This window comes from Schistocerca serialis, chromosome 1 (genome assembly GCF_023864345.2).
Source record: "Schistocerca serialis cubense isolate TAMUIC-IGC-003099 chromosome 1, iqSchSeri2.2, whole genome shotgun sequence".
Taxonomy (NCBI): Eukaryota; Metazoa; Arthropoda; class Insecta; order Orthoptera; family Acrididae; genus Schistocerca; species Schistocerca serialis.
In genome coordinates, this window is record NC_064638.1 from 334,302,716 (window position 1) to 334,374,804 (window position 72,089).

At 42.8% G+C, this 72,089-nt stretch overlaps 1 protein-coding gene across 1 annotated transcript; it reads right to left on the reverse strand.

The window, feature by feature from the left end:
• Nucleotides 1-11,784: 11,784 nt before the first annotated feature.
• On the reverse strand, nucleotides 11,785-44,765 carry LOC126471156 (transcriptional repressor scratch 2-like). Its single transcript, XM_050099289.1, has 6 exons — nucleotides 44,444-44,765; nucleotides 31,770-31,928; nucleotides 22,391-22,653; nucleotides 16,066-16,215; nucleotides 12,640-12,741; nucleotides 11,785-12,387 (listed from the first exon to the last, which is right to left on the reverse strand). Exons 1-6 carry the CDS (start codon nucleotides 44,763-44,765, stop codon nucleotides 11,785-11,787), a joined length of 1,599 nt encoding a protein of 532 aa, XP_049955246.1.
• Nucleotides 44,766-72,089: the final 27,324 nt, after the last annotated feature.

Below are 72,089 nucleotides of genomic sequence, written 5' to 3' on the forward strand. Positions count from 1 at the left end.
GGTGACACGCGTGTGCATCAGAACAGCTAGCCATTTGTGTTGCTGGTGGGACAGAGCGCTCAGCCGCGAATCAGTGGCAGGCAGTGTCATGGCATGCCGGAGCAGGCTGATGTATCACCACGCGCCTTGCCCAATCCATTATCATCCGCACAGCAGGACAACAAGCTGACACGCGTAGCGCAGTGTAACAACAGCAGCTCCGGCCACCACTACCTCTGGAAACAACGAACGCGGCTGCGCCCACGTCATTCGGGTAGGTTACAACAGGCGTTCGTGTTTGGAGTACGAACACTAGCGCCATTTGATGTTTATCGGCACTACGTGGAGCTGATAAATAATTTCTACGAACGGTGCTGCCACCTCGGTAGTTACAAGCTTAACTGCATTATAGGTCACTCTCATTCGATAAAGAAAGCGGAAGCAACAGCATTTTGTACTAGCTCATGTACATGGGTATTGAGTAATTTTGTTCGAGTTGGGGAAAATTTAACTCAAGAAAAGGGCAGTCGTTAAGCACAAAACGACCACTGCGATTATTTACGTTGTCGTGTTGGTATCTCAGGCACAGCAAACGGCAATGTGCATCACACAACTGTCATTCTTATTTGCGTTGAGTGAGCATTTAATGTGGTAAGAGACATTCTCCTAAAGGAATAACACTATGTAGGACATTACAGATTTCTCTTCATCAATGATTTTTTACACCTGCGTTGTGAATTTCAATCAAAGTACTTCAACGTGGCTATAAGACACTCACAGAGTATGAAGATAAGAAATAAATATCGTCGGATGAATATTTTATCGGATGTAGTTAAATTGATGTACAACATACACTTGCGGAACATTATTTTTCAGTGTGAAGTACTTTCATTTCTTCAGCATGCATTGCACTTTAACTTCTCTATTTACACGTACTGCTAGTCACCAAGCGAATAAGAAGTGATAGGTCTTCTCTCAGAAGGGAATACCAAAAGGAGAAGAGATAGACTAAACACTGTTAGGTGCATAAAATACAATAGCCAGTTCTCGTAAGGACTTAATGTACAAGATACTTATGCCCAATACGACTTATCAAAAGTTGGAACCACCAACACACGGTCCAATAGATATTTGTGGAGTAATAGGTTTGGCTCTCGTTTCCTCACTGTTTCCACTATATTTTACAGACAGCAAGAGAAACCTGTTAAACTGAAGCAGTCTGCGATTACGCAGTCGTCTCAGAAGTCTGAACCAAGAGATTACATTCAGCCAAACAGTAACGCACTATACGTGAGGAGAAACGTTGCATCACGTATTCCTAAGGTACTTTATGTTTCATGTATCCCCAAGAAGATGTAAATAATGTACATAGCGCGATCAGTGCAAAGTAATAACGTACACAATTATGTTTATTGGTGCGCCAGCAGTGAGTTATTAAGTAAGGAAGAAAATGACTGGAAGAGTATCTTATTATTACTCCAACTGAAATATGCGCGTCACACATCACTCTTATCACGAATAAGTTACACAACATAGGTTGACACCGCTAACGAGCAGTTGCTGAAACCCCAACACGCGCTGCAGACAGCGAGAAAGTAAAGCCTAGAATACGAAAGTCTTGCATCATCTTTCTAAAGCAAAGATCAAAAACAAACCATAAATCCAAATAATTTTGGTGCTGTTTGTCGGTATAAAATTCTACGCGGAAGAATTGATGAATGTATTCAGGGGAGATTCAGTAAGACTCGGGACACATTAAAACTCTCTTCCGACTACTTTGGGGATAACATGCAGTAGAATAATAAAAAGGCATAAATCGAAGTCTGATTGTCCAAATTCGGTTTCAGAATTAACATAGTTTCAGGTGAACAACCAAAAGGAAATTTAAAAGAAAGCACACCTTATAGCTATTAGGTATAAAATAGAAGAAAAAGTGAACTTGGCGCCATATTTTATGCGGAATTCGATAGAAACCCACCCTAGATGAGACATAGATGTCGAAACATGTTTTAATTTGCCACGAATTTTTCATGATCTTCCTGCTGAAACTGACTTGTGTCGGTTAAACGAATAATCTACGAATGAGAGGAGAATAACGTGAATGATGAAGAGAAATCCCTCAAGCAAGTAAAAAAAAATCTTATTTTTATGTGTTTACAATAAGCGAAAAAAGAACCGAATGACGTGGAAAGCGAAATGTAACATGGTAATTATCAATACACGAGCATCAAATTTCTGAATGTGTGCCGATATGACAGTGAAGAAAAAGGGACACTACGAAGAAAAAATGGTTATGCAAAGCATTACGGGCGGAAATGTCACAGTTAATAAAATACTGAGGGCCACTATGCCGTGATCAGAGGGATTTCTCTTTAAAACCAAACGTGTCGTCCACATCTGTGGAGGAGATTTTCAGGGTCATCGTAGCTTCTCATAGTGTCCGATTCACACTCTAGCTTGCTACTGACTGCAGCAAAATTATAACGAGAATTTTGCAAGACTGATGAAGAACGGCTAGAAGAGCTCGAGAGCAACTTTAGAAGAGGAGAGGTTAACAGATCACCTTTTGCGGAATACGCATTGGAATCAGGAGACATTGACATTCGCACCTGTAGAACTCAAGTACTAGCAACTCTCAAACGATTTTAGTAGCAATGGGAGGACGTGAAATTGTATGACATCTAAATCCTGGCGCTGGAGAAAATACGTAACGGTTTTCCACCACAGGGTGACAGCAACAATGGACGACGGCGACCGACAACGGCCAACTGCGCTCGGATATTCAAAGCATGTGACGTCAGTCACTGCACGGGAGCACGCATAAACGGGTTTTTGATGCACTTACTTGCGAGCCAGGATATGAACCGCACACTCAAATAAGCTACAATCAACCATGAAAATTTCCTCCGTAGATGGGGACCGAACTTACGGTTTTTCTGTGGAGAACCACCCGGCCACGACCAAATAGAGCGGAATATTTTATTAATTATAATTATCATTACACCCTCTAGGAATCATTAGTCGTTATTCAAGAGGAAATTTTATGAAAAACTCTTTCCCAATTTAATTTCGTCTCTTGCTCCAAATATTCGCTACAGCTAAGTTATAAGATCACTTCTCTTTTATATAACGTTAGTTGCTGCGGAGAAACAACGATAATTATGCAATAAGACTTAAAATTCTGTCGCGAAAGCAGAGCAAACAATAACCGAAACCCTAAAATAGTAAATAATTCTCTCACATTACCAGTTACCGGTGAAAAAGACAGTAATCGCTTTGTTTTCAATGCATTTACACGTACTTCCATCCATAGTCCGTGTTGAAGAGACTATAATAGCTGTAATATATTATAATTTTATGGCACTCTGAAGCCAATTGCCTGCTACGGTTGTGGTTCGATGCATCGATGTTTAGGGTGATTAGGTGTACGAACTAATTGGATTAAATTTTCTTGCAGGTTAATTAAACGCATTAGCAATATTTAACGATTAACGGTCAATAGTGGAAATTTTAAATTTGGTCGCAAATAAATGTACTCTACGTGTATTCACTTCGAGTTAATGGTCGTAGTACTTTTAGATTCTGGTACGTAAACATTAAGTACTACGTGCAACTTCGGCACATATGAACAGATAAACTTCACCTACTTGATCAGCATGCGCCGGGGCAGCACAAGGCGATTTCCTCCTGTATCACGGAAGAACGTAAATTATCTATCAATGTTAGTTGATACGGCCTCAAAATTGGTTGACAATCTTACCAAATATTTTATACTTTGTAGTTTTCACGAACACCATACCACTCAGATATGACATCACACTGTTGTGTTAAAACTATAGCAAGCCACCGATTTTTATCTCAATAAAGGATACACCAAGACAGAATGTTTCATAATAATTTGTTTCAGAAAAATTATCTCAGATACCTAAGAACGTCAGTCTACGATGTAAATTGTCGAAGAGATTCATACTTCATATTTTTCAGATTCCTAATATGCTTAATGATGGATATCAGAACGTCATTTCGTGATATTGCGTCATAATTTATTGATGTCATTTTCATAAAATATATTTTTTCGATTAAAAGTTTCATTAATTTTCATAAATCGAGACATTACAGCAGTGAGTCTGTTTACTGTGGGACAAAACTCCATGTAACGAAAGAAGTACGCTCCGAAAAAGCATTGAAATAATCTCACTATTTCAGCATAAAAATAGCTTCGGGTTGTCTTATATTAATGCAATTTTTGTCTTTTTCTTCCAATAATATAATTATCTCGGAATTGCAGTATTTTTTGTATTGTACCCTGCGCAAGTTAGAAGATACAGTAATCACTTGCACGTGTTCATTGCCCAGTGAAGTTAATTGTTGTAACTATTGTAAATGAAACAGTAATACAAAAGAAATAATAATAAAATTCAATCCGAAAGAAATGAGGATAAATGCCACATGCATTTTTTCGAGAGAACATTGCAGTTTGGCTGGAAAGCCTGCGTAAAAGTTTAAACGGTAAATAACAGTCGACTTCGTCAACAAATTCTTAATCCCTACGATAAATCAAACACCGACGCACGTTTTATCTGCAACACCATAAACAGGAAATGAGTAGCCATGTTTTGATATAGCTGAAGATGTTACCAAGGAGACAGAGATCGATAAGAAGTTGTAGTGTAAAATTATCTCAAAACAAATAATTAAATTTATTACATTTCAGATGTTTGCGATTGTCTGCTGTAGCATATTATGATTACGTCAGTGTCATTATTACTTTTTCGGTCTCTCCCCTCACTGTTTTCAATTTTATCAACATATACTGAATGAAGGCGCTAAGTAGAAGGCGTTAAGTAGAAGGCAAAGTCACCATTCGTATAATGTATTATGATTGGCTGGTACGTGTATGTAAAGGCATCCTGTTGGATGACTTCGATGCAGCGGGATAAGTTTCGTACTCCAATCTTCCCTTTCCGTAACATTTGGTGGCGTAATTGCTTGAAGGTCGCTTGGCGATTCACGGAGAGGAAGCAGATGAATGGCAGCGAACTCTTTGTAATTTATAGATGGCCCTCTTGCGGCCCATTCGCTCTTACTCTCGAAGGCGCCGGCGATTCTGCCGGTCCTCCTCCTCCTTTCTGTCCTGGCCCTAGTTCCACTCTTTCCATCTTTTTGGTTTCTTTTCTTTTTACTCGCGCGCGGCGTTACTGCAGGCAACTTTATGGCAGCGCCAGCAGCGCAGTGGCACCGCGCCAGCTGGCGCCCCTGCGTGCCAGGCAACCCGCGGGGCTGGCGGCCCACCCTTCCGTTTCCTAACGGCGGATAGCTGCTCAAGACGTCTCCGTATTTCCCACTGATTTCCACCACAATATTAGGTACGGGCACTTACTTATGACGGGTTCTTCAGATGTGAGAGGTCGTAAACAATTTTATTTGACCGCGTTCACGGTTCGTACCTCATGTAACTGACTCATTGAATATATTGAATGGAGGATGTAGTGTTGACATTTCATGATATCTATCTCATGGTACTGTCTACTGCAGATAGTTGACCTTTCTACGTACAGAATTGTCTGTGTTGTTCTTGCATCTGGATAAAGATTGGAATGCAAGTAGGTCAAGTTAAATATTAAATAAGCAAAGACGATATCGATGTAAAGCATAATCAGTCTGAGCATATGCCTTATAAGCCAAAGCCAACAGTGCGTGATACTTCCGCTTCATGCTTCATGGAGAATGTAGTGTTATTGTGTTATCTGCTAAGTATAAACTAACTCAAAGATTATCATGTAGTTTGCCTAAGATCATTGATGAGATTAATAACTGAATCTATTAGAGTGTCAGTTTTGTAGACAAATTACTAATTCAATTACAGTTTAAGGTGCTTGGTCACTAGCGAACTGCGTAATTCATAGCAAAAGACTAACAACATTTGTATAGGCGATTAGAAAAAATAGTAAATCAAGTGACGTAGCAGCTAAAATGGGAGTATTTGAAGTATCTGTTATGTTGTAGCATGGTGATTCGGAAAGACAATGTTCTGTACATGAACTCCTTATCTTTATTCGGAATACCGTATGGAGTTACACTGGAGAAAATTAATAAAACATAGCGAAGTAAAGTAGACGGATGCAAATCAAATTCGGAACAATTTAACTGCAAATGATTAGACAGTTGGGATAAGCCATGAATAATGTTGCTGCTCTCAGTTGACAGGAACAATATATAGCATATGTCCTGTGTTTTTAAAGAAGAATCTCATTTCGTATCAGTCTTTAATTGAAATCAAGAAGAACCTACTTTTTCTATAAAGAAATCTTGATGTAGAAGACGCGTATTTCAGTAAAAGGGCAAAAGAAAAAAATATAATAAAATACACAGAAAAATTGAATGCAGTGAAGAGACAGGTCTGACGAAACGTAATTCGAGAGACGTTAGTAGCACGCTCTTAATAAAAAGTGCTGTGGAAGTCATGTATAACATTATAATATAACGTTGGTTGATAGGGAGTAACTGAAAAATTGATACACGGAGAGCCAAAACTGAAGAATAAATATCAGTACAACTGCATACGGAGAAAATGTGCCAGAGTTCACCCAAAACAGCTAGGCTTCGATAAATGTATCTTTATGATACGTTCTGAAATTAAAGAACTACTAGTGAGTAGGAATCATATTTTTTACATCACAATTACTCAGCTACCCAGAAACATAAAATATTAATTTTGACACTGATTACTAAACAATATTCTTGAAAGCATATTAGGACTATTAAAAATCATTTCTCTGGAAATTTTGATACCCACCAAGGAAATATTAATAATGTACCTTCACTAAAAAAAGTGAATAAACGATATGCAAACCTATTACGGCACTGCGAAGTCTCCAGGTGTTCTGATCAGGGGAGCTAGAAACAATTCTCTGACGGAAATGTCTTCCTTAGCAACGATTATATAGGTATAAGACTTATTTTCTAAATTCTCACAAAGTATTAAGTTGACTTGTATGATACAGTAACAAACAGCGGTGAATACATCTCCCCAACCACTCATTTTAACAGTTTGCGGACCATCGGCAGCGTGCAGTCTGTCTCCCTTGAGAGTTAACGATTTTACATTTATCCACATTCCGTACTTCTCGCTCAGTATCTAGGAGCTTAAAAGAAGTGACAAGCACAATAACAACATTTCCGCCATTACATAAGTACTCTTTTATTTAACTCATGTCTATTCAACGGTGGAGAACAGTAGTCTGCAGAGACGTAATTAAATATTCAGTTACTATCCATGTTCCTTCAGTATTCAGCCTTCTACCAGCACCCCACATCATGTCCAGCAAATAATGTGACCAACTACTCGTACACTGCAGTAAAGATACAATTTCTTTAAGTACACAACATAAATAACACAGAAATATTTAAAAAACCACATTCATGTTAACGATAGTAGGTGACTAGATACTACACAAAAATTACCACGACATAAATTATCACAGCACAAACAATAATAACAGTAATGTTTAGCACAATGACTAGAGGAGGATCTACGAGTATTATGGCAATAATAATATCAGATAATACCAGATCTTAGCTAACAAAGCACATCACATAAAATAATATCCTATAAGCTAAGTTCCATAATATTGGAGACGAATTACCAGCAAACATATAACATTTTCATATATGGTACACAGACATGCAGACATACTATTAAGTGATATTGATACACTCTTTTTTTCAACGTACACCAAAAATAGTTTCATTTCACCATCATATTTCCACTTTATATCCACAAATTGACTCTCCCGTTTTTGTCTATCTCTTTGTTGCTCTGTTTATCTGATTATTATTGCTAGTGTTAGGGCAGATGTGATATTTTACGGGTCTTCATTAACAATACCCGATATTTGGTATAACTAATAAAGCATCTCATTGAAATACTGCAGAATAAATGAAATAGGCCTAATGTTTCCAAACATGCTCCCTATCATCACAATAAAGAAAGAACTACCCTGAGACTTTTCAAATTTCAGATTAACTCGTTATTCAATTTCTTAAACTGGCATCAGTGAAAGCAACGTTTTACGTCATACAAAATTCTAATTTCAGCGTCATAATTCTCTTCATATGTAGATTTAAATGTTAAAAAACTATGATAATATATTTTTAAAAAAGTTATATACCTTAGTGCAATACTATGTAGGTACAGTGAATTATTTCAAAGCTTCAGTTTCACATGAAACAATCTCAAACATATGCTGCTAGTTTGCAGCAAAATTTGACCAAATAATCTGGTCACAAACTAATTAAATATGACTAAGAAATAGTTCGTTGCTCATTAATTGTTTTGGTAATGATAAATTATACATGCTAATAAGATAGCGTCCCTGTAACTACAATATACTCAATATCTTTGGGAATGGTGGCGGGGCAGTGTAGGCCGATTCTACGCTACTTCCAGTCGTGGAACAATTACCGTTTGCACGTATTCAAAGATGTCGTTGCCAGTAAATCATATTTTCAACTTATGTTGTTGTAGTAAGCCAAATAAAACTTTTCGAAATAAAGCTATAGCACATCTTAGTGACAGTCTCTTAGAAAACTGCATTTGCACTCCAACTGCGTACTCTGTGGTCTGATATTAGAGAAGTGTGCTGTAAACAACAGTTCTGCCATTTGTAATTAATCTTCAGCGACAGCTTGTATGTTGGCATACTGCTTGTGGTCATGGAGTTACAGTGTGTGGCCCGACTTAAGACGCTTATTCCTCTTGTTCCACAACTGGCCCACGCTCTCCCTTACTATCCTCCTTCTACGCCTATTCTCATCAGTTTGCCCATAGGTGCAGCCGTTGTCGTGTGTTCATGTACGAGTGCCGAGGAGTCAAACGGTATCAGAAAAATCTGTACTTCGTTTGTTGCCTCTTGCTCTTAAAAGCGGAAGTATTTTCTAAACTCCAACAATTACAATTACGCCGCCAAAGTAAATATGAAATCAGTCTTTCGTTACATATGCGAATAGTACATTGAACTTACATCTTACGTAGGCCTAAGATAACTGGTCTTCTGCTGGAATGAGCCCATTAGACAGAAAAATCGTTGTGTCACGTGTTAGCGTCGGTGGGTTGAAGGTATGGAGACACATCACAGATGCACAAGTATTTGTTAGTTTCTCTGTAAGATACGTGATTCAATCTCAGTTAAATCTCTTAAACATTAACGTGGAAGATCGATGCTTCAAATAATTTCTGTAAATAACAAATATACGTGCTGAATAACATTTCAGAATTAAAAATTACACTATTACTGGGACAGTAATAAAGTTTTAATTACCACTTCGAATAAACGAAAGTACTATATATTAAAGTACGTAATTATTTTTTTATCGTTTACAGGTATCTGCAGTCCAGTACACTGGTACAGATTGAACTCCGTGTGCCATAGTACCGCGTGTTCCGGAAGAGAAGACAAAACGAAGTGGAAAAGCCCGTTGATAAACTGTAGCATCGTGTGGTAGTTTGTTTTCGGCAGCAGTGGAAATATTGTAGCTACATGAGGCCAAACCAAATCGTTAAAGAAATCACCTAGGTTTGCGTGACGTAGATACAATATTTCCGCTCCTATCAAAACCGAATTACCGCACGATACCCCAATTCGTCGGCGGTATGAGCCATTCTGTTTCGGCTCCTCTAGTGACGTTCTAGGGTCCCGTAGCGTTGGAATTTCATTCTGTATCAGAATTGCGGACATGCACCTGCAAACGAATAAAAGGAAATAGTTACGTAACTTCATTTTTTAGGTGACAGTTACATCTTTATCACTAGCCCTCGTATGAAGGAGAAGATTGTGAAGAAATTCAACCTGAATTTGTGCCTAATTTCATCAAAGCCGCAAGTGTGTTTCCTTGTAATCATAACACACATAAGGGGTAAATACTAGAGCTTTCTTCTCATAACGAAACGTAATCTTCTCATCTGAAGGAACAGTTACGCGCATTCTCATTTGCGATACTGAAACTGTGTAACGAATCAACGTCCTGAAGTGCTGACAGTAAAGAAGACAATGAGTTCCCATTTCAGGCAACGGCTGCACCTTAAGCGCAACTTTGCATCATTAATACTGCCCTCATATGAGCTATTCTATACAAGCTGACTACCAGTCTTATACCGGTAACTTCCTATTTGCAAAAAAGGAAAATAGTGAAGAAATTATTCAGTACCCTATTTTGACAAAAATATTTCTGTGGTACAAAATTTCGCCTTCGCTGCTTACTTTATGAACTACAAATTCATTAGTTTCTACACTAGAATAATCGTTCTTGAAAACTCATATCTTTGGTTTAAAATATCGGTAGCGCTTAGTGTATCGTGCTTAGCTCAAGCAACAAAGAGAGAGATAGGCCTAGATATAGAGAAAAAGGATTTTCCAACATGTTTCCAATGCTCAGCCAAGTTTCTATCATTCTCTTGTACCACGACAGGTAACTAAATGAAAAAGTGAACAGCGAATAACGCAACTTGAGACACGTCTCGACAGTTGCGCTGTAGAAATTTCTCTTTAAAAATAATGCTGATGAGAAGATATGCTTATTGAGAACTTTTCTTTATAAATATAAGCTTCCCATGCAGCATTCTGTAAATAGTAATATACGAAACAATATTATTAAGAATAATTTCATTATATACCATTAAACAATTGTATGGTAGATTAACAGGGATACAGTAACTGACTTCATTGCCAGGCAGAATGAATATTAGGGGAACACGCTACCAACAGCCGTGCAACCGGAAACAATAATAGTGGACGCCTTGCTATTGGCAAAAACCAATTAGAGTCAACCGCGATTACCAAGCTTTCTCCGTCTCTCCGCGCGGCAAATATTTTTGTTTGACTCTCAGAAACGCAGAAGTCAAATTTCATTTCCCTGTTAATTACTTTATTGCTACATTTATACCAATATTAACATGGTAGTCACTTCCATACACAACTCAGTCCACATTAAAGACGACATAGACACGACACAGCTGCTTACCTTGAAAGATCATGTTTCGAAATTGAAAGTGCATTGTGTTGTTCTTTGTCTACTCCCTAACATCGAACCTTGGTGGATGGGTAGTTTACTCTTACGCACTATTGCACATTCTGCTGGTGCTGTGATCTCTGTCCTTAGTTCTGATTGGTCCCTGGCTCCTGCCTGTGAGAGGCCGCACAGGGACTTCGTTGTACCGTATTAGTAGCCGAGGTCATTAGCTCGTGGGGAGGGTGCGGATCAGGGGAAAGGAATGAAACGAAGACTCGCAGAGAGCACTTCGCGAACCGGCTCTGCTCTCTTATATATTGCCACTGAAGTCGTGGGATGAATGCAGTCCTTTCCTAAAACTGCACTTATTGTGTCGGTGTTCTGTAACAAGATTTTTGCGCGGCGCAGCTTTTTTTCTATCAGACAAAAAGAAAACTTCTATGGAGTGAGATTAAATTCCACAATTATCGAAGTTCACACTAATAAGAAGCCGGAAACCTTAAACCTTGAGAATGGTGATGATGGAGTATCACGAAAAAAGTCGTCTGAATGTAGCTATCAGCAATGAAACAGGGCACAGACTTGACAGTGTATCAAAGAACATTAAATTAGATAATGAAACGGCGCAGTGAGTATACGGATGTTATTGTCCAACGCTCCAAGTATGGAAAGGTAAGCTGGGGGCTAACAATGTACCAACCGTTGGGAATCAAAACGGAGGCAACTTTCACGAGGTGCTATCCGCCAGCCTTCAGGGAGTTGGGATCTGGTGGGTATCATCAGGTGCGTCCTCTACTATTAGACGAGCTCTATCTCGACCTCGACCTCGACATCGTTCCCGTCCTGCAAGTGAGTGGACGTGAGAACCGTCGTCGTGTTGGAGGAGGCAGTCGGCATCGGCGGCGGTTGGTTCTCGTCGTCCTTGAAGCAAGCCGACTCGAGGTGCTTGTTGAGGTAGGACTTGAGCGCGAACGTCTTGTGGCAGCGAGAGCAGGCGAAGTTCTTGTCCTGCGAGTGCGTCTGCATGTGGGCGCGCAGGTTGGAGCGGTCGGCGAACGCCTTGCCGCAGTGCGCGCAGCCGAAGGGCTTCTCTCCGGTGTGCGAGCGCAGGTGCCCCTGCAGCAGCCACGGCCGCGAGAAGAGCTTCCCGCAGACGCCGCACGCGTGCGACAGCTTGTGCGTGAGCAGGTGCATGGCGAGCGCCGGCATGCTCACGTACGCCTTGCCGCACGTCACGCACTTGCGCGCCGCCTGCGAGTCGAGCGAGCGGTGCGTCTGCTTGTGCCGCGACAGGTTCGACGACGTGGCGTACTGCTTGCCGCACTCGCTGCAGACGTACTTGCCGCCGCCCGCCTTGCCGCCGGCGCCAGCGGGGGCGGTGCCTGCGGCGCCGTCTTGCGGCTGCCCCTGGGTGCCCTCCGCCAGCACGACGACGGCGCCGCCGCCGATGCCCGGCGGCGCCGCCTCCTGTTCGCCGGGAGACGCGACCGCCGCAGCCTCGCACGACGCCGCCGCCGCTGCCGCCGCCGCCGCCTGTACGGCTGCCGTGCTCACGATCACCGGAGTCGCCGCCGACGTCACCGTCTGTGTCTGCGTCTGCGGCTGCGTCTGCGTCGTGGTCGTCGCGGTGTGCGCGGGCACCGTTTCCGTCACAGCCACCACCGCCGCCGTCACCACCGGTTTGTTGACCTTTCTGTTCTTCGTGCGCCCGTCGGCCGCCATCAAAGCGTCGTAGGTATATATCACAGATGTCTTCTGCGCCGGTGGAGGAATCACAGTCGCCACCTGCAAAAAAAATTGTATATGGAGTCCAGGTGCCATCTTTCCTTAAATAACAAAAAACACAGATATCTACTTTCTTATTCATGGTCACCTTGATCGTATGGGATGGATTAAATGTTTTGCAGCAGCATCATAATCAGTATCTACACTACTGGCCATTAAAATTGTTACACCAAGAAGAAATGCAGATGATAATCGGGTATTCATTGGACAAATATATTATAATGGAACTGACATGTGATTACATTTTCACGCAATTTGGGTGCTTAGATCCGTAAAAATCAGTTCCCAGAACAACCACCTCTGGCCGTAATACGCCTGGGCATTGAGTCAAACAGAGATTGGATGGCGTGTGCAGGTACAGCTGCCCATGCATCTTCAAGACGATACCACAGTTCATCAAGAGTAGTGACTGGCGTATTGTGACGAGCCAGTAGCTGGGCCACCATTGACCAGACGTTTTCAATTGGTCAGAGATCTGGAGAATGTGCTGGCCAGGGCAGCAGTCGAACATTTTCTGTATCCAGAAAGGCCCGTACAGGACCTGCAACATGCGGTCGTGCATTATCCTGCAGAAATGTAGGATTTCGCGGGGATCGAATGAAGGGTAGAGCCGCGGGTCGTAACACATCTGAAATGTAACGTCCACCGTTCAAAGTGCCGTCAATGCGAACAAGAGTCGACCGAGACGTGTAACCTATGGCACCCCATACCATCACGCCGGCTGATAAGCCAGTATGGCGATGACGAATACACATTTCCAATGTGCGTTCACCGCGATGTCGCCAAACACTGATGCGACCATCATGACAGTGTAAACAGAACCTGGAATCATCCGAAAAACTGACGTTTTACCATTCGTGCACCCAGGTTCGTCGTTGAGTACACCATCGCAGGCGTCAAGGGTAACCGCAGCCATGGTCTCCGAGCTGATAGTCCATGCTGCTGCAAACGTCGGCAAACTGTTCGTGCAGATGGTTGTTGTCTTGCAAACGTCCCCAACTGCTGACTCAGGGATCGAGACGTGGCTGCACGATCCGTTACAGCCATGCGGATAAGATGCCTGTCATCTCGACTGCTAATGATAGGAGGCCGTTGGGATCCAGCAAGGCGTTCCGTATTACCCTCCTGAACCCACCGATTCCATATTCTGCTAACAGTCGTTGGATCTCGACCAACGCGAGCAGCAATGTCGCGATACGATAAACCACAATCGCGATAGTCTACAATCCGACCCTTATCAAAGTCGGAAACGTGATGCTACGCATTTCTCCTCCTTACACAAGGCATCACAACAATGTTTCACGAGGCAACGCCGGTCAACTGCTGTTTGTTAATGAGAAATCGGTTGCAAACATTCCTCATATAAGCACGTTGCAGGTGTCGCCACCGGCGCTAACCTTGTGTGAATGCTCTGAAAAGCTAATCTTCTGCATATCACAGCTTCTTCTTCCTGTCGGTAAAATTTCGAGTCTGTAGCACGTCATCTTCGTGGTGTTGCGATTTTAATGGCCAGTAGTGCAGATATACAAAAAAGTCACACCACGAAAAATTATCCTTATCGGTAGAAGCGATATACATATACAGATTAACAAATGATTACATTTTCTGGCAAGTTGGATGATTTGTTCAAGAAAAGATATTCAAAAATTGAGCTAGTTCTATAAGGGTTCCGTTTTGGGAGTGAGATACAGAAACCTACAAGTGTGACAAAGCTACAGAATAACAGTATAATATAACGTTCATCTGAAACGTTCGGCGAATTTATCACTTACCAGACATATTAACAATTTGCTCATTCACGTACTCATGGAGCGACACAAACAATAGCTGGCATTTATTTGTAGCAGTGCTAAGCGTAGAGCTTCGGGTTAAAGTGTAGTGAAGCGAAGCTTTAACACTAATTGTAGAATGTGGACACTAAGAAGTATATTTCGTTTTTAAGAGTATAAATAACAGAATCCACTAACAGAAAATGAGTTTAAGAATGGCTAAAATTCTTTTAGGTAGGAAAGAAATCTGATGGAACTTGAGAATCAGTTGTCAACAAGCATAACCAAAAACTGGTAATGCAACAGGTGATGGCAAGTTTCTGCAAAAGGCAGACGACTAATAGCGGCACAGTTAGTAACTCTCTATTCTGCATGACATCACAGCTTGCCTTTTAGTTCGATTTAAGGCTTCGCTGATTTTATACAATATTTATTTTTTAATCTTTCACTGAAACGCTGTTAAAATTTTCCTTCTTAATTACGTTATGAGGCCGTCGAGGAAAGTTTTACTTTCATTTTAGCTTCACCGATCTTTGTTGAAACACTTGTGGAAGCTTGATTGACTTGTGGTACAAATCGTTACTACAACTGGTAGGAACAGCTGCCACGAGTTTGACTTTCACTCTAATTTGAAATAAACATGGGTACGTAGCGTAGCTGTTTGAGTCACATTTCGAAAGCCGTCCAAATTGACGTGGCGTCATACTTCGATCGAGTTTAGGAGATACTTTCAATGCCGATTTCGGGCGACTTCATAAATAGCTACTCTATCCTGAGCAAGCTTCTTCGTCTCCCAGTACTTACTGCAACCTACATCCTTCTGAATCTGCTTAGTGTGTTCATCTCTTGGTCTCCCCCTACGATTTCTACCCTCCACGCTGCCCTCCAACACTAAATTTGTGATCCCTTGATGCCTCAGAACATGTCCTACCAACCGGTCCCTTCTTCTTGTCAAGTTGTGCCACAAACATCTCTTCTCCCAAATTCTATTCAATACCTCCTCATTAGTTATGTGATCTACCCATCTAATCTTCAGCATTCTTCTGTAGCACCACATTTCGAAATCTTCTATTCTCATCTTGTCCAAACTATTTATCGTCCATGTCTCACTTCCATGCATGGCTACACTTCATACAAATACTTTCAGAAATGACTTCCTGACACTTAAATCTATACTCGATGTTAACAAATTTTTCTTCTTCAGAAACGCTTCCCATGCCATTGCCAGTCTACATTTTATATCTTCTCTACTTCGACCATCTGATAAATGTTGCTAAAACTCTATTGTGAGCAATGAAGTTTAAGTTGTGTACATGCACATTTCAACTAATTTTTTAACAACAGTTGAAGAAACGAAATGGTAGTGACGACTGTCAGCCCAGGGATAAAGATCAAGCGGGTTCAGCTAAAGCGCAGCAGAGGAGAGGGGTGTGGCGCTCACCTGCTGGTGGTGGTGCTCGTGGTGGTGCTGGTGATGGGTGGGCGGCGGCTGCTGCGGCTGCGGGGGCGGCGGCTCGGTGTGCACCACCTGGACAGGGCCGGGGGACGGCACCTGCGGGGGCGGGTTGTTCTCGGCGTCGGACGAGTACTCGGACGTGGGCGGCGTGAGCGAGGGCGGCGGCGGCGGTGGCGGCTGCGGCACCGGCTCGTAGTAGCAGTCCGGCGGAGGCGCGCCCTCCTCCACGTGCTCCACGTGCACGACCTCGTGGACCACCTCGTGCACCTGCATCTGCATCTGCATCTGCATCTGCATCTGCAGCGGCACCGGCACCGGCTGTGGCTCGTGGATCAGCAGCTCGTGCGGATGCTGCTGCTCGTCCGTCACCTGGTACAGAATCTGTCGGCAACCGCGAAAACTGCGTTATCACAATCATCGATTTAACGCAAAATGATGACAGTTTATGCTAAGAGCTCTTAATTGTTTTCTTCCCATTGTTGTGAACGTTAGCTCACCGGAACTTTCGCGGGTCAATGGTTCAAATGGCTCTGAGCACTATGGGACTTAACTTCTCAGGTCATCAGTCTCCTAGAACTTCGAACTACTTAAACCTAACTAACCGAAGGACAGCACACACATCCATGCTCTAGGCAGGATTCGAACCTGCGACCGTAGCGGTTGCGCGGTTCCAGACTGTGGTGCCTAGAACCGCTCGGCCACTCCGGTCGGCTTTCGCGGGTCAACCGAAATGTTTGATCCCGTATAAATTGTCACTAGACTTGGGTTAATTTTCTTACTTAAACTTTATATTCCGTATCTGTAAATATTTCTGAACGTAACTGACTACCAAGAAACTGTTTTTATGTTAATATGTCTTTATTATTCATATCGATCCATTTCGTAATACCGATCTTGAACATGAAAATTAGTAAGCACAGCCAACCGAAGTGACCGAGCAGTTCTAGGCGCTACAGTCTGGAACCGCGCGACCGCTACGGTCGTAGGTTCGAATCCTGCCTCGGGCATGGATGTGTGTCATGTCCTTAGGTTAGTTAGGTTTATTTAGTTCTAAGTTAAAGGCGACTGATGACCTGAGAAGTTAAGTCGCATAGTGCTCAGAGCCATTTGAACCATTTAAATCGTCAAAAAACAAATTTACAGTAAATTTAATATTCTTATGTTTCAGTTTTCATGTAGACTAAATTTCTGTCTCCACTTGTAATTCTTCTAATTCTACTATCTATATTGAAATCCATTTCATCAAATAATCGGAAGCGTTTATTTTTCATATTGTCAAAATCTGCAACCTTTGTTATTAACAATTAGGCTTGTAAATATTTATGTAATTAATTATTTCCCAAAAACACATTATAAAGTAATCTTGAAGTAGTTTCAACTAAGACAGTCAAATTGTTGCTAACTTGGACTACACCATGTTGTACAAGACACTCGAAGCTCGACTCTTAATATATAATGTATTTTGGGCGCCAAGTTGGTGATAGTTGCGTCGGACAGCGTAGGATAGCGTTAAGATGCTGTCAGAAGGTTCTTCGTAGCCATTGAGTTTGATACATGAGGTTCTCTGCTCAACTATCTTCTTTGTGTAACCCAATAAAGTTGCATAACGAGTATGTGAAAAGTTTTGCTTTAAAACGAGTCATAAGTATATAAATAAATGAACAAAATAGTTAAAACCAATTTGATGTTCCAGCGCCTTGTCATTTCAACAAGGACAAAATCTTTCAATAGGTTATATGGGAATAAAGGTGCCAGTTAAGATGCTGAGACCGAATTTTCAATAGAAGTACCATCTAGCTGCAAATACTATGATTCTGCTCTTACTAAATTATTTAAATGTTGCTTATACTTTTAAATAGCAAGTACAACGCAGTAATTTTTTCTTCGTTGTATATGGACAATAAATAAGGAAACTCTTTGTACTACACGCCCATAAATGTCATTTTCTTCATGACTGCAGAAGACTGATAAGTGGAAGGAACATACGGATGGTTTACGTAAAGTACATATATTTGAAGACAATGTTATGCATAGAAAGGCCGTAATGGATGACTATGAGATGGGAGATGTAAGACTCAATCAACAAGTCGTTGGAAGTCCCGTCCAGTAATACTAAGCCACGCTGCCTCTATATTCGTCCATAATCACGAACGTGTTGCCGGTGCAAACTTTTGGACTCGAAGAGAACTCTCGATTAGATAAATGTTCGGTGAGATTCGTGTAGGGCAATGTGGATAGAAAAATCATTCGCCCAAATTGTCCACAATGTTCTTCAAGCCAATCGCGAACAATTGTGGCCTGGTGACATGGCACATTGTCATCCATAAAAATTCCAACGTTGTTTGGTTCAAAAAAATGGCTCTGAGCACTATGGGACTCAACTGCTGAGGTCATTAGTCCCCTAGAACTTAGAACTAGTTAAACCTAACTAACCTAAGGACATCACAAACAGCCATGCCCGAGGCAGGATTCGAACCTGCGACCGAAGCGGTCTCGTAGTTCCAGACTGCAGCGCCTTTAACCGCACGGCCACTTCGGCCGGCAAACGTTGTTTGGGAACAAATGGTCTCAAAGGAGCCGAATATAACCATTACCAGTCAATGATCGGTCGAATCTGACCATAGGACCCAGTCCATTCCGAGTAAACACCGCCCACACGATTATGGAGCCACCTCCACTTTGCAAAGTGCCTTGTTGAGAGCTTGTGTCCATGGCTTCGTGTGTCTACGCCACACTGGAACCCTATCATAAGGTCTTACCTACTGTAAATGGCCGTTTAAGGTCCAACCGATGTCGTCACGAGTCCAGGAGATGTGCTGCAGGTGATGTCGTGCTGTTGCCAAAGGCACTCGCATCGGTCATCTGCTGCCATAGCTCATCAACACCAAATTTCGCCGCACTGCTCTAACGGATAAGTTCGTCTTCCGTCTGACATTGATTTCTGCGGTTACTTCACTCCGTGTTGCTTGTCTGTTAGCACCGACAATTCTACGCAAACGCCCCTGCTCTCTGTCGTTAAGTGAGGCCATATTCTACTGCACAGGCCATAATGAGTGGTAATGCCTGAAACGTGGTGTTACCGGCACACTCTTGACTAGGCTGTTCCAGCTCGCCGGCTCCGTTGTGAGCCGCAGAGCGTTCCGTGCTCCAAGGAGCCGTGTCGCTGGCTGTGGCCATTCAAGTGGGCCGGCACGTGGCACGGCTGGCTGAGGCAGGCGGCAAGGCAAGCGTTTTGATGTGCCAGCTGCGTCTTACAAGATCGACAACCCCATACTCTTAGCTGCTAAGACGTGGTGACATGCTACACCAGGAAATACGATGTTCAGGAAATAAATAAGCAACAACTCTTTTACAAGAAATTGCCTACTAAATTTATTGGGCCTCTGTAGCTTGACGTTTTCTTTTCATTACAAGATCGGAAACATCAGGCGTGAAAGTGTTCGCAGGGTTAATGCGGAGAATGGCCTTCATTGTTGCATCCTGAAGAAACGATCGTTCCTTACTTTTTACTCTTTTCATTGCTGAGAAAAGCTGATCAGAACAATACGTAGAACCAAACATGCACATGATCTGAGCGGCATTGTTGTGAAGCTTGGGAAATGTTTTTTGCTGTAATGAACGATACCGTCGTGACAAATCCAACGTGTTGTAGTACCTCTCTTTCAACAAAGTTGAATTTTGCAAATCAATAATCTCCAATTGAAGTGACGGTGACAAGTCATCGGGGGAAACTGAAAAAGGAGTGCTGAACACCTTAAATTCCTTTTCCAAACTAATGAGGTCTCGGAATCGTGTTTCAAACGACATGATGAGCTGTTTTAAGTTTGCTTGGTAATCGCCAAAAGTAGTACCTTCAGGTAGTTTTAAAGAAGCAAGGCGACTGAAGAACGTTAAACGTCCATTACCGACTCAGCCAACGAACTGTACTGTGGTAAGGTACATCCCCATACTCCGCTTCCATATATTTCAGGAATCCTTTGAATTGCCCATGATTCATACCGTGACGCCACGCAAAATTCACACACTTCACGACATTTTTCATTACGCCACCTAGCTCTACTGTTTCAGCACTCAGTGCCTCTTGGTGAATAAAACAATGGAGAGTAAAAATGTCTCTCACGAATTCATCCCTGAGTTTATATTTCAAACGAGAAGCAAAACCTTGGTGACACCCGATCATTTGTGGTGCACCGTCAGTCGCTACAGAATGGAGCTTACCCCACGGCAAATTCGTGTTTTCCACTGATTCACAAACAGCTTCAAAAATGTCACGTCCTGTTGCGGTGTAATCGCGTGGTACCACATCCAAGAGTTCTTCAGTTACTTGCAGCTCTACGTCGACACCACGCACAAAGACTGCAAGCTGAGCGCAGCCCGATATGTCGGTGGTTTCGTCAAGAGCTAGCGAAAATGCTACAAAGCTCTCCGCCTTTTTGCTAGCTGTGTCTCTAAATCCGCTGCCATGTCCAGGATTCGACGAGACATTGTTTGCTTCGACAGGCAAACACCTTCATCTGCCTGCTCCTCCCTTGGAAACAAACATTCTGCAACTGCTACCGTGCACGATTTTAGGAGTGGTCCCACCGAAAACTTCTTGCCACTCGTCGCAATGATGTGAGCGAACCTGTAGCTTGCTCGAATTGCAGATTCAGTAATGTTTTCTCCTCTCTCATTCACCTGAAAATTATAAACGCATTACAGAACACGAACTATGTTGCGTGTTTTGATACCCTCCGTATCACGAAACCGTTTTTAACCTTACGTCTCCTGGTATGTCGTTCTTAAGCCCGGCTACCAGTTCTCTGCGTGCAACGCCTTCTACCTGATCGTAGTGTGCTGCGTGAAGAGGTGTATAAAGTCGTTGTATATTGTACCTCTTCACAGAATTAAATACTTTATGACATACAAGACACTGCGGACGACCATCCCTCTCAATGAATAGAAAGGTATCCTCCAATAGAGGTACAGGGCTCCCGCGGCTAGTCATAGCTGTCACTGAACACGGGTTATTGAGTCATTTGCGGCTGTATGCGGCCAGGGGGCAGTGAGTTCGCTTTCCCCCTCCACGCGGGCTCCGACCTGCCGCAGTGAGCGTTTCGGAGCGCTCCGGCTGCCTGGAGCTCGGTTGGAACAGCCTGCTCTTGACAGTGTGCACCTCAGAATATTAAATTCCCAAACGATCTGCGAAATGAAATGTCCCATGGGTCTAGCTCCAATTACCATTCCAAGTTCAGTGACCGTTAATTCACGATGTGCGTCCATAATCACATACGAAACGATTCCACATGAATCACCTGAGCGAAAATGACATCTCCACCAATTCACCGCCCTTTTATACTTCATGCAAACATTACTGCCGCCATTTTTATACGTGCATATCGCTATCACACGATATTTGTCGCCTCAGTGTGTAGTTTTAAGAGGGGTAGGAAGTCAAACTGGCCGACTTGGAGCAGGAGAGGCATCACAGGAGATTTTAATTTCCAGTGTCTATACTTTTACAAACAAATTCATCAAACTTTGTCAGCATCATCAGGAAGGATTCAGGATTCACAGCAATTGCAGTGGAAGTTCGAAAACATAACAAAATAATATTTTTTTTTTTTACGTTCGAAATTTAATCATTTTTTTCACTTACTAATCGCTGCATTTGTTGCTATAGATACACTTTTCTTCATAAGTTAGAGAGATTCTTCGAAGAATTTTTCACAGCATGCATACCATACACACAGATCTATGAAACTCTAGAATTTATTTAATTTATGGAAAACCGAATGAACTGTTGTATTTTAAACTTCATATTTAGAAAAACCACAAATTTTATATTTAATTACCTCAATTTTTACCACAGTTTTTAGTTGATTTGGAAAATTCTAGAGTTCCATTCACCATTAAGTATGATTTGCAGGCTGTGCAAAATTCATCGAACAATCTCTCTTACTTATGAAGAAAAGTGTACCTACAGCAACAAATGCTGCCATTAGTAAGTGAAAAAAATGAATAAATTTTAAACGTAAAAAAAGTTTTTTTGTATGTTTTCGAACTTCCACTGCTAAGAGTGTGAATTCTGAATCCTTCCTGGTCATGCTAATAAAGTTTTATGAATTTATTTGTAAAAGTATAGACAGTGGAAATGAAAATGTTCAGTGGTGCCTCACCTGCTCCAAGTCGGCCCGTTTGACGTCCTACCCCCTTAATACAAGGTAAGTTATGGCTGTATTTAAATTAGAAATGCTTGGGAACAGTGTGAGGGCGAAGGGGGCAGGGGCTCCACTGCGCCTTTCCAAGGCAGTAAAGGGGCGCCGAGTTAAAAACTGTCGCGGCTTGACAGACATGCGACCAGGGCGCGCGCCGTGGTCACCTGTGTGGGCGGCGAGTCCGGGCGGTACCAGACGGTGGTGTAGGCGGCGGGCGAGGGCTCGGGCGTGGGCTGGTCGACGATGTAGCAGGTGGTGGCGCCGGGCGCTGGCAGCGGCGGCAGCGAGCGCGACAGCTCCAGCAGGTCGTGCGCCGCCGCCGTCTCCTCGGCGCTGCGCATCCTGAAGATGGGGATCCCCCCATCGTGCGTCAGCACCTCCTGGTGGCGGAGCGGCGGCCCGGACTCGCAGCCGCCCGCGTTCTCCTCGGGGCTGCCCGGCATGAACTCGTGCAGGTAGCCTGCGCAAACCGCACACGGCCATTAGTAAACGCTACTGTCCTGCAAGCGTCCGCTTACCGTACAAGAGAACCAAAATGTCGACATTAGTCATTTTAAATATTAAAATTATTAAAGTATTTCACGATATTATATTTTCAGTAATACTAACCATTTCTAAGAGATAATTTTCATTTTCCAATTACGACATCTGAAGAAATAAAATTAGCAGTGATGAAAGTGCAAGACGTCACTGGACCGCGGCTAATTATAAGCAGTGCGTCTCTGATTCAAACTTGATCAACTCTTTTGACGTGTAAGTTGCTCGCTCCCTCACCCTGACTCAGATTTGAAGGGAAACACCGTGCACCATGGAAACGACTTTGAAATAAACAGTCCTAACAAATGAGTCGAGATTGTGATCAATGCGGAAATCAGTGGTAATAAAGGAGATTATGAGATTATAGGATTAATCTGCCTACTGAATTTAAAGACAGGTTTGTTTTGACCGTAATTTATTGTTATAAAAATTCAACAACAAGAAAATGGTACAGTATCTTCCCCAATACGATAGAAATAAAAGAAAATTGGAACACAAAATCCTTTCAACAAATTCAAATAAGTACAACAGCTGAAGGGCAAAATCTGCAGGTAGGGTAGAGAAAAGGGATCTGGTAATTAATCCGCGATCCAACGACATAAATCTAATATGCGATTCTGCATTGGACATCAAAACTGCATACACCTGCCTTGGGACAAAGGAAATCACTTGCAGAAACTCAGACTGCCTGAATCAAGTGTGAGCTACCGAACACACAGAGTTCAAAAATGTGTGTGAAATATTACGGCACTTAGCTGCTAAGGTCATCAGTCCGTAAGCTTACACGCTACTTAACCTAAATTATCCTAAGGACAAACACACACACCCATGCTCGAGGGAGGACTCGAACATCCGCCGAGACCAGCCGCACAGTCCGTGGCTGCAGCGCCCGAGACCGCTCGGCTAATCCCGCGCGGCAACACACAGAGTAATTTCAAAACAACGTCCCGTAAATTTTAAAAAGAAACCCGCCTACAACCTTCACGCCACTCTCATTGCCATTCGTCTTGGCAGCGTTATCTTACCACAGTTATTTGTCACTAGAAAGTGGACAGCGTTAACCGACCGGAGAAACAAATGCCACAGACGAAATCTCTAAAGCAAAGACCGCCTTCCAGATCTCTTAACCGCGGGCACTTAAGTCGAAATCTAAATTTCTGAAGTCGAAATCAATGTCTCCCACGCCGAATCCGAAACCTATCCTTCTCCAAAACCACTCACCTCGGAGTTCCTCATAGAGAAGTCTCCAAAATCACTTGTCTCTCAATCACATGTTTGTATTTTGTACTTCCAGTGGGATACCACGTAACAGAACTTGTCCTGTCTCCTTCGAAAAGTTTATGTCACTACTAGCCAGCCGGCCGCGGTGGTCTAGCGGTTCTGGCGCTGCAGTCCGGAACCGCGGGACTGCTACGGTCGCAGGTTCGAATCCTGCCTCGGGCATGGGTGTGTGTGATGTCCGTAGGTTAGTTAGGTTTAAGTAGTTCTAAGTTCTAGGGGACTTATGACCTAAGATGTTGAGTCCCATAGTGCTCAGAGCCATTTCCACTACTAGCCAATCTCTTACTTTTTCAAGTTAATCAAAGTTCCAACAATTCGGTGGAAAATCCCTGCTGTCGAGAAAGGTACAGCCTAGTCCAGTGTGAGTAAAATATGTTTCTGCTTTTCTCGGAAAATGGCGCCCAATCTCCCACCGTGTCTACTTTCTTTAAGCGCCATCCAGTCGCCATGTGTAGCACTCTATTCTTCAGTAATTATACCAACAAACTCTAGGGCCCAACGACAGAAAGTCGCGCGCTGGATTTTTCCGAAGCGTGTCCAACGTTCCACAAGTTCTGCTCTCACACAGACCCGGCGAGAAGTTACCTACCATTGCAACCGCACTCTACTCTTCTACAACCAGCGTCCGGTTTGCGGGCAGCAAGCACCGTGGAAGGTAACTTTGGTTGGATGGGACACTGTGTGAAGAAACACAAAGGTCTCACGCACCTCCAGCTACTCTACGTTGCTATAGGCTGTTTTGTGCAGCCCGTTCGCCAGATAGTCGCCAGTTTCTCCGGGAAAGCCACCATACTGCTTAGAGACAACAGACCTAGATGATTGGGCTCTCCAGGCGGCAGGAAAACAGCCTGACAGCCAAGTATTTGGCGACCCTAAGATAAACAAGTGTGCATGTGTCGCTAAACAATCTTTCTAAGACAAAGGGCTCGTCTATATGACTAGTCACCATGATGTGGTAAAGGTGTGTGGTTCCATTTCTATTTAAGTAATGTTAAGTTTGTCTGAGAGAGGGCGCTGTGTATATATTGCATTGTCTCAACACATGTAAGCATTAAGTTAACAATGAGAGACAGATAATTCCCCGGGTTCCCGGGTTCGATTCCCGGCGGGGTCAGGGATTTTCTCTGCCTCGTGATGGCTGGGTGTTGTGTGCTGTCCTTAGGTTAGTTAGGTTTAAGTAGTTCTAAGTTCTAGGGGACTGATGACCATAGATGTTAAGTCCCATAGTGCTCAGAGCCATTTGAACCATTTGAACAGATAATTCCTTAAATCATTACCACCCAAGGGCGAGGTCAAATCTTGAGCTGCAGTGTTACAAATCTTCTGGCTCGTTTATCTTGAGAACAGTGAGTAAATGATGTGTACATATTATTGCGTTATGATGAGTGAAGAAAGATCTGCCAAAGGTGTGGTGAACCTAGTTTGTTTGTGAAAAGTGACTGATAAAATCCCTCAATGCCTGAGACATTACTTCTTCATTTAGTTACTGATTTGTGTAACCTAATCAGATTAGGGTGTTCAGATCCTCTCTCACTTGTGACTAGGAACTGTACACATCAAAAACTGTTTCAAAACTTTCTCATTTCCTGTGCCTCCGTGTGACAAAATTATGAGTATCCGCAACATTTTAGTAAGGACAGCTAAAACTGCCAACACAATTATAATAGTAATAAATAGTAACACCAACTAACATGAAGAATAGCAGTAATACTGATCACTTTTATCACTTTCAAGCCGTAATTAAATCATCGCAGACAGAGGAGATTATGTCAGAGGATAACATTCGGATATCACTGATAGTCGCTGTTAAGAAAGAGAAAGCAAACTGTCTCAGGAGAGCACTCTAGACTCTGTAACAACGGGCAGGGTGGAGAGGGTAGTGACTAGAGCGAATTGAAATAAAGAGTTCTTTTGATAGGAAATGGACCGTTAAGTATCCTTTTAAGTTGTAATGGCGTGTAATTTTTCGGAGATTCTGAGGAAGATAGTTCTACGATCACATTGTCGATACGAAAAATTATTTTGAGGAAATGATTGTGTTGTTAGCTGATAGTGAGAGCATTTCGTTATTCTGCTATGCAGTGCGTGTTGAAAATAAATGACTTCTACAAATTATCCGATTAACGGAAAGGAAATTGCCCGCTGCGCAGCCCGCATATCTTAAAGCAAATCGATGAAAAAACCTAGATATTCAACTGATTAACAACAAATGGAAAAATCCTTACCTTTTTAAGTAAAATCGGAAGCTGCTGGTTTCAAATTTTTATTAATAATGCTGTCTAGTTGGAAACCTGTTTTTGGAGACTTGGCAGTGTTACCAAGAGACCATACAAGCTGGCCCCTTAGAGAGAGAGTAAGATAATTCGTAACGACCCTCCTTCAACCTGAATCCGAAGGCAGCACAAACAGAGTGGACGGATCTGTCGTTATGGACATGCACGTGTAAACACTTCAAGCGCAACTGAAGACAAAGTGTAAGAAAGTTAGGACGGATCATCGGAAATCAAGACGAAGAGCCACTCAGCTCTTGTATTTACCAGCAACTGCGGGGGACATTCTACAAAAACTAATGCAGTAAGTCTACTACAAACTGCAAATTGAACGCTGGCAGCAATATAATGATACCCTGAGTGCGATCATGAGCATGTCAGCCATTTACAGTCATTATCTTGCGTTTACTATCGATGGAACACCCAAGTAAAAACGTAAAGGATTTACCATTTCCATTAGTTGTTCATTATTACAGTTTTCAGCCATTGAAAAAAACATCGGAAGGAAGGAGAAAATTGTTGAACAGCTCCTGCAAAACCGATTGTAAAAGATGACCTGCCTTATTACCGTGGCCTGTATTATTAATTTTTACTTGTTGATCATATCTGAATGAAACACAATTTTCGTGCCATAAATGTTTCGCCTTTATTCTTTGCAAGGCATCTTCCGTGTCCTGGAATATGTACATATTTTTAGTACTTACTTTACATTTTGGAACAATGTATATATAGGTTATAAGCAGTTCTGGTGGTTGTTGTAGTTAGGCGGTCGACAAATAAAAATTAACAATCTACCGTAATATTTCACGCAGCTGAGGAAGACAGGATCACAAAAGTTGAAGATGATCTGTCTTCCTCATCTGTCTGAACGAACTGTCTTATTTTCCAAAATTGATCACCATACCTAAGCTATAATGGGTAAATGAATGGCCAAATTCATCTCACTTTTAAATGTACCTGCTCGCGAAATCTTTCAGCTGTACGTATTAACAGCACAAGTGATTGGCAAAACTGTATCGACAGCCCTAATGTAATGAACGCGCATCTAAATCTTCCTCGCAGATCTGTATAAGGGGTTGTCAGAAATAGCCTGAGGAGCTTGTAATCATATTGACAGGCAGGTTGTGATGAGAAATAATTGTTAAGGAAAAAATTCGGTATGTTCCACCATTTACGAATAAATTAGCACTAAAGTTAGTAAATCAGCGCGTTTCAAATTCAAGCATCCCACCAGAGACAGTGTCACCAAAAGTTCTCTTCGTTTGGTTTCCTAAAACTGAACAGGAGAACGATACAAAAACTAACATGGGGCTGTAGAAACCGAGCCAAAGGCTGCGCAATTTCGTGTGATATCATCTACGCTATGAGAACAACTGATTGACACTAATTGTATCTGGCTGAACCGCTTGGATTTATACGTAAAATGTCCTCAGTTGCTAATTTCAATGACCATTTACTCGGAAACGGCGCAACGAACCGATTTTTTTCTTATCAGTTACTACTGAGCACAGCCTACATTGCAACACCTTCACAAGCTTTGCAGAATGTTTCTGACTAATACTTTTGTAAGTGTTCTGAGCCGTCAGTAGTGGTAGTGGCTTTGTGTTGTTACATAGTGGAATTAAATTTTAAAAACTTCCAGTGACGACACATTGAACATGTCCGCTTACTTCACCCATCGTGGAAGTCGTATACCTACTGGAGGTATACAAAGCTGTGGTTCATTGTGTCACTATATAATAAATATTTAACAGCAAAATGTGTTCTCCTAAGTTCCCCAGAAGAAATAAATTAGTAAATCAGAACGGAAATCAGGGCAGAAATATACTGATATTTCTCGCTGCAAGATGCTGTCAGGAATATGAACCTTTAGCTTAACATCCATTAGTTAATATAGTGGACAGTGAACCCATGATTGTGACATTCGTGAGAGATCAGTTATTGGCAGACGTCTTGTAAACAAGGTGAACGTGAACTTCTTGTGTTGTACGGTGTGGCGTATGCTTGCATTTAACGGTAACAGTAACAGGTAGGATCTATACTACGATTTAAGATGGCCATGTTCATACAATGGTGATGACACTGTCCCAAAAGTGCAATGATTTAAGTTTCTGTTCAATGTATTAAAAGGGCATAAGTTTTATTTTTTTCAAAGACTACATTTGGACTAAGTTCATAAAAAAATCTCCTTCATGGAGTAACATCAAACAGTGTCTACTTCCAATGACAGAAAATTTGTTCAAAAAGTCATACTCGATATGATTTGCGTCATGACATTCGATATTTGGAGCGCAAAATCCTGGCGTTTCATGGAAGTATAGTGTCTGGACAAGTATTCCATTACAAATAGCACTCTCCTGCCATTCGCGTTCCCGTTTGCGAACAGCGGCCGCAGAACAATGAAGTTTCCTTTTAATACCCACTCCACTGAGAGAGCCTGTCAACAAGCGAGAACTTATCGCACGGAGCGCCCTCTGCACCGGACTCGCTAGCCGCCCGGCCGCCAGCTGGCCGCTTTAGCGAGATCGACAGCTCGGAGTGCACAGTAAATCCGGGTGGAGCGAGGCAGCGCTCCGCTATTTGGTTCGACTGCCGGCCGTCCTCTGTAGCGGCTCTTAAATCACCGTTTTCACATTTATCTCCCCACCGGAGTGCTAGGCTATAAATCAGCCGGTCCAAACTTCATCTCGGATCTGATTTATAAATTAACTGTGCAGAGCGAAATACATTATCGATACACGAAACGCACCGGTGGCAGGACGTTGTATAGAGATGTACCAGCATAAAGTGAAAATATAAAGCAGATACAGTCGATCCATTGCTATCGATTAAAGTGGCAAAGCCGACTACGGACAATTTGATTCGGTACTCTGCACAACAGTATTAACGCAGTTCCTATTCAATATGGTATGCTTAAGTTGACTCAGTTATTTTATAGTAGTCTGTCCCGCTAGCTGAGTGGTCAGCGCGACGGAATTTCAAGCCAAGGAGCCCGGGTTCAATTCTAGTCTGGGTTGGAGATTTCCTCCGCTTAGGGACCGGGTGTTGTTCTAATGATCATCATCTCATCCTCATTGCCACGCAAGTCGCCGAAGTGGCGTCAACACAAAAGACTCGCATCAAGCGAACGGTCTACCTGACGGGAGGCCCTAGCCACACGACATTCCTTAGTGTCTGTCCCCTTAATGGAATCTGATGACGATATTTTCCAAACGCCTCATTAGAAAGAGTGGTCATAAAAAACCTGTGGTTATTTTACTACAATCACAGCGTGCACAATAGCTATTCCCATACTCCTATCTGGTATTAAAGCAGTTCGCCGCCGTCGAGAACCACTCCTTGCCATATTCAGACGAGCTGTTTGTGTTCTCTAGCTTTTGATGCTCGTTGACGACTTTATCTTTCGAATACTTCGCAGTATGCTGCGTCAATTGAAACAGTGAAGTACAAAAATGTCCCAAAACACCTGCGGATCACTTCATATAACACCATGTTTTTCTCCTGACATACACAGAACTGCTATGAAAATGCAGTGAGATGCAAAATACATTAAGAATTTTAGAGTATTCACTACCAAGTGGTGAGACGAATAGATATATTGGACAGGTTTTTATACCTGCACGCAGCCGAGAGGAACATCAGAGAGATCAGCTCCAGTCTGTTGGCTTTCCGTGGTCAAGTAGACCAGCATGACAGGAAACCATACGTTGGGTGTTAATGTTCAGAAAGCTGCGAGTGAAAATCTGATTTTTCAAACGATCGTATCTCTGGTTCTAATGATTACAGAGGTAACGTGTCTAGTCTTACGGATAGCTCTTATGGGATGGCCATATTGTAGCTGTCTTACAGTACAGGGTCAAAATTGAAACATTAATCACTTCCCACAACCCAGACAAATTAAGCAAATGCGCTGGTACTTTTTCATTAGGTGTGATCTAGAATGGGCTTTAGACGGCTTTTAATAGTACCACATTTCATGGGCGGTTTCTGAGAGACCCACAAGACCCATGATTTTGGGTACCAAAATTACCAGATGTGGAGATGGCAATTCCATAATTTCACTTCGTGACAAATTCTCGAAATTTTCAGGATGTTTTCTTAAGATTCTCTTCTCGAGAAAGAGACCTTTTTCAATACCATTATCCGTTACATGCCTCCAGACGTTCAAAGTTACAGTACTTATGCACAACATCGAAAAAATACACTATGTGATCAAAAGTATCCGGACACACCGAAAACACACGGTTTTCCTATTAGGTCTATTGTGCTACCACCTATTGCCAGGTACTCCATATCAGCGAGCACAATAGTCATTAAACATAGTGAGGGAGCAGAATGGGGCGCTCCACGGAACTCACGGACCACGAACGTTGTCAGGTGATTGGGTGCGTTTGTGTCTGTACGCGAGATTTCCACACTCCTAAACATCAATATGTCTACTGTTTCCGATGTGATAGTGAATTGGAAACGTGAAGGAACACGTACAGCACAAAAGCGTACAGGCCGACCTTCTGTTGGTTGACAGAGACCGCCGACAGTTGGAGAGAGTCGTAATGTGTAATAGGCAGACATCTATCCAGACCATCACACAAGAATTCCAAAGTGCATCACGATAAACTGCAAGTACTATGACAGCATTCGGACAGTCCGAGGGCAAACGGCAAAGCCAAACAGTGGGAAAGACCCGTATTTCCTCCGCCCAAGGATTCCAGATCTATTCACGCAAGTTCAGATGAGATCATGATGACTTCTCCTTCGACTGCAGGGGCCCTCTGCTTGTCGAGTTCCTCCAGCGTGAAACCTAATCACTGTGCAGTCCTATGAAGCCACTCTGTGTAAACTGCGACGGGCCATAACGTCAAAATGCCCAGGAATCCTATTGAACGGAATCATTCTGCAGCACGATGACTCACGCTTCCACACTGTCAATCAGACGAAGATTACACTTCAACTGTTTGGGTGGGAAATACTGCCAACATCCTCTGTACAGGGAGGATCTTCCACCGGGTGATTTTTCACATCTTTGGCGACCTGATGAAAGACATACTTGGACGTCGGACTAGGGAGTACGAAAGTGGATGCGGTTGTGGGTCCGTCATCTCCGACAGCTATCTACGAAGTAGGAAAAGATCGTCTCGTCTCCCAATGGGATAAATGTCTTAACGCGTATGGTGTTTACTTTTAAGTGGAACCATTCCACTGTCGCATTGTGGCGAGAGTTCGGTTTTCATTTGATTGCCCCTTGTAACATTTTAGTGATTGTTATGGTGATCACAGCGTCAAAAAACCTCGTCTGCCCATTTTGAAGTAACGCGAAAACTTCTGTTGCAGCTTCAATAATTGTAGGACGCATATTGCAATCAGTCAAGCGTCTTTCTGACGGGCATGTCGGCTTTCCGTAGTATGTAATAGGCTTTCAGGGACACAGGAGGATAGCTTGATGATTCATGAAGTATCTTTCACCAGCTTTCGTATGAGAACGATATACTTGCTCCGTTGACAAGGGAGAAGTGGACAGAGGCTGAAGGATGACGAAGCGCGGACAGAGAGCGAGACGGCGAGATATCCTCGCACGCGGAGAGACGTGACAGGGCAATCCGCGGGGGCGGCAGCGGCAGCGGCAGCGGGGGCGTGAGGCATGCCTCCCCTGCGGGCCGTAACCTCGCATTAAACTCGCGAGCGCCGCCAACTCGCCCGCATATTTCGGGCGCCCCAAGGCCGCCCTCGCCTCATTCCTCATCCGCGGCGCGTCCGTTCGGAGATGGCGCCATCTCGCATCCCTGTGGTACAAGGAACGCGTGGAGAGAGCGATTCAGCATTTGCCTATCTCGCTCGAGCAGGAGCTTTCCTGTTCCGCTGGTTTCTGGCTACACAGTGCACTTCATATGTTAAATGTCTATTAAGGCCTGGACATTAAATGAGAAATATAGGTGCATTTGAACCCTTAATACCTTCAAAGTTTCTTACTGCAACGGCACTTCATATCAACATTATCGTATTTCGTCTCCTTGTGTACTGTACTCAGCGACAAAAGCTAGTATTCGACTCATCATTTATTTCGAATTAAAAACCTACATATTGTAAGAAATGTAAGTCTTTGAGAGCTCTGTATGGTCTATTTTCAAGTAATTTTCTTAGTTACATGGCTATCAATTTTCTTAAGAATCCAAGCTTATGGTGAACGGTAAGTACCGCTTCCTTAAAATATGTAACAAACAGAAAACGCAGAAAGTAAAACGGGAAAAGATCTGTCTGCTGAGTGTTCAAAAATGCAAAGAACAAATATGAAAATAAGTAAGACAAGAGTAGCAATAGCAGAAAATCTTTCAGAAGACAATACTACTTCCATGTGAAATAAGAAATTTATGTAAGAGAAAACTTCCACGACCGTTATCACTTAGTTAAAGTCATTCAAGTCACGTGATCACATTCTCAATGCGTATAATTCTCGTAAATTTCGGACACTGATGTCGGGCATTGTGCTCACTGCGGAATGAGAAAAGCGTCACTCCTTACACAATGTGATCAAAAGTACCCGGACGACTCTAACAATATACGTTTCTCATATTACGTGCATTGTGTTTCCACCTACAGCTAGGTACTCCATATCATCGACCGCAGTAGTCATTAGACATAGTGAGAGAGCAGTATGGGGCACTCCGCAGAACTCACGGACTTCGAACGTGAAGTGGAAACGTGAAGGAATACGTACAGTACAAAAGCGTACAGGCTGACCTTCTGTGGACTGACAGAGACCACCGACAATTGAAGAGGGTCGTAACGTGTAATAGGCAGTCATCTATCCAGACCATCACACAAGAATTCCAAACTCCATCAGGATCCATTGCAAGTACTATGACAGTTAGGCGGGAGGCGAGAAAACTTGGATTTCATGGTCGAGCGGCTGCTCACAAGCCACACATAACACCAGTAAATACCAAACGACTTTTCACTTGGTGTAAGGAGTGTAAATATTGGACGACTGAACGGTTGAGAAACGTTGTGTGGAGTGACGAATCACGGTACACAGTGTAGATTTCCGACGGCAGGGTGTGAGTATAGCGAATGCCCCTTGAACGTCATCCGCCAGCGTGTGTAGTGCCAACAGAAAAACTCGGAGGCGATGGTGTTATGGTATGGTCGTGTATTTCGTGGAAGGGACCCCTCCTTGTTTTGCGTGTCACTATCAAAGCACAGGCCTACAGTGATGTTTTAAGCACTTTATTGCTTCCCACTGTTGTAAAGCAATTCGGGGACGGCGATTGCATATATCAACACGATCGAGCAGCTGTTCATAATGCACGGCCTGTGGCAGAGTGGTTACACGAAATAACATTTCTGTAATGGACTGGCCTGCACAGAGTCCTGACCTGAATCCTATAGAGCACATTTGGGATGTTTTGGAAGGCCGATTTCGTGCTAGTCTTCATCTACCGACATCGATACCACTCCTCACTGCAACACTCCGTGAAGAATGGGCTGCCACTCCCCAAGAAACCTTCCAGCACCTTACTGAACGTATGCCTGCGAGAGTGGAAGCTGTCATCAAGGCTAAGGGTGGGCCAATACCATATTAAGTTACCGCGTTACCGATGGAGCGCGCCACGAACTAAGTCATTTTCAGGCAGGTGCCCGGATACTTTTGGTCACGTGGTACATTCACTGGGCCCACGAAATGACCTGGGGGGGTCTCTGCAGACATCATGAGATTCTGGCATAAAATGGGGGTGATACGCGATTACAAGAACTCAGCAAGAGAGTTCTCACAGCCTCTATCATCTCAATTATCCAACTTCATACCTACACGTGGTGCCCTTGTTAAGCCGAGCAACTCAGCGGAAGGTTGGGTAACCAACCCCAGAGGGAAACTGAGTCGGTGAGCAGATAGGAGTTGGAGGACAGTGCAAGGCAACGGGAAACCACCACTGAACTATCCCAAGAAAACCCCATGGCTTCGCTCAGCTCAAAATGTTCCGGAGTTTCAAGTTCCCCGATCGGATCTCCGGGGGGAACCAGGTTGAGAGGAGCTTCACGAAGAGTAAGACGGTGCAAAGAGAAGCACTGCATAGGAACATGGAATGTAAGATCCATGTATCAAGGAAAACTAGACATAGTGAAAAGAGAAATGGAGAAAATTAACATCGACATATTGGGAATAAGTGAAATGAAGTGGACTGGCATGGGAGAATTTGCTTCGGATGGCCATATGGTGTATTATTCTGGCACGATAACAACAGAAGTAATGGCGTAGTCTTCATAGTTAGTGATAAAGTGAGAAAAGCTGTAATGGGATGCAAATATAAAAATTATAGAATGATGTCCATCAGACTTCAAGGTCAGCCCCTCAACATCACAGTAATTCAAGTTTATGCACCAACAACCGATGCTGAAAAGTAAATTATTGACCAGTTATATGGAGATTTACAAGAATTACTACTGTCAACACCAAAAAAGGATATCGTCTTCATAGTTGGAGATTGGAATGCAAAAGTGGGAAATCAAGCTGTAGAAGGTATAACAGGGAAATATGGTCTTGGTACAACAAATGAAGCTGGACAGAGACTCCTAGAATTCTGCCAAGAAAATTCATTGATAATTACTAATACACTGTTTCAACTACCAAAACGACACCTATATACCTGGACTTCGCCAGATGGCCAACACCGGAACCAAATTGATTACATACTTTGTAATCAGAGGTGGAAGAGCGCGGTTCAGTCAGCTACAACAAGACCTGGGGCTGACTGCGGATCAGATCATGAGCTCCTTATTGCAAAATTTCGGCTGAAACTTCAGAATATAGCAAAAAGTATCCCAACTTGCAGATATGACCTTAACTCTATACCCTCCGACTATGCTGTAGAGGTACAAAACAGATTTAATGTATTACAGCTGGAGGGCAAAAGCTCGCAAGAGATGTGGACAGAAATAGCTAATACTGTCAAGGAGGCCGCAGAGAAACATATTCCCAAGAAAAGGAACAGTAAGAAGGCTAGATGGCTATCAGTTGAGGCACTGCAAGTTGCAGAAGAACGAAGGATAGCAAAAATCAAGGGAGATAGATCAGCTATGTTTGTATTAAACAAAGATTTTCAGAAATTAGCTAGAAGAGACAAAAATATATTCTTTAATGAACAGTGCAAGGAAGTTGAAGATAGTAACGGAATGGGGAGGACAAGAGATCTTTATAAGAAAATTAGAGAAATTAAAGAAAAATTCCAGGAAAAAATTGGAATGATAAAAGATAGAAATGGGAAAGATCTGAGTGAAGCAGAGGATGTTAAGGAAAGATGGGCAGAATATGTAGAAGACCTATACAAGAAAGAACTGCATAATGACAGGGCTCCTACTGCTGATGTTAATGTTAATTTAGAACTAAAGTCAGATATTTTAGAGAGCGAAATCCAGTGGGCCCTTGAAAATATGGCTGATAACAAAACTAGTGGACATGATGAAATACCAGCAGAATTGTTTAAAGTCACTGGAAAGGATGCAGTGAAAGTGCTGCACTCAATATGTCAAAAAATATGGATCACGCAGCAGTGGCCAGAAGACGAAAAGATCAGTATTCATCCCCATTCCAAAGAAGAGAAGTTCTAAAGAATGCTCAGATTACCGAACAATCGCACTTATTTCACATGCTAGCAAAGCTATGTTGAAAATATTACAAAATAGACTTCGCCAATATCTAGATCGAGAGCAGAACAACATGCTGGATTTAGGAAAGGAAGAGGAACTAGAGATCAAATTGCTAACATTCGGTGGATTATGGAAAAAGCGAGAGAATTCCAGAAAGATGTGTACCTCTGCTTTATTGACTACGCCAAAGCCTTTGACTGCGTCGATCACAACAAATTATGGAACGTACTGAAAAACATGGGTGTACCAGATCACCTCAGTATCTGATACGGTGTTTATACCTTGACCAAGAAGCCACGGTGAGAACTATGTAGGGAACAACGAAATGGATAAAGATTCAGAAAGGGGTCCGGCAAGGCTCTATACTATCACCGTACTTATTCAATCTGCATGCATAACATGTAATGAGGAATGCGAGGATAGATGAAGGAGAAACAGGAATTAAAATAGCTGGAATAAATGTAAACAACCTCAGGTACGCGGATAATACGATCCTGTTGGCAGAAAGTGAAGAAGAATTGAGATCACTCTTACTGAAGGTGAAAGACGAAAGTGAAAAGGCCGGTCTTATGCTGAATGTGAAGAAAACGAAAATTATGGCAACTACACCTACCAATTCGTGGGATATAGCAGGAGAAACCATGGAGGTAGTGACCACATTCAGTTACCTCGGTTCCCAGATCTCTGCTGATGGCGACTGCAGCCATGAAATCCGGAGACGCCTGTTGCTCGGTAGACAGGCGATGTCAAACCTTGACAAGGTTATAAGGTCCAGAGATATAACACTAGCAACAAAGATCCGTATTGTGAGGGCTATGGTCTTTCCAGTTGTGATGTATGGATGTGAGACCTGGACCATTAGAAAGGCTGAACGGGGAAGAATTGACTCCTTCGAATTGTGGTGTTGGAGGAAACTTCTTAGAGTTCCATGGACTGCAAAGAGAACCAACAGATCAATATTGGAGCAAATAAAACCAGATTTCTCCCTGGAAGGTCTAAGTTAAAACAAAAGCTGACCTACTTTGGACACACAATGCGAAGGCATGCCTCGCTGGAAAAAAACATTAATGCTGGGGAAGATTGAAGGAACTAGAAGAAGAGGGCGTCAGAGGATGAGATGGATCGATGGCATCACAGAAGCAATGTGTTCCAACCTGGAAGGTCTACGGGAGAAAGTGCAAGACAGGAAAAAGTGGCGTGATTTGGTTCATGGGTTCACGAAGAGTCGGAACCGACTAAACGAAAAGAGAGAGAGAGAGAGAGAGTATATACGCTAGTTCTTGTACACTAACAAGCCTCCTTCTCTTCCTCAATACCCGATGAGATTACGAAAACAGGTGTTTTCACTTCTATATATGAACTTAACTTTACCCAATTTAGCAGTAAAATACCCAGAGGAAGGTCATTTGCAACAATGGCCGAAACGTTGGACAAATGCACATATTGCCAATGCGGATACATACTCTGAAGAATTTTACTAACAAGGAACCCCTTCAGTGCGAGGCCAGTGAAATTTACACACTCAACGTTCCACATATTCTCTACCATGCAACCACAATACTGGTGGATAATGCCAACAAGGAGCGGGACTGGATGTATCCAGTGGTGAGAACAGCATGAAGCTACGGAGCGTCGTTGAACTGTTTCGACGACGAGTAATTCACAACAGTGCCACAGCGCTAGGGGTCATGATACACAGCAGAGCAATGGCAACGACAAATAAAGAAAACATTGCTTTATATCTACAAGAAACTTACTGACGTTGACACTACGTCAGAAAGGAACCCATGGAATTTCGCAGAGTGAGAAAGAAGTGGCAGATAAAATATTATTGTTTCTACAACGTGAGTCAGTAAAAAGTGTGGTGTCGCTTACTCTCTACCGTGCGCGCAATACAGATGAGGAAAACGATCATGATACGTGCTTAAAAACTGAAAGTACATTGGAACATTGTTATATGACCAAGTAGTGCATAATAAAACTACGGATGTTCAAAGAAGGACAAGGCGCACTTCTAAAATAACTCGTGTTTACGCTCGATACAATAAACGGGATGTGCGTGGTACTGACTTACTACGTTGTGCACATAAAATTGCGCGTGACATGATTACAGTGATTTCAACGGAAGCAATGGATGGTTGCATAACTTCAAAAAGAGCTACGGAATTGGAAGACGTAATTTCAAACAAAATGTCAACTTGACAATGCACAGAAAAATGTATAAGCGGTCGGAAAAATTTTAGATGAGATAAACAAACTTATCCAATCGTTCTGTAACGAATTTGTTTTGGTGTCCGACCAATCGGGATTTGAAGAGAAAATGCATATGAAAGGAACCGTGAAAATTAAAGGTACCAACAGAGTTGTATCAAGATCAAATAACATCAATGCCTGAACACATTCGTACACAATTATGCCGACTATTAATCTGGATGTTAAATTGGCCGTAAAGTTATTTCTTGTGTTACTAGAAGCTGGAGGTGCTCCGTCCCCTACGATTCTTTGTCATGTGCGTGATCTTGCATGGGCGGAGAGAATATTTTTATCACAGCAAGCAAGAGTGGGCAAATTGGCGTATGGGAACAACAGTGGTATGAGCATTGCCTTTGGCCAATAGCTGCTCGAAATAACTTGCTTTCACTTTATTTCTGGTGTGCGTATAAAACTCATACACCTTCAGAGCAAAGTATCCATCCTGAATAGTGTGTGATATTGCAGTTCGTGTTACCTGGAACCACTGGAAAAAATTCGGCTTCTGACGACTGTTTTTAGCGGTGCCTGTAAGGCATATTGTCGCACGATCTGCAGCTACACCTTTAAGGATAGCCAGTTTCACGATAAGCTCCGCGACAGACTGTTTCATACTCGGTTGAGTGCCATCTCATTCCATCACAGTTCTCGTCACCCCGTTACAACAGTATGATTCTATATGCATTCATTAACAGTGGATTCCTAGCTGAACGTCCTGCATGATTTGTAACCCACAAGGGGTTCCCCTTCGGTTATGATAGTGCGAAAATTTGTGATCACCATGATACACAATTTTTCATTCTGCGAGTTAATGGTTTATTCTGAACATTTCTTGAATGTCGACGATGTCCATTTTGTGAAGCGTAATACATACATCCCACAGAATTTCGATCTCTGCACACCTCCTGAGCACACATTTTATGTCACGCTCCTGATGCACGTGATTAGTCGTTAGTAACTAATATTTTCCTGTCATAATTGTCAACGCCACACATTTAAGTGTGCCTTACTAAAGATTGAACTTCTGACATCGCAATCAAGGGGTCCCTTGTGAGATATATTTCTTGTCATTAGTCGTTTGTATCAAATCTATAATTTATTTTGAATGTACATACAAAAGTATCCTGTCTGAACCGCCTGAAGCGCCATGAAGTATCACTGAAGCCTTTGAAAGACGATATAAAACACTTACACACTTACACTTCACTTACAGGAAAAATTTCTCTAGCTAATTCCTGTGCAAAGTCTACTCATATCACTTACATTGTCCTTGTGTTTCCGTGTCCTTCGCATTATATATAAACCCATGAATCATGATGTAGAAACGGAAATGATGTATCGTGTATTCCAAATTCTTGTATCTGGCAATTTCTAAAAGTGGAATATTAACTGTCGAGCTGTAGCCAAATTTTAATTAACTGGCGTGTAATCTCTGTTCCTCTATAAATCAACTTTTCGATGTTAAAACACGGTGACGTATTAACAAAACCGTTACTCACTGTGTGGTAGTGAGCATTACTCACATACCAAGAGCCCATTGTCGGGTTTTGCGGATGTTTCAGACAGAAGAGTGACTTTTATGGAATGTGATGGTCATGTTTGGCGTACACGGAATTCGCATTTATGACTGTAACTGTTTACTATTCTGAATGAAATTGGGGCTCGTGTGAACCATACGAAGCTAACATTAAATACACCATCAACTTCGTATCGAGAAATTTGGCCAAACACACTACTACTTGTTGCACTGCTCAAACGGTTGTGCCCTGCCGTAGTTGTGGACGCTCTTGTTAGTAAATGTGTGTAGCTTCTTTTACGGAATATCATACGTGCTGAATGCCGTTAAACGAGGCACTGCGGCAAGTTGTTGGATGTACCTCCTCGAATCAAGAAAAAAAAACATAGTAATTGTTGCGGTGGTGACATTTGCCAGTAATTGTAAAACTTCCACAAAGTCCAAAATAGCCTAGAAACAGATAAATATGAAACCGATTGTTTACTTACTGAGATTATGTTTTGCAAAAGTGCACTGGAGTAGGTGAAGCTATCCAAAAAAAGGTGAACAATCTTTTCAAAGATATCTCGAAGCAGTGTATCAGTTGAAGTTATTATTGCAATTGTTATCTCTTTTATGGTTATCATTTTTGGTGTTCTCATGAGTGAGAGATCGTGTCGATGTTGATGCGGAACAACTCGCCTAATTAATTACCTTTGAGGGTGGTATTGCGTTACACATCAACTAAGCTCTGGTTGTACACTATTTCAGCACGATATAGGAACCTACCGTGGGTAGATCCATCGTGCCAGAGAAGGGGATACCTATATACCACATGAAGGAGGGAGTTAAGAACAGAAAAATGTTATACTTTGAAATGCGTTTTTAAATAATAAATTAAAAATGACTTGCGATTAACCGTTAAAATAGGCGTAATTACAGGCAGAAAGGGAAAGTTAATAGGGCTTCTTAACACTAAGTATGTCTTTATGGTTGTACCCTTTGACGGTTTGAACAGTGATACACATCTTGAAAATGAATGGAAAGCGGAAACAGTGGGCGTGAAGCAAGGTTACGCTAATCATTCAGGAGCAGCGAAATGCAAAATGTATAGCAAAAAAGATCAGCCTCGCAGGAGGCATTAATCCTCACATTTATTTTGGTTAGAAGCCAAACATATGGTTTCCTGCGAGTTAAACAGACCCGGCGTCTCAGAAGACAACTGGGCGAAAAGTACAATACGTACGGATAGGTGAGACGTATCAGTGGACGGAGTATCTCTACACAATTCTATTCGTAATACGCACTGTCGCCTAGTTGCATGAAGGAGCGTGTGTGTGTGTGTGTGTGTGTCAGAACGTGTAGAAAATTCAGCTATTCCGTATTTACAGCATCGAATTTGTTTATGACTCCAGATAGGCAAGACAATGAAAGATTTACAAAGGTGGCTGGTATCGTACACCCTCAGGCAGTTCGAGCCTGCAACTTCAATGAATTGCACTCATCTATTCACATTTGCTGCACCTATACTGAACACCTGTAATGTTAATTAAAAACTTGAAGAGATGCTCTACGCAATGATGTGCGTCTGTTTTCTGCATATCTAGTGGTTTTCATGCAATTGTGTTCCGAAGTCTTGGAGTTACTTACGAATAACCCAATAAATAAAATGACGTAACATGGTACTATATGGTGTGCACTTTATTCATAGGAGTTTCACAGACACGACAAAGTTGAGGAGTGAGAGAATTATAAAATTTGTTCATGTGCCAAGAAACTGATCTGCTAATGTGTGTCCGTCACTTATACTTTTAGGCAGAAAGTGAAAAGTTGTGTATTTTTTAATGGTATGTACCGTATTGGCGAGAATATAAGCCTCACTTTTCACCAAAACTCGGTCACATAAAAGTATTGCGCAGCTTATCTGCAGGCCCTACATATACCGGTATACTTTCACGGGATATAAATTAACTATTTGGCAAGTTGTGGTAAGCCGTATGGACCAAACTGCTGATGTCATCGGTCCCTAAGGCTTACACACTACTGAAAACAACACACACACACACACACACACACACACACACACACACACACACACACACACACACAAGCCCGAGGGAGCACTTTAACCTCCGACGGGAGCAGCCACGCGAACCGTGACAAGGCGTATCAGACCGCACTAGAAATTATTAACCTCTAGCGCTAGATCCTTACTTCTAAATGACCCATCGGTATAGCTAGTATAAGGGATATTAATTACTGTATATGAGGTAACAACATAACTTATTAAATTGTTGAAGCTTCATTGCAGACAGTAAGTATTATTGTGCTCACAGATCTGCTAGTGCAGCGAAACCCACAGCGCATTAGCTTTTTAGACGAGAAAGTTGGCCTGACCGGGATAGAAACCACGCAGTGGATTAACGACCGTGGGTTCGTACACTGACCAGCCTCACTTTGGTTTTTAGGCAGTTTCCGACTCTCCTTTGGACGAATTTCGTCTCAGAAAATACGATATGCAGGCAGTTTACGTACGATATCCGATAGAGTATAGTCTACAAAATCCAAAGACAGATAGCCCACTCGGATTTCCTGTCTTAGGTTATTTTGACTACTGTGATATTAGGAAGGACATTCGATCACAAACTTGAAATAACAGAGCAAAATCATCCCATTTTTTTTTTAAAAAAGTGAACCCGGTAACAAAGGCGAAGGAATAGAAAGAAATGCTGTTATTGTGATCACAGCTCCGTCATTTTACACTATAGGACCCGCACACTTCTTTCTCTCACTGAAGACTAAGATATACTCTTCACGAATGAGTTGTAACGTTGAAAGAAAATCATCAACAAACTTCGGAATTCGGTACATTTATAACTCAAATTTCTAACTTACATTATTCATTATGCAGAGGACACTTTATCAAAGATGCTTCAAAACGTGTAACATAGATGAAACCAATTGCCGCGTGGGATTAGCCTAGCGGTCTAAGGCGCTGCAGTCATGGACTGTGCGGCTGGTCCCGGCGGAGGTTCGAGTCCTCCCTCGGGCATGGGTGTATGTGTTTGTCCTTAGGATAATTTAGGTTAAGTAGTGTGTAAGCTTAGGGACTGATGACCTTAGCAGTTAAGTCCCATAAGATTTCACACACATTTGAACATTTGAAACCAATCTTTGGATCTGGTTCCCATTGGAGAATAACCTGTAAATTATTGTTTCACCAAGTTAATGATTTACATGGGCAGAAGCTAGGTTTTTGTCGTTTTTACACAACATCATCAAAGAGTTCAGAATGTACTACGTATGTAAGTAGTACTGTGCATGGTAGCGAGGAGGAGGAGAGAGGAGATTATAATATAAAAACATCTAGTCGAGTGACCATATTGTGAGCAGTTTTTGTTAACTGCAAATGCAATATTAATTATTACCCAGTGAATTTAAGTCTTCACAAGACTCCGCAGCCGAGGTCGCTAACGCACGCCTGTGCGTAAGTGGCTCGGGTGCAGCATTAGGCGGGGAAGAGGAGGAGAATTGGTGGTGTAAGGTTTCTGATCACTGGTCTTTGCGCCAATGTCACTGTATAAATACCAAACCCATCCACAGTGTCTCCTGAAGCGAGAGCATGTGACACTGTTGATGATGGCCCGTCCGTCGCATGGGGGGCGTTAAGCTCGCCGGTCCCTTTGGTGCTACGCGAGAGGAACTGGCTATGTGCCAGCACCGGGTTCCACTCTCTCCCTTCGTTTCATCCGTAACGACACAAATCCAACGTTACACTGTACAAGCAATCCTTACATTCATCCACACAATACAGGTAAACAACTGACACTTCATAACATGTCGGAAGAAGGCGACGGTAAACCACCTCCACCAGGATCTGGCCATGAGCGATGGTGCAGGATTCCTGCATTTCCTCCTCCCCTCTACTCGCTCCATCACCCCTCCTCGGGCCAGCACGTTATGCGTGGTTTATCCATGGAAGAGTCACGTACTGATCAAAACTGAGGATTAAGGGGATCATACAATTGGGCGTTTTGCCATGAAACTGACTTCCGAAGGAATGTCCGCCGTACAGAAGCAATACAAAAGCCGTTCGAAATGAATTTGGGTGGGTAATAAACGCGAACTCAAGTCTCGCTTTATCTTTTTCGGTTTGTCTGCCCCCGGTAGGTGAGTGGTCAGCGCGACAGAACGTCAAACCTAACCAAACCCGGGTTCAATTCCCAGCTGGGTCGGAGATTTTCTCCGCTCAGGGACTGGGTGTTGTGTTGTCCTAATCATCATCATTTCATCCCCATCGCCGCACAAGTCGCCGAAGTGGCGTCAAATCGAAAGACTTGCACCAAGCAAACGGTCTACCCGTCGGGAGGCCCTAGTCACACGACATTTTTTATTTTTTTGGTTTTATTCTCTTCCCGTTCTTTTCAGCTTTATACTCACCCCCACCTCGAACCTTTCTCGGCCTCTCATTCTCTCTCCAGTTTCTGGATTTTTGTGTTCTCAGAGAAGGACATATAAACGAATTATAACTAAAACTATTCTGAGTAAAATCAGCAACTTCGTCGAGGACCGTGTTTACAGAAGGCTTACGCAACACTAAGTATTCGTCCCTTCCGAGTCACATTTGTATCCAGTTGCAGAAGCCAAGAGTAATGTAGCGGGAAAATGATTTACTGTTTGTTTGCATGTCGCCGTAGCCAAAGCTATCCAGATTCTGGACAAAAATCGCCTTTTATGAAATACGGCCAAGCCCGGAGTTGACCTGCTTTCGCCCGTACGTCCGGGAGGCGAGGCCGCTGAAGTCCGCATCCACGCGCCCGGCTCGTGCGCTGTGCTGCGCAGCGCGTCGCGGCGTTTCTGCAGATCGTTCATGAGAGTAAAATATTTTTGGTAACGGGGCGGCAGGGAGGCGTGCTCGCAGGAATTATTCAGGAGGCCCGGCCCGGCCTGGTCGGGCGGCGGCGGCAGTCGTCGCTGCCGGGATTTATGGCCGGCGCTCGGGGCCAGATTCATCTCGCGCTGTGCCGTGCCGCGCTGCTCGCTGCCAACGCGGGCGGCCCTTCCGCTGTCGCGCCGCTCCACTCGCCTCCGTGCGTGCATTTTTTTCCCTTCTTCCTCTCTCCTTCCTTCTTGTTTAGCTCTCAGATTTAGTGCTTCTCCTTGCACGATCCCAGAGATTGCCGGCACTAAATGCCGCAGTGTCTCCTGCTGCCTCCAGCGAGGCTGCAGTGAGCTGGGCCAAACCAAGGAGAAAAAGAAAAAGGAAGACGCATCAGTCCGCTGCTTTTAGGACGTCGTGCCTTATCTACAGACAATTGCGCTACCTCCTGCTCACTGAGCAAAGAACATGGAAATACTCTGTTATCGAGCGTAGTATTTATTTCAGGATCGCAATTAAAACTAAAATGTGGGAACAAACATTTGTAACGTCTTCTGTTCACTTATCTTGTAAAGGATATCATACTACAGCGTTGATAATGGCCAGGATTAGAGAGGTGAAGAAATTTCTATACATATACTAAGATGGTACCTGTTCTTTCGGACATATTCTTCTTCTGTGCGAACGCACAAACAGTGCCCGAACTCTTCCGGGAATCGGCAATGCGCCGCGAGTAATGAGTATAATGGGCGGGGGCACTACGAATGTAGTGCGGGACAATACGTTGAGAATGTGGGTGTCGCGGGAGGCGTGCCAGAGATAAATCCCTGCAGTCGCGCTGACCTCTGTGTCCTCGGTGGCTCAGATGGATAGAGCGTCTGCTATGTAAGCAGGAGATCCCAGGTTCGAGTCCCGGACGGGGCACAAAATTTCAACTGTCCCCGTTGACGTATGTCAACGCCTGTAAGCAGCTAAGGGTGTTCATTTCATTGCAATTTAAGAAATTTGTATTAAATGCATCTGTGTTACATACGAATGTCAGTGTTGTCACATCGTTATTAACACTTACAGCAAATCACTCTCTGCCTCTCGTGTTCTTGCGCTAGATGGCATATTACAAGAGATTTCGTGATGATGTTACAAACTTTCAAGAATAACGGAGAAGTGTAAATGTATCAATTTTAGGTAAGGATCCCTGCTACTCAAACGACCGATTCGAAACTGATAAGAGAAAATAGATCTGATACCTCTGGCAGTGGTATACGTCTATCATTATTGTTCTTGCTAAGATTTTAAGGTCGCCAATCTAGATGAGCACTTTGAGAAGAGAGTCATGAAAACAGTGACAAATATCAGTAAAGAAGTCAACAGTCACGTCAGGAAAGACTGTGATTACAATTATATTTCTTTGTAATTTGGCTACATTGTAATACAAAAACATCTGATGCAGTGGGTACTTTGTGAACAGTTTTTGTAAATCGGTAATCTAACATTAAATTTTCCCACTGACGAGCCGAACACGGCAAGTGCAATTTCTGTTCTACAGCTCCTTTCAGCTACAGGAGAGTCGAAAAGGGGACTGCGATCTTTCCTAGAGTTTCTCAGACATTTTCTGTAACATTCTGACTGGGAAACTGTTATGGCCATAACATTTAGCGCACTGTTGCTGCAAAGGATATCAGTTTCCTATATGGCCTCAGTGAGGTCAACAACGCCGTCTTGCAGGATGAAACAAACACCTACTGAATGCACAAAATGAAGTACCTATGGATCAAGAGCTATAGACCCTTGCAATCAGAATTAAATGTTCCTGGAAGTCCTCGCGTCGAAGTACGAACATTTAGTTGATATTTAATTTGTTTCTGCTGCACAAAAAGAATAACTAACCAGTGTTTGGGGGCCAGCCAGTGTGGCGATGGGCAAATTCTGAAGTAACGAAAACCAGCTTCGTACACAGCACCTTTTGCCACGTGGACCTGACTATTATTGAGTCCACATTAACTCTAATTCCTCAAGCTTGCATGTTACTGCTATCACACGTGTGTGCTACTGAACGTACCAAGCTGCCAACTTGCATCGGACAACTCCTGAGGTACATGTAGTTTGACCTCTTATGGATATTCCTCGGGGCTCAGAAATGCTCTTGGTTGTTTGCAACTTCCACAACGCAAGTAGCCGAACATCTCAACGAAGCGCTCCACCATGCACGGATCCTTGGTGGGTGGATTGCGCAAGATCTCTCTCTCTTTCGTCCAAAGTAGATTTGACTGAAACTATTTACGTTTTTGATTATATCATACCGGCCGGAGTGACTGAGCGGTTCTAGGCGCTTCAGTCTGGAACCGCGCGACCGCTACGGTCGCAGGTTCGTATCGTACCTCGGGCATGGATGTGTGTGATGTCTTTAGGTTAGCTAGGTTTAAGTAGATCTAAGTTCTAGGGCACTGATGACCTCAGCAGTTAAGTCCCAGAGTGCTCAGAGAAATTTGAACCATATGATTATATCATTTTTCATATTTCTCAGCCAATATGTGGAGTTTCAAGTGGCATGAAAAATAAGTCTCGAAAATGGCGAGAAATACCAGAAAATTAAAAGGTGTCCTTAACTCAGACCTCTTACCCGAGGACCAGTCCAAGTCGATGCACTTTCCCACTGACTGGTTGCAGTGAATTCCAGACAGGTAAACTCGCCGGTTTTGATGCTGACCACATCTGCTGACAGCAAAAAATCCGATACGGTTCGTGAGTTCACGTGCAGAATCGGCAAACCATAAGAAGTTGCTTAAGGCAAGACTAAGAAATTAAAAACAGAAAAATTGGCTTTGACAACACAGGCGGAAACGACTGGAGGTAACAACATACCCTCCATTAACACGCCCCTGTAGCTGTAGTCTGCTTACTAATGTGCATACTTACATCGTGTAAAAACATGACTCTGCCAATATAGGTAGCCAGTTGCTAACACGGGTTGTACATAAGTAGCATGACACATACAAACGGTTCCCAAGACGAGGAACAAATCCGTAGAGGTACATAGGGAGCTGAAGAAGCGAATTCCGCCCACCTACTCCCAGTACATAGACTGCCGAGGGGTGTGGGGCAGTGAGGGGCGAACAAATCGCGTTTACGTCACGCAGTGATAGATCGAGCCCCACGGGAAAGACGGGTCGGTGCGCGTACGTAACAGCAAGTGCCACTGCAGGTCTTACGACTAACTGCAGCCATCTCTCGAGGTGTGCGAGTAACTATTTCTGACGAACAAATTTGTTTGGGCGTGCATCATCCACAGCAAGCACAGAAATCCATACATATACACACTCTTTCTCTCTCTCTTACACACACACACACACACACACACACACACACACACACACACACACACACACACAAACACATACACACACAGAGGGGTACAGAGAGAGAGAGAGAGAGAACAGACTCAAAAATACGTTATTTTTGAGCAGGTAGCTCGTTAGGTTGGATACATGTGCGTAAAGAAAAGAGACACGAAGAGACATGAAGACACAGCAGTTGCGACTTTAAATCAAAATTTTCAGCAACATGTCTACAACTAGTGACAAAAGACTAATAGTGCTCCACGGCAATTAGAGCAAAGAATGTGATAATTGTGAAGAAGAAATTTCGTACCACGAAATCGTGCTAATCTTTCACAAGTAAAGTATAGTGAGGAAACGCAGATGCGAACCAAAAACGCGAATAACTGTAAGTAATCACTTATTTACGGGAAAAAACAAGACGTGAACTGATTTATAATTTACAAATATCGCATAACAAAACTATATAATCATACATGCATATGAAGATGTCTTAAAGTAAAAGGCGAAAAGCGTCTGGATTTTATTGACAGAACGAATACTTCCGTTGAGTTTAATAGGTCTCAATTGTTCTCGATAGCACACGACAAAGTTAACCCCTTTATTGCGTACTTTTTCATTGACATACTGGTATCCTGTGGGTCCCGCACGCAGTCGAGCGTTCGCGAACTATAGCGGACAAGATGACTAGTGTCACGTCGCAACACGCACTCACTTGTCAATTTCTGCTCCGCGTTGACAATGTCATCTATAGGCCATTGTACCAGCCGTCAACTGCGAAGAGTTGCTCTTGTACGAAAGAAAAGAGTGAGACACGTGCTTAAAAAAAGTTTACAGTATTCGTGAGATCGAAACTGTTAATTTCGTTTTTAACCAATGATGCCTGGTGCTACAATTCGAAATTAAAAATTGACAGTAGTAAAACTCAACTTGTGGCAATGATCGCTGTTGTCGTTAGTAGTTTACTCGTTCAGTGAATGACAGGAATTTTTTTTTTTTTTTTTTTTTTTTTTTTTTTTTTTTTTTTTGTGTGTGTAAACGAAAGCCCCGCGATATAACACTGGGACTCTAGCCTATACAACCGCATAGAAATAGGATTGAAATTTACCTCTTTTTGCCGGGTGTTCCTGGTGCGCTGGAGGTTAGAGCCCTTCCTCGGGCATGAGTGTGTTTGTTGATCATAGCATAAGTTAGTTTAAGTAGTATGGAAGTCTAGGGACCGACGACCTAAGCGGTTTGGTCCCTTAGGAATTCACATACATTTGAACATTAATTTCTAGTGATTTCCCACCATTGTCTTTGCAAAAGTTGCAAGTTCTTCTCACAGAGCTGAAGCTTGCTTTGGTGTACGTCACTGTTCAACCCATCGACTGAAGGAGATTGTGGAGTAACTCTCTATTTTTGCTCCCCTTATCGCAACATAGAGTGACATTACAATATGCATTATTTTCTTGCTCTGCTCCTTAAAGGACTTCCACCAACCCTACTCCGAGGAGTGGAAAGTGTATCTGGCCAGGAACAGCTTCGTCACTCATCAAAAAGATGTATTAATGTGCGCCACAACACAACACGGCACAACAATCATTTCAGAATGGATACATACGCAAGTTCTGTATTAGACCACTGAAGTTTGCAGGGGCCAGAAACAAGGCATGAGACACTAGATGTTGCCGAATTGCAGTTTCTACGAGGTTTTCCTAAGGCGATGTATTGAGCACCGACGTGATCCAATTCCTATTGTATTAAGCATCATATATGCGAGATGTCTGTCCTAAGAGTCGTCAGGCGCGCTTTCTCTGATGTGTCAATTTAGTTTTTGTATTGTGTAGCTCGAGTCAGTCCAAAGAAATACTGTTCATCACGTTCTTCACGCGATGGCCAGTGTCGAGGGAAACCGTTCGTTTGTTTATGTTATTAACAAAACAATTTTTACAGTGGAATTCTACCGACCATTTCATAGAACGTCCACAGATTAGTCTAGTGCAATATTTATTTTATCGACATGTATTAACAGAAACTGTAAGACCCGAAGAATAACTAGTAGTCCAATAATGACAACACTATCCCCCGTCCCCGATCCCCCCTTCTCCCTTCTACCTCCCCCCGCCCCCCCCCCCCTCTCCCTGGGATGAGTGCTTTCTCCAACCCCGCAGCGCTACTGAGTAGCTGCTGGACTGCTGTTTGTTCTTCTTGTTTTATTGTATGTGTTAATTCACGTCGATAAAACGAATATCGGACTGGACTAATCTGTGGCACGTTCTGTCGAACAGGCACGTAAAATTCAGATTTAAAAATAAATAATGGGAAATAAACCGATATTCTGAGCTGACACTTGGCGTCGCATGAAATATATGACAAGTGTTAACTGTATGGAGTGACTCCAGCTACGCAATACAAAAACAAAATAGAAAATATCTTCCGAAACAGGCATGAAGTTGACTATACACGCTTCAACACCTGACCTGCAGCTCGTGCTACATGTCTTGGGATTTACTAACCAACCTAAAACCTACCATTTGTAATGGCTAATTATTAGTATGGAAATGACGTAAATACCGATGTACGCCTTCCTCAGCCATATATGTAAAGTGTGATTCCGCTGTCCCGACAAATGGGTTTTATACAACTCACAATGCATTCAAATACAACGTGCAAGATTTTCATGTTCACTTGCTCTCTACTCGCAATCTATTCCCTCCAGATTAAATGAACATGATCTAATGTAGTAATATTTTGTAGTGGGATACGTTTTCGCTAGAGGCAGTAGTTGCATAAAACCCATCGCAGGGGCAAATGAATCACTCTGCATGTATATAATAGGCATCTGTAGGACGTTAGAAGTGGGAGTGAAGGCAAGTTATATTTGTGGGAGGGTAGAAAACTGATCCCTGAGATATGAAACAAAGACACACGCCTGTGCCCCGCTAGGCACTAAGCAGCCTTAATTAGCATAATATTGCACACAGTTACCGCTCCTCGTCCTCAGGCATATCATTCACTCATCTCTGTTGCATGCTGAAGTGTTCAAGCTGCTCTCCACGTCTGTGGCAACTGACAGAATTTTCCAACAGATGGTGGTCTTCCAGACTGCTGCCTTGCATTTTGAATTACCCAAACTACACTTTCTGCAGGCATGGAATTTGTAAAGTAGGCCCCATTTGTGACCTTTGAGGAGAGATGAACCACCAAATTACTTTTCTCTGAGATCATACTACAGACCAATTTTGCCTATGTCCTGACAAAGACCACAGTCGTCCATACGGCAAAACCAACAATGCAAATACTTCTGTGCATAGCATCATACTATATTGTAGAAAAATACTATAAATCTATCATATATCTAAAGCGTTGATGACAATGAAGCAGAGCGATTGGAGAAATAAAGTGCTGCATGTGGTCAATTTCTTTTCTGAAGCATTTTATTGTGTTGCGGAACTTCTGTATTACATTCTGGAGTTGCCAGTATATCAAAATAATAATTTATATAATTCACAGAATGCGCATTTGATGACCTGCTCGTATAGCTCAGCAAGCAGTCAGCCAGATCAAATGCGCTTGGCGGGTTAGTGAGCATTAGTATGATACCACGGCCAGCCTGAGTGTGGGTTTTAGGCGATTTTCCGCTTCATTTAGGAAAATGCCGAGCTGGTCCGACAATTTCCGCCTCTACGTAGTACGTCATACAAACAGTTAATCTATGGTAACATACAGAAGGAAGCTGGCCACATTCCAAAAGATGTCGCGAACGACTTCCCTTCCTTAGGTTGACTGATACTGTGACGCCAGGAGGGGTATCCTGATACCCAAAGTTAAAACAAGAAACAAAAAATTAAAGCAGCTGTCTCCTTACAAGGGGATAAACGCCAGGAAAGTGTGAGAGCAACATGAGCATTTAAAAGCATTCTGCAATCTCTTTTCTTCTTTCTTAAGCGACTTCACAACTTCTGAATATCAGAACGTTCGCCAGGATTTCTTAATGACTGTTATCTAACGAAGGAAAATAAAATGACGGCAATGAAAGTACGCGAAAGGCAAAGTATTTCGTAGTACGTCCATAGTAGATGTGACGGCCTTTGTCAAATATACGAGGGGCGTTCAGAAAGTAAGCTCCGATCGGTCGCGAAATGGAAACGACTATGAAAATCCGATAAAGCTTTGCACAGATGTGTTGGGTAGTGTCTCTAGTATAACCCCAGTTAGCATCACGTCGCTCTTCTCATTTCTGAGCTCGCAGTGAGTGCGTAAAGATGTCTAGAAAATAGTGTCTGCCGCCAAGTACGAGGGCCTGGTGAGAGATTTCGCCTGAAGCTATGCAGCTAACATTACATAACTGTCGTGCTGTTTCTTCTTCAAGACAATTCTCAGCCGCATTCTGCAGGGGCAATGAAGATGCTCCTGCATCGTTTTCAAATGGAAATGTGAGATTACCCACAATACAGTCCGCAATTGTCTCCCCCTGAGTTTCATCTCTGGTCACATGAACCGCTGTCTTTGAAGACAACATTTTGACACAGACAACGAGGTGTAGGCCAGCGTGGAGAATTGTCGGAAAGCACTGGCGGCTGCCTTCTATGATGAGGCTATTGAAAAGTTGGTACAACGCTATGACAAAAGTCTAAGTCAGAACGGCGACTACGTAGAGAAGTAGCTGAAAGGTGTAGCTAATTGTTACAAGTAAAACATTTCTGATGTTCACTGTGGTTTCAATTTGGCAATCAATCGGAGCTTACTTTCTGAACAGGCCTCGTATATAAAATAAGTATCAACGTTTCCTTCCGATCTTGTTTATTTTAAGATATGAATGCAGATTTTATCACGAATTCTTAAGAAGTACATAAAACAAACGACTTATTGTAAAATCGGCGCTTTTGTCAAGTTCAATCGAATTTCAGATCAAACTTATTTAGATCTAACATCGTTTGGTGCTGCTATTCTGAGCGTGTTTTCTTAAGAGAGTCAGATCTATATTAGATCTGTAGAACGAGGACTGCGTACCATTCAAAGCATGCACAACTTGCTTGCCCGATACGCGTTTCACGACAGCGACTGCAGTAACCTGGTTCAAAACCGAGTAACTGTGTTTGCCTCCGAGACCCGAAACGAAGCTCTCTCAGGACGACCGCATGCCTCTCTGTATTACTGGCTGCTGTTCTTTCCTCGCCGGCGTTGCTCTTTTATCTCTTGCAATGTAAGACCCCCAGCACAGTGAGAACAAAAGCGAGATGCAAAAACGAGGAGTAAGCGAGCGGCTAGACTCGTGGATAGTGCGCGACGGAGGAGTGGGCGTGTGCGGGACGAAACCGGAGGTGGAGCGTAGTCGCCTGCGAAGGCCGATGCCGGCGTGAGATAAGGCTCAAAGTGGGGCCGGGGCCTCGTCAGCTGCGAAAGGACGAACAGAGAAATGTGGCAATGCCGGCGAGGAAAACCACACCGCGCCCGGCGCGGCCCCTATTCCTTAAACGGCGCCTCGCCACCTAAGGAACAGCGTAGGTGCCGCTGACGCTAACGCTTCCTTCCACTGCAGCGCAGCAGGCGGCGAGGGCAGAGGCGGACGTCACCATCAGAACAGCTCGCTGTTCGTCGGTCACCAAAAAGAGTGAGACGAATAAAAAAAAGTAAAGAAGAAGATTGTCTCGAAAGAGGTACGACTGCAGAGAGAAAGGAAGAACAAGACACTGGTACAGGACACAGGGAGAAAGAAAGCTAGGACAATAGGGAGTAAGGGACATTAAACGAGCGACTTAGAGCAGAGATCGGTCTTGCGAGGGATCTTATCAGATCCGGGGCAGAGGGCACTATAATATTACCACGTCACTGGAGTATCTCATCTGACCGATTAGGTCAAAGTTCACGTTTCAGATCCAGTTCGCAACGTGATTCAGTGCTAAGGACCTATAACGCAGAGGATAATTGCAAGAAAAACGTGCAGTAATATATCTTATTCTATAACCTATTATGCAGCGAATTCTGCGTGTGGTACAAGTGACATGAAATGGAATTCTCAAAGGCGGCACTTATTATAATACTAGTATGTAGATCTTGTGTCCGCCCAAGATACGCGAGACTTCGTACATTTTCGGCTTTTGAATTGAATATTAATCTTCTAAACAACTTTCTTTCTTTTATTTTAGGGTCACTGATTTCGTTTCTTTCCATTTCTGTTATGGCTGTTCTGACTCAAACCGAAACATTGGTCTTCGCTTTGCCTTCGCCTTTAATATTTTTGCGCAGTTTAGAACAAATTTACGTTATATCTCATTTTTACAAACTTTCTTGATTGTGTCGTGATCATTAGGTCATTATTTTTTGTTTATAACTCTTCTTAGAATCACTTCTAATCTATATGTAGCTAATATTGAAGCTCCCCCATTTACGTAGAACGGTTTACCATTAGTGATAGATTAGTGATAGATTACCTTTTATTCTCACATTGTTGTAGATATTTTTATTAGTACGTATGTTACTACAATTTTATTGATACTTAAACTCAATGCAGATCTTTCTAATTCGGTTTGTGATGTGCTGCCACCAACATATTTAAAAATTACTATCATTGTAAACCTTTTTATATATTACTTATTTTTATAAACCAAAAGGCATCGGAATGTGTGAAAATGCTTATCACTGACATAGTTCACTTCCTTCTATAGCACTTAATGAATCCTCATATTCCTTTTACTAACAGTGTACTCAGTGTCAGTATTTTTGTGAATACAGTATTTTTGTGAATACATTACACTGACGTCGTCAACACTACTTTCAACGATAATGCTAGTCCTACAAATCCTTAGGGCAATGTCAGAACTGGCACTTCAGTAAAAAATTAAATATAGATATACCTTAATGATGTAAGTTCGCTTGTTAAACTGATATTGTCAAAAGGATGGCCCCATGTGTAATTTTAAATCTTTGTGAGGATATCACTTCGATGTATTTATAGCCTCTGGAAATTTAATGGCGAAGTTTTGTGTTCAGCTTCCGTACTGCATTTTAAATCAAGCAAGGTGTCATATTTAAGGGTAGTGTGTTTTAATACTATCGTAAATACCCCGACTTTGATTTTTCGAGATTACTCTAATTCATTTTAGCCAATTGCTGCAACATAACATCACATAATCAGTAAAATCACGTCCTTTTCCGACCGCTGGGGTAGTGAATCCTCTGAAATGATTTTATTGTCTATGGGACATATGTCTTCGTTGTCACTATCACGAAAATGTCACACGAGAAACGTGCTATATTAATACTTTGATGGGAATCACTACTGAAGAACTTAAATACTTGGTAAACATCACAGAGAAGTTGACATAACAAGAAGTCTATAATCACGAGATGAGGACTATAAACCGTCGATTCCGATGTAAGGTTACCACCAAGTGGGGCCTAGATGTTACCAGCTACGAATTTCTCTCTCCAAATATGATAAATTACAAAATTCTGTGAGATGTTAACTTGGAGATTTCCTGGAAACCGTAAAGACTGTGATTCAAAACGTTTGCCATGCATTATTTCAAAAGAATACTGATAATTAGGTGGATCGGTAATATAATTAATGAAAATTTTCTTCGTAGAATTGGCGACGAAAGGAAACTGTGGGAAACATTATATAGTAGAACGGATATGATGACAGAACGTATTACTTCATCTGGGAATAACTGCCATAGGAATGGATGGAGCTGCAGAGACCAAAAGTATGAACAACAAGTGAATGAGGACAGTGGGCGATACGGTACCGATCCGGATCTCTGGATGCAGAGGAGAACGGCTGAATATCGACACGCAGCCTCTAGTAGAAAAGAGCTTCGCGAAACGGAAAAAAGGAACAATGTGAAACACGATGAATACAGCGAACAATTGTGTGACACGCAACAAGTAGCTACGCCAATTGCACGCATCCAAATTCGGTAAAATTGACTAAGCGGTATCGTGTACGACCGTGTGGCGTGCTGAAGAGGTGTAAATGGCAGGGTAATTATTAATAGGTAGGTCGGCAGAGAAGTGGCACACTAGTCGGAAATAGTTTGCACCATGAGGCATTGCCATTCGCGCACGCAGTGACGCTGGCGTGAACAGGAGTAGCGCAGGAGTCTTTAAACGATTCGATTGCAATGAAATCTACAGTTTCTTTTATACGTCTCGTGAATTTCGATTCGGTAAACGTAATTTATAATATATATCACGAGAAGGCGGGGTTTTTACTTTATTTTTGCTTTATTTTTGCTTTCTTGCTGGCAATGCTGTCTTTTTTAAACTATTAAGACAACCCGTTTACATATAATCTCAAATTTTGCTTTCAGGTAATTTTATTGACTATGGCTTTCGTACACTAGATTCCTTGCCAAAGAAAGACATTAACATTAATTACATCGTATTTTAGCTGTTTATTAAGTTGAAGTTAATGTAAATATTCATCAAATGAATAAACACATTGCGAAATTCGCCAACAAACACTGCTGATTATAAAATAGTGATAATGAGTATTGATTTACGGTCTGTGAATTCAGTTCACTGCAGGTGATCAGAATTAGTTCTCAGCGAAATATATTATATGCTTGCTGGAGTAACCATCGTCATAACTACCTCCAAAAATTAGATGAAACCGGCAGTTACATTTAACCCCAAACATAACAATAACTTTAAAGACGTATGAGAAGCTTAAAACAATAAGAAATTCGGCATAATTAATTGGATAATAATCTAATACTATGGACCGAAAGGATTTTATGCACATAACGCTAAACTTGTACTCGAAAGACCAAATTTCAAATCCTCATCCAAAGAAGGTTTTCGGTGACTATCATAAGTCAGATCAAGCGAAAGGAAATAGAATTCTATAAACACGTTTACAACCGACTTCCTTGTCGATATCTGCTAACTGCGCTTTCAGTGAGACGTTACTGCTTGGATTTTCTTGCTTTCGGTAGTCAAAAAACAAATACTACTCCTAGTGCAACGAAAGATGTAGACTTCGAACCAATAACGACAGCTTAGATGTGCCAGAAATAGAAGACTTTATGTGATGCACTTCACAACGATGTAAAATCTTTGTTACCAAAAATGAGCAATAATAACAAGAGCGTGTGCAAAAGATACAACACTGTCTGCAAGTGTGAATATTAACAAAAAACAAAGGGATTGAAAAAGTTTTGTGCTGGTGTAAACTGGCGCCAGCACACCATGCAGCATAGAGGTTCCGAGAGTATCGACAGAGTCTAAAGACGAGACTCGCTGGAAACACGCCGCCAACGCCCTCTCAGCCGCCTGTATTTAAGATAGCTGCAGGGACCGGAGGGCCAGTTATCTAGCAGTTTAGCTAGTTAATTCGATCCTTTTACGCCAGTTAGTTCGAGTCTGTACGCCGTGGAGTTCCATCGTGTCACCGAGATGGATCCTCAAACTTAGCATCTAGCACAGAGAGAGGCAGCACATAGCGACTTTATCGTAAACATAGAGGACTTCCGCTTCAGCAGCACTGAGACCAGAAGAGAGCTTGTAACATAGCACATGGAAATTTAAGTAGCTCTTTTTTTATGAATAAATAACCCATTTATTAATTGCATGCAGTTTGTGTTATAGAACGAGGATTCCGGACACCAGCCAACATTCTCTCCTTGATTCCCATGGTATAGCTTTACAGACACAACGAGACGTCATAAAAGCGGTTAAAGAGAATACAACAAGATCTATAGCGAAATCGGTGATAAGTATATGTATCTAGGTGGTAATTGTTTTATGCCTATAAAGAAACATGTAACAAATATCATAACAGCCTCACAGTGATGAATTTTGGCATAAATATGAATCACATCTACGTTAACGAGGACTTACGACATATCAACGTAAGAAAGACAACTTTTTACTGCCTAAAACACATGTATTATTGTTTTCTTAGTAAGTTAGTTACGTCCGGCGTGAAGTTTGTTCACAATTAAGCTTCATCCTCGGAAAAATATAATTTCTCCCAAGTTACATTAATTGCTGTTCATTAAATGTATCTTAATTTATGTATGATTTTGACTGAGGCCTGCCGTTGCGCTAGTCGATGCCAAATGTCGGTCGAATGTCCTGAGCGTACATCAGTGCGACACGTATCGAAATTCGTCAAATTGTGCCTTACATTCGAGTGACGAATATTGTCACGAGTAATAGCAACAAAAACAAATTATCATAGTTTAACGGCACCGCTGACATAGACATAAATTTATGCCATTATTGTTCAGAATGGGAGCAACAGTTGACCTTCACAACACGAAAGTAAAAGGTTTCGTTCTTAGCTATTATTGCTCAGGGGCTGGAGTGGGGCCATTGAGAGGAGTCACAATTATGTAGTTCTCTGTTAGCTGCACTACTCAGGCATTCTGCTACGTGCACTTTTCCCTGCATAACATTTGATGTTTTCCAACCTAACAACGGGTCTAGACGGAAAAAAGTTTCGTCAAGTGAAGAGGTTGTCAGTGCTGCAAAGAAGCAACACACAGACTCTAGCACAAAAAGGAAGTAGATTTAATTGCAAAAGTGTAAAGAATTGGGACTCGATGCACGAAGACGGAATGCTTCCATGATGAATTTGCAAAATTTCAGGGATGATGTAGGAGGGTAAACGTATCAGTGTGACGTAAGGGACCCAGGTCCGGAAATGACCCAGTCGAAAATCATAAACGAAAACCCTTCTGTTCAAAATGTTCATTGGGACTTAACTGCTAAGATCATCAGTCCCTAAGCTTACACACTACTTAACCTAAATTATCCTAAGGACAAACACACACACCCATGCCCCAGGGAGGACTCGAACCTCCGCCGGGACCAGCCGCACAGTCCATGAATGCAGCGCCTTAGACCGCTCGGCTAATCCCATGCGGCAACGCTTCTGTTACCTCTGACATTGGAATACATGTACCGGTATTGTTGTTGCTAAGATTCTACGGTAGGTATCCTTGAGAGGTAGCAAGAAAAATGTGTCTAGTAAATATGGGCTCTATTATGCATGCCTTAAGAGCTATGAGTAATTGTTCAGTAGAAGAAATGTGTTTCACAGTATTGAAGGAAAGCATGTGCTCATAGCTGTTAAAGTATGCATTATGGAGCCCGTATTTTTTGATGCCTTTTTCCTTGTTTTGGTCTATACTACCTGCTCCAAAAATATGGAAACCAAAGAGGTAGCAGTAGAAGCGATTTTTGTCAGAGTATCGAAGATAACACGTACTCGTAGATTTTAGGCTATGCATTTTAGAGCCAATGTTTACTAGAGACTTCTTTCTTGTTTTAGCCGATAGTACTACCTCTGAAAGTTACCTTCTCTGCAATCTTTGTGACTACAGTACATGTATTTCACTGTCAGAGGCCACAGAATAATTTTCGCTTATAACTTTCGACTCGGTAGTTTTCGCACCATGGTCCCTTCCTCACATTCATACACTGACTCTTCTCCATCACCACGAAAGTTTTTAACATCTTCACGGAATCAGCTCGTATATTGAGCTCTAAGAGGCTATCACTTACAAATACATTTTTATATACGTAGTTTCTGTTCTTTCCAGTATTTCCTGTAACACTTCGGCCAGATTCAATTCACTAGTGTAAACATGGCGTGAAATTCTCGACCCTCGTTTGGTCGCTCTCACGTCGATCGTACAATTCGCCTGAGTCAAGAGCTGCCCTTGGTCTGCTCACGGCCGCCCCGCTGTGACATATTTATTCCCGGTGACGCGGACCTCGATCGCCTCGTTAATTCGGCCGCCCCTGGCCGGCGGAAGGGCGAAGTTCTCCATGCTCGGAGGAGTACTGAGCGTGCCTGGTGCGACCCACACCCAGCAGAGGCGAGCCGAATGCTACCGGCGCTGTCGGGCGCTACAATTACGGGAGAGGGCGGCGCGCGATTCCCAATTAAACTGCTGCCAAGTCGACGGCGGAAGAGCGCCGTGCGGGCCTATAATCGATTTCCGATGTAATCAGCGTGCACTACTTTGTTTCGCTTTTATTAGGCCGGCCTGAGCGGGCAGGCCACGCCCTGTCTGCGCCTGACTGACTGCCGGCAGCCCGTCTCCAGACACGCCTGCTCATGTTGTGCCGTTGCCGTACCGAGGACGGACTGCCAACAGTGGATTCAGCACAATGACAATCACACGTGATCTAGTTCAATCGATATTGGCTACACTTAAGCGAAATTATCTGTGACGTTCTTCAAGTACAAGTCGTGACAGTGGTAGTGTTTGTAACAGATCATGTTATCATGTTACGTATCCTCCCAAGAACGTCAAGTTCTGTGACGAGCGCGTGGTCGGTCGCAGAAGGCCGGCAACAAAGACTCATTAGAGAAGTAATTAATGAATATGAAATCAGATTGCAATTTCGGACCAAACCACTGGCGCATTCATAATTTGTGTATCAACGTTAAATAACAATTCAACCGAGAATTAAAGTTTCCAAATAATTACTGAATGGAAAGAGGTCTAATGATAATGTTCCTGACACAGGTGATCTGAAATCTGTCAACAGATATCGGCTGTATCATTTGGAGAGGAATTAATAATTTGTTCAACATGGCGCTGTTAAAATACAAGTTTAGATAGAGCGTCTTCTTCCAACGTTACAGGCGCAAAATGGACGCGGTCAGTAGTATGCCCTATCAGGAGCCGGTGGGCTGCTTGACTACCCAGTAAGTTGACGCTAGGACTACTTTTTTCACCGGTAGGAACACTGGTGTGGCGTGCCGGCCTGCTAACAGAAGCCCTGACCGCTGCCGCTGCGGAACATTCTGGAACGTCTTCTTCGAAGGACCACCAGCTACCGTCTCGCGTGCAACCGCGTCATGCTTATAGGCAGGCTCCATCATGCTGATATAAAGTTTAACGATTCGGCACTTCAGGCACAAGCTAGTGTAGGTGCTCGAACTCCATCGCCGTTTCCGTCGTTTGGCGATGGTGAGTAGTTCGCGATTCTACTGAAAAGCTCTGCCCTCAATAAGGTTCACCGAAGCCGCCCACTCCTCTTTTGTTGCCGAACCCTAGTTGTCATGGTTTAGTACTGTCTCTTCGAACTGTTTTCAGGTTAAACTTGCGTAATAATAGGTCAATGCTCTTTCTATACGTAGTTCTGGGATTGTTTTTTGTGTTAGTAAAGGCTGCCCTCGGTTAAGAGTACGTTGCTCTATACTAATTTCAGGATAAATGACCTTGTTTTCAAACTCCTAAATCTTTTATTTATCAGTGTTGTGATTGCTACCACTTTTTCTCAGGATCGATTCAAATTAGTGGCTTCTACAAGTAGGGCCGTAGTCCATGCCTTTGCATGGCCTGATACTAGGGAGAATATTAATATAAGATCACGACCGCGTATCTATATTTATTTCGCCCGCTACAGGGGGCAAGCTCTTGCATCAGGCCGCTTATGAGACAAGAACTGTGAGAGTCGGTTTAAGTTTGTCAGTGCACGATGCGACATAATTGTTTCGCCCTTGCTTTCATTCAACCATGTACGTGGAAACGCTCATGGTCTCTGCCACTAACGATCTAGTAATGATATCTCACTTTTCTCCACGCATACAGGCCACCAATTTTGTCACCCCGAGAAGATACGGCGCTACTTCCGTGTAACACCGACTCCAGTCGTCATAATGGCATTAATTCAGCGAGGAAGAGATCACAAGTTTCGTCAGCTGTGTCATATCAGCGACGAGATCCTGTACAACTACCTTACTGCTGGGATATCGGTTGTTAGGTTTCAACTAGCGTTCCAAATAATCCCAGACATTTTCTGTGCCATTAAAACTAGGTGATTTATCAAGCCACTCGAGCTGTGACGGGATAACTGGGTATTTGTAAAATGAGGAATGTAAGCGCGCAGCCATGTGAAGATGGCTAATGCCATCTTGGAAGACGGGAGTTTTGACAACGAACTCATCACGAAGGTGTAAAAGAAAGGGCAACACCTGGTCGCCCAGAATTTTGAATAAACATCTTGTTCCATACTTAAGCTGATCTGAATGAGTAGACGGACCTCACGGTATGAAAAGCACACCCCTCCTCCAAAATATCGCAGAATAATCTCCAGCAGAGCTACATCCTCTACGTACCGCGGGTTATTCCTCTGATTGGGTTATCTGTCCATTCGATGCCTGGAATCGTCTGAACAGAGACAATATCCGTGACTTGTCAAACCAGACTACACGCTTCCAGACAGCTATTTTCTCTGTTATTTGGGCCATCGAAAACGTGCAGCAAAGGCATTTCTCGAAGGGTCAGAATCAAATGGTTAATTTTTCATTGCTTGGATTTCCCTTCGCAATGTTAGTTGACATGGCCCGCAGCAATTCCTGTGGAGTCTGAAACCGATACTAATTTTTATAACCACTGTTCTTACGCTGCTTTACATGGCTCGAAGTGAGACACTATTCCGTGGCTTCTAGTTGGAGAATCCACACTGATACAGCAGCAAGTCAGTCAACTATATTCATGGTGTCGTTATGGGCGGGGCCAAAAATGATCACTCTCTTGTCACGGCTCTATGCCATCCATCATACTGCGCAGTTTCCTTACCAACCGACTGCCACATACACACCACTTCGCTGACATTACTTCGATGAGAGGTGGATGTAGGGTGACATGACGGCCTAGTTCCCGTTCTACGAGATCTGCATCCCTCCAAAGCGACCAGTACTCTTTTAAGAGTCTGGCTAATAGTTGGTCCGACTAGCTTATTTCCGTGCTTCTGTCTAGAAGAGTGGGATGAATCAAGTAAAATCTCGATTCTCACGACAGCTAGAAAGAAAGTAGTCGCAGTCGTTAACAGAATGAGACTGTCGTATGATTATTATCCCTACGTTTATGACTTTCTTTCGGGCATAAAACTGTAGTTCAAAAATCAGAATTATCGAAAGATTAAAACTGGAAAGCTTAGGAAATAGTGTCGTCAGAAGAAAATAATTTAACACTTCCGATTAATTAATGTTTGGTTCATTGAAGTCGTCATCGTTGTAGCAAAATGTCCTGATACACAAAATTTCGTTTCTTTTCACAGTTCTGGACGCATCTATGTTTTCTTGCTAAATACGCCGTTAATGTCTACTCGTAAAATACGTCTACTTACACATTTACTGAAATATTTCATCTCATATCTGAAGTCTATAGAAGAAGTGACTAACTTCATGTTTTGAAGAAAGAAGAAGGCAATGGACATAAGCACAGGCTTGAGAATTATTCGCGATTGATATAGACCACGAACTGGAAAAAAGAAAATCAGAGGTGTTAAAACATGAAAAGGAATCTACTTTCGAGAAATCCAAAATTAATAATGAATGCAATAAACACGATAACTATCGAAGAAAATATATTTAATATTAAATAGTGCTAACGTAGAAGTGATGTAAAATCATTGAAATATGAATTGTGGCTAGTTAAATGGCCAAAGTGTAAGATATATAACAATAAAGGAAATTAAACACGTTTTCTGGCTAGGGTATTAAATAAAGTCAGAAGCAAAGTGGTGTATGTCAAGAAGAATTTCTTCAACGAATTATATTTGCTGATATTAACTACTTAAGTGGAAGTAAACTTTCTGTAACTGTACTCCTGGAGAAAGACATTCAAGGCGCTTATTCCTGATTTGCGATATCGACCAAAAATATTATCTTTGTCTACTGCAGATGATAGTTGAAGAAAGCACTTCAATACTTAATTCTAAGAACTCATTCTACGAAGGATCTACGTGAGGGGCGACGAGAGGATGAGGAGGGGGCGAGAGAAGGGTAGGAGGATTACTTCTCGTTAATAATACTGAAACCGTACTTCGTTTAGTGAACAGGTTTTGAATTATGGAAGACAAATGTTTTATTCAATTTAAAAATGAGACATACTGATGGGTGACAAATTCTGCGCAAATATTACGGATTATGTGAACTCAGTGACCTATTATCTTTCCAATTCCGTTATCATATGTCCAGTTTCTTCATAAAGTGTATTGTATTTATTCTTGGAAACAGTTAATTTTCTTTATACAAGGCAGTTCACATTTGTATTTTATTCTTGTAATCTGTCTAACGAATCATTATTTAGCAATAATTTGTATGACTCCTTGACAAGCCAACAAGATAATTGTTGAAATGAGAGAAACTAGCAACAAATGCACATGACGTGTTAGAAACTTAAAGAAAAATAGAGCTGAGGTCTGTATCATAAAAGACAGAATGTAAAGAAAAGCAGGAGGATTTGAAGTTTTGTGATTAATAATGTAATTTTCTAGGTAGTTCAAGAATTTTCCATTTTTCTGTTCCCCGTTTCAGCATTATGCGGAACATCTAAATGCAATTTCCTCTTCTGCAGTTTGCGGTAGCATAATACGATAAAGGTTCCTGCTCGTTTCCTTACTCTTAACGTGGATGTGGCCGTAAAAGTAGGAGCGAGCTGTACTGTCAAAGTTAGCTCGGTAATGCGCCAGAGGGTAGGCCGGCCCGGAAGCCATTTCGGCTGGCGGCCTACGCACAAACTCGGAAGCGCCGCCGAGGAGAGCAGTGCGCATAAGCTACCTTCTCTTCCACTTGGCTCTTATACGCAGCCAGAACCGTTCCCCACAACGGGAGGCGCTGTATGAAATTCGCCAGAAGCTGGTGAACAATACATCAACAATTGTCGTACCTCCTTTGGGACATACACCATCAGATTGTCATTTTCTCGCCTATTAGTCTCGTTTGCTGTCTCCAAGGTCTGTGTAAATGACAGATGTTTTGAATTAGATGAGTTTAAAATAGTGACGGGAAAATAACAGGGATAATTTTAATGTTAGACCCATTCTTGTTCATAATGGATTTTGGTAGGTCCGAAGGATTATCCAGTCGATGGCGAGGTCCTTAGATAAGGACCACAGATTCGGATTGTGGAGCATTGCGGCGAAAACTGCCTTATTCGTTTTCAAAAGGACCATCCCGACATTTTCCGCAGCCGAATTATAGACACCGTGAAATAACCTTTATCTTGATAGTTAGAAGGGATACGAGAGTGTGTGTGTGGCGGGGGGTGGGGGGGGGGGGGTGGGGGGGGGTGTTGGACAGTAGACTTACCGAAGTAGAACCCAGTGTCTCAACCATTGTCCCGCCTCGCTCGGTATAAACATAAAGACGATGCTAAAAGTGTCATCCGCGAATTATAAAGACATTAACGTTTCTGAAGGTATACAATGAAAAACGCGACGTTACATATTGTGTATTTTCAGCACTATCATGTCATCGGCAAGCATATTGAACGAAGCAGTTTAATAATATGGCAAAACCTGCAGCACAGTGATTGAATCAAGAGAACTGGATGAAATTCAGTCCGCTTACTAGTTCTCATGGGAAATACTGAAGGGTGAAACATTATTATGTACGCAAATCAATGAATATTTCCCTTAAGTAGTGTGTGACTAAGGATTTGTGCTGTTTTCCTTCCACCTTAATGTAAAGTCAGACTACGATCTGATGTTGATATTTTAATACATAGCTGCGGTGGGTTTTAGATGCGTGTGCCTGCAGCATGAAATCTCTGATAATTTCATTTAGTTCTTACAAGAATATATCAAGCAAATATTTCATTAGTCACAACCGCGTTCGGCACATTGCGTCTGAGTGAAAAACGTACAAAAGCTTATGAACTGTAAGTGAGAACTTCTGTTATATTTAATGATACATGCCCTTCATAGTTCTGAAGTTATGGATTCTTTACCGTAACTAATGAAGACAAGAAAGGAAAGAAGAATCAAGTTTACACCCTGCTGTGGAAGAAGTCGCACAAAAGGCAGTAGAAATAACGATTGTACAAGAATGCGGCGAAAATATGCCGCGGATCTTTTTTAAGGAAATACTTCCGAATTCCCTTGATATTGTTTAAATAAATAACAGCAAAACTGCATCGTGTTGGTCGGAGGTCTCAAATTCAAACAAGACAGTTCATCTCGGAGCACAGGTAACAACTAAGTCTTAACTACCAGTAAAAACCCTTGTGTTATTCGGATTAGAGGTGGTAATGTGCCAGTAACTTTTAGGGACTTGTAAAACGTCTTTAGGTATTGGGCTCTGTTAAGATGATGGAGCAAACTGAAACATCTTTCAAATTATATTTTTGAATTTAATGTTACATTATTCTGAAGTCTGTGCTACGAAGCTGGTCTGTCCGATCGATAAATAAAGAGCAACTTCATAAAACGGTTTTCATCCTTTCACCTCACTTGCATAAGTGATCTGAGTTATGCTACTGCGACGAAATATCGGAACTGCAGTACTATCACTCAAATCAGCAACACCGTGAATAGAATGTAGTTCAATTACCACAATGAAACTTTTGTTAAATTGCAATTCCCTATTCAATGCGAAGCAGTGTCAAATTTAGTTTCAAAAATACTGAAACATCCAGGTTTACATAAATACTAAATTTTATGCAATTTCTCGCAGACAAACTCGGCAGCTTCTAATGGTATGCTGCAGGAAGGTAACGGACGCTTTATTGTCCCTTCTTTTGCCACACTTTCATTCTTACAGGGTTCATATGATTGATTAAAGCCACTTGACTCACGCGCTTTCCAATTTACTTGTTTTAGCAGAAAACTCATGAAGTTTTTTGCACCGATTACCACTTTTTTGCAACAAACTACGGCGATTAGCGGTGACTTTAATGAACGTTGAGTCTGCTAATAACTTACCTGAATTTCATTCGCACCAGTCACTCACAAAAGTGTTCCCACATTCCATAACAGAGTGTTTGAAAGATGCTGATGGTATCAAGTACATTCGACATGGTATACATAGTTTGATTACAGGTTGGCTCTGTGAGGGGAAGCCAAAATGTCGACAGAATGAGACTGAAGGAACGAAAGCGCTTGTTTTCAATGTACTCCACACAAGTTAACAAATCAATCAAGTACAGACTGAATATTCCACAGCTGAGCAATTGGAAGATTTTTACGGAAATGACGGAAGCAGAAACTGCTACACGTTTGATGTCTGAGAATCAAGAGAATCGGTTTTGGGAGAAACTTGAGTGTAGTTCTTCCGTATCTTTTTTTTGTAAATTATACAGTGACAGAAAACATTCAGCGATTCTGGACTAGAGGTCAACAACGCCCAAGCAACGCGTGTGACTCACATCAACAGTTAAAATATTCTTCCCACTCACAGTTCAAAGTTTATGGCCCTTTTTTGTTAATCGATGATGCACTTACCTTAAATTTGTAACAAGACATGTACTAAAATTACCTAAGTGCGCAAATAGAAAACGATGGTATGTATATTGTCTTAAAACAGTCTGTGATGAGCAAGATGTGTAGTAACATTATCTAGTGTCCGCCCGGTTGGCCGTGCGGTCTAACACACTGATTTCCGGACGGGAAGGAACGCCAGTCCCCAGCACGAATCCACCCGGCGGATTTGTGTCGAGGTCCGGTGGACCGGCCATCTGTGGATGGTTTTTAGGCGGTTTTCAATCTGCGTCGGCAAATGCGGGCTGGTTCCCCTTATTCCGCCTCAGCTGCACTATGTCGGCGATTGCTGCGCAAACAAGTTCTCCACGTACGCGTACACCACCATTACTCTACCACGCAAACATAGGGGTTACACTCGTCTGGTGTGAGACGTTCCCTGTGGGGTCCACCTGGGGCCGAACCGCACAATAACCCTGGGTTCGGTGTGGGGTGGCGGAGGGGTGAAGTGGGCTGCGGTGGTCGTCGTGGGGTTGTGGACCACTGCAGCTGCGGCGGGGACGGAGCCTCTCCGTCGTTACTAGGTCCCCGGTTAATATAACATAACATATAACATAACGTTATCTAAGGCCGCAAATAGAAAACGATGATACGTATATCGTATAACAACAGCAATGTGGTGTACGATGTTAGTGAATTCTGTAACACAGCACTGGAGAACGACGGGTTGATTACAGCGTGCACAGTGATCAGATATTTTTCTCATGTGTTTTACGTTCATCCACCCGAAACACAAGTTCTTGTTTCGTTTCTCTGCTTCTGTGAGTTTATATGAAATAGTTAGTTTTTGTCAGCATTACTAACTAACGTTCGAGAACTGGGAGCTTACATCATCAATACCATTGAATAAACCACCATTGAAATCCTAGGTCGAGTGTGCTACCGTCTTGATTATAGAGTCGATACCTACAGAACCACTGTGCGGAAAACTCCTAAGGAATCCGTAGTATAAACATTACTTACTAGTCCGAATGAGCTCATAGCTCCAGAAAATGACAGAAACTGATCCGCTGTACATCAATCAAACTGCTTCAATTATTAATAATGATTCCGGGTACGGGGTGACATCTAGATGAGCCCTCCGGTGTGGCCAATCGGTTCTAGGCGCTTAAGTCTGGAACCGCGCAACCGCTACGGTCGCAGGTTCGAATCCTGCCTCAGGCATGGATGTGTGTGATATCCTTAGGTTAGTTAGGTTTAAGTAGTTCTAAGTTCTAGGGGACTGATGACCTCAGATGTTAAGTCCCATAGTGCTCAGAGCCATTTTGACTTTTAGATGTGTACCGAAAATCAAACTATGTGTAGATAGTGGTGGAAGGAATCTAAAAGTAATCTGGCGACTGTCGTCGAGTGAACTTGGTATATTTTTCCTCTGTTGTACCTAACGCGTATTGTCAACACATACCAGTAAATGTCTGTCTTAACTGCTTGTTCCGATATCCGTGCACGGCTGCTACTTCCGCCCACACAAATTGCCCAAGGTATTACCTATATGTAAGCTGCTTTGACCTTAATCACTAACTGCACCACTATCAGCAGTTCATATGGAACTTCCTGGCAGTTTAAAACTGTGTGCCGGACCGAGACTCGAACTCGGGACCTTTGCCTTTGCGGGCAAGTGCGCTAACCGAGCTACCCAAGCACGACTCACGCCCCGTCCTCACAGCTTTACTTCTGCAGAGTGAAAAACTCAATCTGGAGTTCATATGGAGTTAACGAAACGAACTAAAAAAGATTTGCTGTCTGCTTTCTTCACTCTCTCATAAACTACGGATGCATCTGATGGCGTTTTCGGCACCGCCTACGATTGCATACGGTGGCCTCTTTCATGTTTCGTCGAACTGTCGCTTATGGAAGCACTAATTTGATCGGCCGTCAGAGCGGTGTGTGGAAGGGATACAGCAGCAGCGCCCTGCCCCGCTCGCATCCGCCCGCCGCCCCCGCCGCCGCAGTCTCCCGCCTCTGACGCAATAAAACGCCAGACGCGCCCCGCCTCTCGCCCCCCGGCCGCCGTGCCGTGACTGACGCCGGGTCAATCAGACGAGCGCTGCCAGTTCACGGCGCTTCCATTTCCGGTTCGTTTAGCTGCTTCCACCCCCGCACCTTGGGCCCTCCCTGCGGATTTTGCGCGTGTGCTCGCCGCCCGGCGCGCTGCCATCGAAACAAACTGGTAGCAGCTCCGTATCAGCACCGCCGAATTGCCTCGCCAGTCGACGGCACGAGGGTGGAGTAGCGAAGGGCTGCTTTCGGGGTCCCAGTCGAGCGGGTAATTTCTCTTTAACGGTATTTGCGCCCTGCACGAAACAGCGCTATTTCCTCCTTGAGCAACAACTGTGTCCTTAAGTTCGTTGTTGTGGCTCTTTGTTCTGACGAGCTACAATATTTAGTTTCATCGTTATACGAGCACACTCGGTTTCTCGTCGCCTCGCTGTCCAAAAGAGGTATATACAGCATATTCCCTTTATAGGTAAGTTTCATGTACACTTCGGACTAGGTAACCAGCAAATGACAATTTGAGAAGTAGCTTTGAGTAAGATGCGATTTAGCCCTTTATTGGGGACACACAGGTGCATTAAGTGTTTCAAAATGCAGTACTCTCCATCACCCCCCCCCCCCCCCCCCTCAGATTTAATGATAATATATCCCAGCAGTCCATCAAAAACTGAATACAGATCAAGCATGACAACAACTGTGAAGAAAGTAGCAAAATGGAAGCAGCGAATGGTCCAAGCTCGGTATGTGCACAATCAAGCGAATCTGAAGAGCAACGGCGTTGCGGTTATGTGCTCACGTTCTTAGACTACTACCAACGGAGAGATCCACAGGCGAATCTCCCTTGTAACCCAATTTTTTTTTCACAAAATTATGTCAGTGTCAGTGTCGTGGTGAATCATCCGTCTGCAACAGCGAGGTGTGACGAAGGAACCTCCACACATAGGTGCCTCCTATTTGTGACTCTTTGATTCTTCAATTCCTTTGTTATAATTTAGCTCACATCCGTTTAATTGTTGTTTTCATTTCTGTGAGAGATCTGTACGGCATCTCGTCTGCTCTCACTGTTCATGAAATTTATTTGCGACGATAGTATATTCTTACCACATGACTCATATTCTATAACCAATGTATAGTATGATAACTGTCAAGACTACAGAAAGAGAAGAGACACGTCAGGGACTGGACGGACAGTTCATGAATTTGAGAAAAAAAAATCTTAATGGGACACGAAAGAGATTTCAACACGGATCTCCCGCTTTGCAGTCCAACACCGTGACCACATAACGACGACAGCGTGGTTCTTATAATTCGCTCGATTTTGCTTCTTTTTTCACAGTTCAGTACACCTTCTTCCTGTTTTCGTGCATTATCAGTTTTTGACGGGCTATTTCACCACTAAATCTAAGGGGGTTGCGATGGGCAGTTTCGCTTGTAAGAATCATTGCCAGGAGTAAGTGTATGGATGCTACAATACAAATACTATGATGTTCTTGCTGTCACAGAATAGAAGAGCACATTTTGAAGTTTTTCATGCGAAACTCTTCAAACCTTTCCCCCACTTTCCAGTCCAATACACCTGAGGGTAAAACCTATATAACCCCTTTGATCCATACTCTGGCCAGTGCCCAAAGCTGTCATGTTGTACATCATTCACTGTTACCCGGTCTGCTGTTTCGCTCTTTTTCTAGATCAGTCGTCAGTCCTACTATGATCTGGCATGCTTCCTCTTCCCAGAAAATATCAGTCCATTTGCAATGTCCCAGGTAAGAATTCGCCAACACCTCTGCATAATAACTTACTTTGAAGAGTTTCTATTACTGTTGATAAGCAGTTTTCCTTCAACAAGGAAAAACGGCATCAAAAAAATGGAAACAAACTGCTCTTCCACTATATTTCCTAAAGATGCACTCTATTCAAAAACTTTACACCAGAGGCAACAGAATATCTCTGGATCACACAGTTTAAGCAGTGCTTGCAAGCAACAATGTCCTTCCATGTATGAAATTGGAAACGAGTAGCAGAAAAGTGTGCAATTTTGACGTTACTTGAGAACAACGTTGCCCAAGTTGAAACGATCACATAAACTTTTCTCTGGGATAGAAAGATGCCAGATAGAATCTCAGGATTTGTAATCTTCGCAGGATTGAGGTCCTTACGCGATCACCGTTTCACAAATTCTTCGTCATTCTGAGACACCCACTCAGGTGGGTTAATAGAAGCAATAGAAGGAAAAACGTCCACGATTCCAGTGAAAATGTCAAGGAAATAGCCAGCTAACTGGAGCAGGCACAGTATAAGAGAATTATGCGCAACTCAGACAGCCTAACTCAACCCACAAAATTCCGAGACCCCACGTTCAGAAGTGAGTCGCAAAACATATGCTTGCTGCTCTTTACATGTCGTATAATGACCAGGCGGTAAAATTAGAGAAATTGTGTCCACATCAACAATAATTTTTCCTATGTCTCACCCACGAGTGGAAGAGCAAATGGGGGTGGGGATGCCACTGGTACACTATGTACACTCGCCATACACCGCACGCTGGCGTGCGCAGTACAAATGTAGAATATAACGAAGAAATTGAGATCTTATTTGCTGAAACTATATTCGATATCGCTGTAAAACAGAAGTACATTTAACATTAATAATTTCGCGATCATCCGTGATGGACATCGTGCTGCTGTCCTACCGTGGTGTCATCCTATCGCTACACCATCATAAATGGGAGCCACAACGTTGTAACACTATGCTTGACAGCATGTTGGAATTCAAAATAGTAGCGAAATGTCAAGGATTCGACACGTTCCCGGTAGGTTCCCAGAGATATTTCGCAACAGATATCTACGAAAGAGTTCGCCTGTGAATTACGGTCGGTTATCTCTGGGCGCGCAGCTCGTGCTCCAGAGCGTCCCGAGATGCTTTCACCGGTTCGAATCTGGCAATGACATGGTCGTCCGATAATACATCAAGCTTGGAAGCACGCAAGTGGTCAACTGC

Excerpts from the sequence above, each read along its gene's own strand:
- LOC126471156 (XM_050099289.1), bottom strand. The coding sequence starts at position 44,765 with ATGCACGCACGGAGGCGAGTGGAGCGGCGCGACAGCGGAAGGGCCGCC. Across the intron at positions 22,654-31,769 it reads CTCCCTTGTCAACGGAGCAA|GCTACCTGCACGAGTTCATG; the intron begins GTATATCGTTCT and ends CGGTTTGCGCAG. Across the intron at positions 12,742-16,065 it reads CCCCCGGCCCTGTCCAGGTG|AAGACATCTGTGATATATAC; the intron begins GTGCACACCGAG and ends CCACCGGCGCAG.